We start from the raw sequence: 67,668 nt of genomic DNA, 5'->3' as shown, positions 1-67,668 counted from the left end.
CCCAAACCCCTCTCCCCTCTCTCTCTCTCCTGGAACTAGATAGGTAGACTAGGCTGGCCTTGATCTCACAGAGATCCACCTGCCTCTGCCACCTGCTCTCTTAGGCCCAGTGAAGGCATTCCTAGTATTGGAGGAGAAAAGGAAATGGGTTATGGCAGGAAGAGTAAGATCCCAAGATAAGACCACTCCCTACCTGCTGGTAGAAGGGAAGCAAGTGTCTCCCCCTCCTCTCTCTCTCTCTCTCTCTCTCTCTCTCTCTCTCTCTCTCTCTCAGTGCCTCCCCCTCAGCCAGGCCTGTGTGGAGTAAGTAAGGGTGAGGCCCACTCAGGCTTTCAAGTGCTGCCTCCTGCACTGAGGACTGGAAGAGCTGTCATCAGGTTATCATGACTGTCAGAAGTATGTCCCACCTCTCCCCTCAAAGCATCAGTGCTTCCTCAAGGAACATAAGTTCTATAGTCCCTGGAATAAAGTGACCTTGGCTCCAGCCCGGAATGGGCAACTCATTGCCAAGGCCAGGCCAAGGCCCCGTGCAGATTTAGAAAGGCAGATGCCTACTGAACAGAGGGGCTGGGATTCTTGCCCTCAGAGAATCTGAATTACGTACCAAATGAAATAATAGAAAGAGCCTACTTCTTGGTGATATAATTCAACCATGAAATAGTATTTTCTTAAAAATTTACTTAAAAATTCCATCATATTCTCGGCTGACATTTCCTCCCTTCTGAAGACAACTTCATTCTGACTGCAGAACCACATGCTCAGTTCCCCACACTGAAAGAAACATTCAGGCAGCCTTGACGTCGTCCACTTCCAGAGCAAAGCATTTTGGCTGCTTGACTTTTCATTTTCTTAAAGACCTAAAAACAGTCCACAGATGGCAATGGATAAACAATCTCCAGCATCCCAGGTTCACGCTCTTTTCTGACTCAAGCTGTTTAACCAGGTAAAAACTTCAGTCTTTAAAATATATGAAGAAACCTTTCAGACATGATGCAGGAAAGTGTGTAATATCAAACACCTTTGAATTTGCTAGTCAATGTAAAATAAAAGATGTCTCTTTTAGACCTTCCCTTACCCCAACTGACTACCATCTTGAATTTGGCGTTTTCTCCATGAGCTCCTAATTTCACCTTGGTTAGTTTTTTTTCATGTTTTAAACTTCATATAAAACTCCCTATATTATGCATTTATTTACGCTTCTCTTTTTTTTGACTCTTTAAATCATGAACTTTGCAGACATATCTATATTATACACATGTGCATATCGAGTATTTGTCTCTCACACCTATCACATGTATGATATGATACATAGGCATATCACTCTTTATTTACCCACTGCTAAATATTGTTTAAGTGTTCTACAAAGGATTAGACCAATTTTAATACCCATTGTCAATATGCAAAACTATTTAAAATACTTATCATTTCCTTTGTCTTTGACGTTGAGTTGATATCATCAGACTGGAACTTTCATCATTTTTATCAGGGGCATTCTTTAGTTTTTGCTTGCATTTCCAGTTAATAGGGAGATGAAGCCTGTTTATTGACCAGCTTTAAACTCTTCGAATAATCTGTTTATATCTCTTGATCATGCCTCTGCTGGGAGGACGTTGTCCTCCGTCTTGGTGCCTTTTAGAAGTTCTTCATGTTTTCTGAGTACTAAACTTCTCTCAGTTATGTGCACTGCGATCTCTTCCCTCAGTTAGTTTGTCTTTATACTTTCTTTATGGGTGAATTTTGTTTCAAAGATATTTGACATTTTCATATGGCTGGTTACATTTTATCAGCAGTTTGGTTCATGTTAGAGTAGTTCTGGATTTTTTTTGGTATGTTTCATGTGGGATAAAGTTCATTTTCTTTCATTTGCAAAAGCAAGGTCCTAGTACCATTTGCTGAGCATTCCATCTCCTTCTCACTGACCCTTCAAGCATAATTCTATTGTCTACCAAGTACTGAGCTCCCTGCCTTTTTCATCAGTCTGCTTACCTACCCTGGGATGAAAAGTTTATTTAATCACTGTAGTTCTATAAAAGGTCAGTAAAGCAAGTTCCTCTATCTTATTCATCAAAATTAGTTTGGTCATTGTTAGCACTTCTTCAATCTGCCTTTTCCTCAACTTTGTCCTGACTGGGTCTAAACAATAAAAAGTCAAAAATTAAGCAAACTGAAGAAATTAAACCAATGCCAGCCCTGGCTAATCAATAAGCGGAATATTTAACTCCTGACTTTGAGAAATCACTATGTAATAAACATAGAAGTCCATATAAAATAAAACATCTGTTACAAAACCCAAAACTTAAAAACAAAACAAACACAAAAAATGTTCTATAGTAAATAAGGCCTGTTTAAAAGTAGAAAGCAGAAACTGTCCTTTGGTTAGTACCAAAGTATTTTTCTGAAAATACTGCTTTTAAATATGCTCACACACAGAGGGTTTTACAAAATAATGCTTAAACTGTACATTAGTTTCCTGGATCCCTCAGAACATCTAATCCAAATGTCAGGCTGTCCCTAGAAGGAACCTCCAAAGGGCACTGATTTCATCATAGCATGGGTCTAGGAATGAAGTATTCTTTCTGTAGTTCAAGGGAGACTCTTTCTTTGTGACATTTCCATAACTTCATGATGATTCCTTGGTGTTCCTCAGTGCATCCAGATTCAGACGCTCTTGTATGGACCACAAGACAAGAGGACCCTGGCCACACAGCAGACCATGGACATGCTGTCCAAGTGAGTCAGCTTTCCTCGTTTTTCTTGGAATATCATATCCCTTCATGGCTGGTTCTAGAAGGTTCTGTGTAAAATCTTATTGGCTTCCCACAGCTTGCATAAAGCCAGCTGTAAAATATCTTCCTTGATCCAATATTAGAAATGTTTATTCTTTAAAAATGTCAGAAACACGTCTAGTTTCATCCTCATATAGACCAGTCCCTGCTGCTGTTAAATGCACCTGCTGGAGAGGGAGGGCATTGCCTCTAGATCTCTGCCTTGGGCTTTCCTCAGCTCTTCAGTGACTGTCAAGACTGGAACTGTAGTCCCTGTCTGTACCTTGAAGACTAGTCCCATGTCTTTCTAAACCCAAACAGAAGTTTAGTACTACCTGGGGAGTGCCCCATTTCACAGAGCCTGTACTCCATGAGAGCTATGAACTGAAGGTTGAGTCCAGGTCAGGGAAGTATATCAGCGGCCTGCACTAGAGGCACATACCAGACAGGAAGGGTACCTTCCCTTTTTAGGGAAGGTTAGGTAAGCCAAGAAAGTCTCCTGTCTGAACTTGACAGTGTTCTCCACCCTTGTCCTGCTAATGACCTAGCTAAGGCTTGACTGCCTCAGCTCAGTGAAGATGGCTACAAGGAACTAAAAGAGGAGAAACACCTTGTGTTTTATGCTCTTGTACCATGATTCTTCTCTCATCTAAATCCCCTCCTGAGGCTTCTTCACAGCTGCAAAGACTGGTGGAAACTGGAGGTCTGAGGGGCCACACTTACCCATCTTCTCTTTGTTTGCAGGACCCCCGAGGTCGCCGTGAAATCAAGGCAATCTCTGAAAGACAAAGTGGCATTCTGTACCACTGTCCCTCAGCATACTGTGCCAGGGAGGGCCAGGCCCAGTGTGGCAGACTGATACCCCAACACACCTCAAAGAATGCTCTGAGAAATCCTGGGTATTGCTATTAGAGTGCCATACAAACCTCTCTCCAACTAGAAGATGGAATTAAATAGCCACTGTGCAGATTTTTAAGAAAGCAACAGCAATACCTTGAATTGTTGTCCATCAGTCACATTCCAACATGGATGCCCTTCAGGGTGATCTGCTGCTTCTACTATTTTTATTTTTGTTCCCCTCAATGATTTCTCTTGCCAACAAGAACTTTTGCCCATGGGCACTACCACAGCTGAAAGACTTATTAAAAGTTCAGGACTTTTCAGTAGACTCAGCATCTGAGTGCTTACGGAGCCCCTCACATGGATCTAGAGCCACATTTGGACCAATAATATTCTGGACAAAACCCTTTCTTATAGGAAATTAGTAGGAATGGAGAAGAAAATGCTAATAAAGAGAAACTTGTGCTAATGTTAGTTGGTGTGTTTAAAATGAGGACTGGCGCTGGGAATGTAGTGCAATGACAGAGCGCTTGCCTAGTCTCCACAAGGCTAGCTATGGTTTGAGTGCAAAACATCCCTCATAGACTCATGTGTTTGAACACTTGGTCCCCAGCTACAGGTAGATGGGGTCTAGCTGGAGGACAGGGGTTCCGGGGAGGCAGGACTTGAGATTTCTTAGCCTGGGCCCCATTTCCTGTCCACTTTCTGCTTCACTGCAGACACAATGTGACTAGCTACCTCGTGCTCCTATTCATCCTGCCTTCTCCACCATGTTGTGCTATATATAGATGAAGATATACGTATATATGTATGTATATATACATACATATATATGTAGATATCCCTTTGAACTGTGAGCCAAATAAACCTTTCCTCCCTTAAGTTACTTGTCAGGTTCTTGATCATAGCAATGAGAAAAATGATCCTAGGAGTAGGGCCATTGCTGTGATAAGCCTGACTGTGTGGTTCTTAGGAATCTGGAAGTGGTTTGCAGGACTATGGAGGAGTTTGGAAATACAAGTGAGAGAGGCCCTAGATGCCGAAAGCAGAGCTTAATGGGCCATCCTGGTGGAGTGGGGAAGACCAGAATGCTAAGAGAAATGCTGACAGTGGAGGCCTAGCTCATGGAGTTTTAGAAGGGAATAAGGACTCTTTTAGGAACTAGGCTAAAGGTGATTATTTCTACATTCTGGAAAAAAAAAAAAAACTGTCTGCATTCTGCCATGTTCTGAGAACTTGAATAAGGCTGAATTTTAAAGTAATGGACTAATGTGTCAGGTAGACAAAATTCCAAGACAGGAGAGCTAGCATTCAGGCTGTCATGGTTACTGCTCACTGTTCTTATTCAGGTCTATGATGGGAGCACAAGTGGAGCAGAAAGATATAAAGAATGTGCCATTTGGTGGGGAATAAAATTAAAGTTGTAGATAAAGTAGGGGCAAGAGCAGCTGTGATTGTTAAAGGGATTAGCACTGTTAAAGAGAAATCTAGTGCTCTGCATTGGGACTAATGAAAGCTGCCACAAGGGCAAAGTCCCATCCAGTGAAAGCTCCAATTTGGGAAAATGCAAATTTATTTGAAAGGAGAGAGACTGAGCTGAGAATGCAGGGTTCCCCTTTGAGAACTAATCCCTGCATAGGCACACAGAGAGCCTACGCAACTGTGGTGTAAGTGGGCTAGGCTATACCTCAAGCTAGCAGCAGAACTTGGCAACATTGTCCACTAGATCCCGGTTTTACAGGTATGCAAAATGTAACTGCGGAGTCATGGAGGCTTGTACCAAGGTTTCTGAAAGTCACTGAGGCCACTCAATGTGTGGCAGGGTTTGATTCCCTGCAAGAAGGCCCTGAGGGGTTGTTGTATGAAGCTGTGACAGTGAAGCCCATGTTGCAATGTAGACTCGATGTTGGAGATGCCGGGAACCAGGTATGTGGTATCAGTTGATAGAAGTTGCAGATAGAGTCAAGCTGGCCCATGAGGGTGGCTGTGTGATTCAGGCTGCAAAACTATAGGGGTAGAGCTACTCAAGCCCTTTGGAGCCCAGATGATTCTGTCATGAGCCTCAAATACTATACATGGAGCTGAAGGAACTGGTATTTCCCCTGCTGGGTTTTGATCCTGCTTTGCTTTTATCTTCCCTTGCCATGCCCACCCATTTTTCCCTTTTGGAATGGGGATGCTTACTCTTTGCTAGTGAAAGTTGAGAAAGTCTGTAACTTGTGTTTTGGGGCAGAATGTTGTGGCTTAAATGTGCAATATCCCACATAGGCTCATGTGTTTGAACATTTGGTCACCAGGCTGTGGTGGGCCTTGAAGTGGGGCCTACCTGGAGGAAGTGTTATGGGAGATGGGCCTTGGGATTTTTTAATCCAGCCCACATCCTGTCTATTTTTGGTTTCCTGACTGGATGCAGTGTGACTAACCTACCTTACATTCCTGCTACCCTGCCATGAGGGGCTGTATCACCTTGAACGATAAGCCCAAATAAACTATTCTTCCCTTAAGTTTTGTCAGATATTTGATCACAGCAATGGAAAAAATAACTAGCACAAGACCCTTAGTTCAGCCTCCAGAACTGCAAAGATGAGGAGTCCCCCAGAGTTACCTGGAGCCTACAAGGTGCGTTTCTTTATATACTCAGTTGCTCACTGAATTTTCCTGAGCACCTACTTTATATATTAGGCCTGTGTGAAAAACTGAGAAAACAGCAATAAACAAGATTATATATGTCCCTCGGTGTGGTAGCACACACCTTTAGTCCCAGCACTTGGGAGGCAGAGGCAGGCGGATCTCTGTGAGTTTAAGACCAGCCTGGGGCTACACAGCAAGTCCAGACCAGCTGGGGCTACAGTGAGACCCTGTCTCAGAAAGACCAAAAAAAAAAAAAAAAAAGATTATGTACATCTTGTCTCATCCCCTCAGACTTGTAGCCCAACATGTCACTAGATAGCAAACATAGGATAGTGGAATTAGTAAATGGCAACGTCGCAATTGTGACAGAACTGGGAACAATGCACGAGGGATCAAAGGAGAGATGAACAGGGCTGAGGCCTTTATGGAAAGGCTATGGATAAACACTGCTGCCTTACCTTCTCCTGAGCCTCGACCCCAGGCAGGACAAGTGGCAGTTACTTCTAAAGCCTGCAAAGTCTCTAGTGCCATTGCCACAGTGTCCTTTCTCTGCAGGGGACACCACAGTTAGGTAAGGGCGGCAAAATTAAACAGGAAGTTTGAGCCTTTCTCCTGGCTCTCAAGGGAGAGATCAGTGCTGGGACAATGTGGATAAAGCACTCCCTGCGGACATGCTGATACAGGCAGGGCTGTCCCTTCTTTTCCCCTTTCTCTTATCCTGTGGTCCAGGCCAACAAGACTTCAGACCAGTGTGAACATGGCAGTAGGATTAGAGTGCACCCTTCTGTGCGAGGTCCATTTGTTAAGGTGACACCTCAAAAACTGATGGGGAAAATAAATAATGACAAATGGAGACAGGGCCTTTGTCTTCCTCAGGAGTGTGACAGCTGACATCTACCATCCCAGACTCAGGCATGGGGGATGACAAGATACAAAATGGTTTTTAGTCCCTGTGGAGTGTCCTATCTAACTGAAGACATGGGATTCAATGTAGATATTAGGATAAGAATTTTAAATACAGATGCTGCTATAGACTCTGTCCCCTGAAATTTTTTTTTTTGAAACCTTAGGCCCCATGTGATGGTATCTGGAGATACACCGTTTAGAAGGTGATTAGGTCACAAGGCAGAGAGCCCTGGTGAATGTGATCTGTGTCCTTGTGAAGAAGAGAACCAAGAGAAACATCTCTGTCAGTGACATGAAGACAGCTAGAAGGTGGCTGTCCACAAGCCAGGAAGCAAATCCACAGGCATCTTGATCTTGTGCTTTGGGGCCTCCAGAACTGTGAGGAATAAATGTGTGTTGGTTAAGCCACCCAGGTAGCACGACTAAAGGAAGGCGGGTCTGATCTGTTACTTCCTTCTTCATTTCTTAGAATATATTTTGGAATCACAGAAAAATAAACACACTTAAAATTTTAGCTCCCTCCCTAGGAAAAATGAATCTAGGAATGTCTTATCAATGGCTCCCCATCGGTGGTATTTAACTCCCACAAATGAGAAGGAAACGTATTCTTGTTATTTTTCTTGGTGAAAGGCTGCCGCATTACAAACAGATAAATTCACCCACTCCTTTGTTTCAAGCTACTATAATTTTTGAAAGATCCTAAGAAATGGCCATGAAAATCGTGCTTCAGGTAACCAAGTATCCAGGTCCTGCTCACAGTCCTGGTTTTAGCACTGAATGGCGGTGCTGTCCCCCTTTTCCATCCCTGCTGGCAACAGTCTTCTAGGCTATGATAACACTCTGTCACCAACTGTCTGGTCTCTACTTGAATACAAACTAATTGGCTTGTGCTTTCTAATTTGTACTTAGAACATGGAGTTCTGATCTAGGGGAGGATTAGAAAACTCGAACCTGCTATACTGCCTCCCCAGTAATTCTGTGCTACCACGTAACTCACATGTAAACCATGTCTGCTTTCTGTAGAGTTTGAAAGAAACCACACCAAAACCAACCAGGAAACATTCTCTTTAGGAACAATGCAGGCATTTTTTTTCTCCTCTTCAGATCTTTATTTCTACACATTCTTGTAACATTTCCCTTTGTAGGGAACAGGAGGTTAGCAAAATCAGCTTCTTAGATGATTCCATTCTAAACAGACACTTAAACTATCAAAACAACCTGTGGGAAGTTGAAAAGCATTCAATGAATATTGTCTTGTCTAAACAATAATAAACAGGAAAAGACTGGATATGTTCCCACTCTGTCCAACCACATTGCTGACTTCTCTTGACTCCAGAGGAACTAGTTTCAAAAAGTGGGGGGAGCACTAGAATAATCTGCCACATTGTAGAGGTCAGAGACCTGGTAGCCAGCGACAGCTCATGATTCCATTCTGGTAAACAAGCAGAACACTTCCTTGATGTGCATTCCAACTTGGAAATGAAAATTAAGATCTAATTCTAAGATGTTTATTTTTCAAATAAGTAAAAGTGGTCAGGATATTGAAAACCTGCTCATACCAGAATCCATTTACAAGTTCATGAGCTGAGATAACAGCATCCAGCAAGGCCAATTAGACTCATAATAGACTCCTCACTGTCACTCTATCTTGTCATCATGGGGAAGCTGTTACCTTGACCACATTCTAATATATCACTTAGACAAATACCATCACCCATTACGGTGAAATTAAATCAGCACATGTTTGACCATATTGGAAATGACAGGCTTCTGCAAAGCCGTTGCCTCCATATTAGGCTGATAAAAAGAAGTTCATTTTTGGCAGATGGATAACAAAGGCTTAAACCTTCCATTCAAACCAGCTTTTTCTCTATACCCTGATGCAAAGCACTTTTAAAAATCATTATTTTGAAAGCCATGCTGTATTTCTCCTCCAGTTATCAATGTAGAAAACACACTCTCCCCAGTCCCCCTGCTGTTGTCATTCCTGGGACTGGAACCCAGGATGTGATCTGTGAGACACATGGGGCAGGGTCCCTCCAGTGCCACACTCCTACCCTTCTTGAAAGTGGCATCACCTCTGATTCTTCTTCCTCAGTGCACTACAGGCAGGTCTGTGGCCTGGGTTACATGAAGCGTGGCTCAGACATTGTGTAAAAGCAGCCAGTCCACACTAACAGGATGCTGTGCTATTAGAGACCATTTTTATGTTATGTTATGTAGCTTCAAAAACAATACCCATGTGTAAAAGAACAATTCCAAATGAGCACATTCATCCTATTAAACTCAGTGGTACACATCTTAAGGTCCACGTTCTGTGACCCATGAGAGTGGGACTTGTCATGTTCCAGAGCCTGCCCTGGGTGCCTTGTGCTGGGTTGCATAGGAAACACCCAGTTCTTTCCCCCAAACACTATTCTACCTAGCAATTATCCATTTCCCTGGACAAAACACCCCCATTCTCATGATTTCTGTCCAAAGTGCAAAAAACTTCTGTGAGGTTTGTTTATGGCTGTTGCTTTTGCATCTTCAGTCTTGGAGCGCAGAAAGATCTCCAAACCATAAAATGGGGGCTTAGAATGACTCCTTTGGGAAGCAAAGTCTACTTTGTGCTTCTCATGTTCCTGCCAGGACCAATTTGCCAGTCTGGGCAGCCTAAGCAGCCACACCTTCCTTACTGTCTGCAGGGTTGCCTCTCTGCAGCACGGTTCTGATGCTAAGGGCTGAGGCATGGAGAGGCTCAAGGACACAGCTTCCAGGAGTTTGTGCTCCAGACCTTAGGTCAGCACAAGAAAGTATTCTGACTGTGAGCTACCTCACAACCTAGTACTTCATAAAAGAAATGGTATTGTAAGCAATTCCTGGTCTTAATTTCCTGGATCTGTGGACCAGGGGAAGAGACCCTGTACAGACAGCACAGATATGTGGATTTGATAATAGCAGATAAAGCTGAGTGCTCCATAAATAATATTAAGCATTTTTTCTTAAAGTTTTACATATAGAAAACAATTCATTCAACTTAAAATTACTAAAAAATCTCTCCTAAATAACTTTTTCCTAAAGAAATCATTTAGTAGGTTTTTTTAAAAAACATACAGTCTTGCTTATTTTCTATGATTTCTTTTTAAAAGCCCTAGGAAAGAGAAAAATCTATTTTTTTCCTTTACAGTGTTAGCTCATTATTTCATATTAGCACATGCAAGCAAAATCTACTCTTAAATATATTATTTTATCTAGCTAATGTTTAGACGTCTTGCTTATAGATAATTTCAAACAATGTAAGCAATGTCTGTGACCAGATGCAAAACTGATAGAAACTGTCTCCACAAGGGGAGGGAAAAATATCAGAAAAAGGAACTTTTTAAGACCAAAAAAGATAAAAGTGTTTGTAAAAGTCCCAACTCAAATGCAAAATTCCAAAGCCTTTAAAGGCACAAGTCAATCTGAAACATTTACACATCAGCTAAAGCAGATTGGCATCACTTGGGGTTCTCTAAACAAAGAGAAGTTTTGATAACCAGCCTCCCCCTGCTCCATAAAATTAGTAAAGGCTTTTGTATGTTGGTATGTTACCAAAGTGCCATTTAAGACAGGATATTTTGTTTATCAAAACCATCCATCACCCTCCTCCTCCTCATTATCTAGATAGAGGAGAGCAACTTTTTTTTCATCTGATGCCACCGACCTTTGGTCTACCATTCTCTGCAGCTGTACCGTCTTGTCAAACCCAGCCTGTTCCGTGCCCTTTTCTCCGAGGGTCTGGTGTCCATCCCCAGCGGAGGCCTGAGAACTCGTAACAGCTACCCGCTCATTCCTACTGTGAGCGGCTCTCCAGCCACCACCGTCAGACACACTGTGAGCTTCCACTTCTGACCCTGCATCTTGGGTCCAGCTGCGGATCGCCCTTGCATTACTCACGTCCATCTGAAAGGTAAACGAAGTTTCTTTGGGCCCCAGTGCAGTGTGGCTTAGTGTGTTGCTGCTGTCTGCTGACTGGCCTAGCTCAGGGGAGGCGGTTGAACCAGGGAGTACAAATGTTTTAGACATGGGTCCGTGGATGACAATGTGCTCAGAGGTTTCCTTCTGCGTAGGACCTAGCTGAATGTGTCTGAAGGATCTACTGATGCCTACAGTCGCCTCTGTCCCATTGTCCCCCACACTGTCCTGAGGGGACTCAGAAACGACCCCCTGGAATGTATTCTTTTCAGTCATGAGGATTTTTTGACCTGAGGTGTAACTGTGAGTGGTGTGGGTCATATCTGTTGAGCCTTCGATCTGGACAATGTCTTCTGAGTTGCTAAGTTCCACTATCTGGGGAGCTATGGAGGCTTGGTACCTCTGAGGTCCAAGATCAATGTGCCGAATGGATGTACTCCTCCCTAGTGACTCTTGAGTGTGCACAGACTCCCCTCCTACACCCCACTCCACTTTGTCTGGGAGGGGAGCTATGAACTGGATTTCCTCTCTGAGTCCTTCTTTAGGGCCTAACTGGAGGTGCCTAACAAAAGTCTGGGCACCCACTGACTCTTCATTTGCAAGGTTACTACCAACTTGTGCTCCCCCAGAAATAGGACCCTGAAAATGAATTTCCTTTTCAGCACAAAACTGCTCAGAGCCAAACATGCTGTGGCTCCCTGGGGTGTCAGTTTCTACAGACAGTGCTACTGGGTCTGGCTCTTCTATGTTTCCTGTCTCCTGCCAGGCAGAGATAGGGCCTCGGAAGATGACTTCTGTGGACACTTGACTTTGGTGGGGACCCAATGTAAAGTGCCTAACAGAGCGGCTGACTCCCTCAGAGGCCTTCTGACTCAAGTCCCCACTTACCTCTACCACCTGTGGGGTGGGTCCTCCATAAGACACCTGCTCAGTCCTCCACATTTCAGTGGGGCCTAGTTTAACATGTTTTATGGACTGGCTTACATCCTCCAGCATGTGAGACTGTACAAAGCCTCTTGGGCTGGTGACTTCCACAGTGGCCGACACCGGGCCCTGGGCAGTGGGCTGGTCCAAACTGTGAGAGGCTGGGCCATCATCATCCCTCTCATCAGATGGGTTGTACAGTTCCCTGGTGGCCCAGCGCTTAAAAAGAATGCCACCAGCTGGCACTTCCTCTCCATCTTCCCTGTCGGGGCTTCTAGGTGTTGGGCTGGACTGCTTGCTCAAGCTCTCTCTCACCACTGACTCCACAGCCTTCTCTATTTCCCCAGCTTCATCCCTGCTCAACTCTTCCAGGTCTAACTGATTAGCATCCACAGTCTGGGAAAGGTTGACCTCAGCTACCAAGGTCACAGAGCCACCAGCAGAGCTTTGGACTTTCTTTACATCCACTGAGACACTTCCAGGCTCGCCTTGACCCTCTCTGGTCAGGGCAGATAGCTCCTCCTTCATGCGCTCTGGAAGGGTTTCCTCCAGCTGCCCAATGACCTCCACCAGCTGGTGCCGGGGCTCCTTGGAGAAGACACCCTTGATGGAGGTGTGGAACTCATGTGGTATTTTTATTTCTTTCTCAATGACTGTAGGTTCAGCATGCAATTCACCACTAGCTTCTTCTTTCCAGTGAGCAGAACCCACCATACCAGCCATGGAAGGTGCTGGAACCTCTAGGGCCTTCACATCCTTCTCTTCCCCCGTGTCCTTCTTTTTCCGTCTGCAAGTCCCCTGCACAATTTCATCCTGCCAGGAGTACCGGATAGTGGACTCTTCCTCAATGTGGATCTGCCCATACACTGAACCATCATCCTCTCTGTCATGTACCCCAGGGTATTCATCTGGGGTAGACACAAAGTAGCTCTGCTCTCCCTCTGAGTCGCCTGCCTCTGTCACTTCTTCCACATGAGGGATATTTCCCTGGGGGTGCTTGGTCCTTTGATGCTGGTACACTGAGAATGCCACATCGGTCTCTCCATCATCATTCTCTTCCTCAACAAGCCCCTTGGAGCTGGAAGGCACATCATCGATTTCTTCCACTTGGAAGGGGGTAGAGAACTCCTCTGCCTTCCCACCACCTACGTAGCTCATGGGCTCTTCCACAATCTCCACATTGACAACCTTGGCTCTCCCCTCCCTTCCTTTCAGACCAAGATTGATCATCTCTCCTATCATCTTCTCAGCTGACTTTCCTTTCAGCCCCACTTCCTTGACATCCTTGCTTAAAAGGTAGTCCAGGCCAGCTTCATCAGAAACATCGATGTCTTCTGTCAGCTTAGACTCCACGACTATTTCTGTCTTTGTTTTCCTTTCACCAGGAACTTCTTTCCTGTTTACGTAAGTTACTTTTGTGTCTGGGGAAGAATGAGCAGTCTCTTCGACGTTGGGAGACTGGGTAAACTGCTGAAGGATGGTGGTGACAATATTTTCTGCTATAGTTTCTGTGGTAGAATCACCTTGCAGCAAACTGGCAGGGTCGTGGGTATCCAACCGGAACCTCATCTCTCTCGTCTCTGCCTCTCTCCCCTTACTCTCACCAGCATCCTTCTTCCCAGGTGCCTGCAAGCCTTTCATGGACGCCTCTTGTCTGCTGCCCTGGGATACCTCTAGGTTGATGGCTACTTCCCTTTCCTTCACACTGTTCTGCTTCCCTGGTTCCTTCTCTTTGGCCTTGTCCCTCATCTGCTGGCTTTCTCTCTTTCTCGCTTCTTTATCTAACTTGGTCAGTTCTTCCCACCTCAAGTTTCTTTCCTCGGAGGCCTTCTCTTTCGAATCAAACATTTTCTTGTCTGGCTTTATTTTGATGAACCCTTGTCCATCTCTTTCTTGTTCCCTGGTGGCTTTCACTTCTATTTTCTTTCCCAAAATGACAGTCCTCTCATTTGACGGAGTGCTGGCCCCACCACCTACCTCCACACTGCCTCGATGATCATGGTATGACTCCCGGACAACAATGGGCTTTGTGGCCAAGCGTGTGGGCATGTCCCTGATGCCTTCAACTTTTGGTCTGTCTGGGAATGTTTTCACTTGAGCAACAGTACTTTTTGCAAGACCATTGGTTTTTGAGACAGTACTGAAATTGGCTTGACTGTTGATGGTTTTCTCATAGGCATTTTCATGCCAGGTAGTAGCTGAGGAAGAATACCCCGAGGTCAGGAACCCTCTTCCGGCAGCACTTCCAGCATTTGTGGCTGTCTGAGGTCCAAGGGGCCCCGATTCTTTCAAATATAGAGCCGAGCTGTGATTTACAGCCATCCAAGGTGATTTTTGCCTTGGGAAGAGATTTAGTTCGTTTTTCCTCTGTAATACTGAGTCAGTATAGCGATAAGATGTGTTTCTAAATTCTGTAGAAATTGAACAAACAGTTCATTTAGATGACAGGCATCATTTCTCTTTTAAATGTTAAAAGTACAGGTGCAGGTCAGAGCCCATGCCATCATAATATACATTATTATTACAGGAAGGACATTTTTAAGAAAAGACAAATTAGTGTTTTATAGCTGTAGAAATCCTGTCACAATAAGTATCGCCCTACAGATGCTTCAGCCTGACAGTCTTCTCCAGTTTCTGATTTTAAAATATTCTCTCATCTTAAGAGAAATGTCAATGGTCTGAATGTAAAACATAGCAAGTGTGCTGAAGAGGTCAGAGGCGCTGTCTTTCCTGGTTAAGATTTCACAATATTATGATATTTCAGAATCCTATTTTCTACTTTGTTGAGGTAAGTTGATTTTTACTTATTTTAGCAGACAAGTACTCTATAATCATTGAACACCAAATGGCACACCTCTCCTCCATTTAATGTGCTCTCCTTTGTTACTGGTTTCTGTGTTGGGTCAACAGGTGCTGACAGCTTTAACTTGTCTAAGCTGCCTCATGTCTATGTTTACACTTGAACTTGCCTCACTTAATAAGACAGAGTTGTACAAAGCAAACCAGTTGTCAGCACTCTCATCTATCCTAATGCCATGATCCTGAAGCTGAGTAGCATCCTTAGGGGTTCTGGCTTTGCTCAGTATCATCCTCAGAGAGTACTACCCTTCAGGTACACAAACTCCACCAGGGTAACCAGCTCTTTGGCATGACAGCTGGGAGTTAGAACATGACCAAAGCACCATCCACTGAGAGAGCATCCCTTAGTGTCTACCAAACCCCAGCTGGCTAGAGACCTGTCTTCCCCTTGGTCTCTTCCTCATAGCAATGGAGGCCAGAGGCTTCCCTGAGACAGATTCCAAAGATACAGGAAAGAGACCAGACCAGGATACGTTTTTTTACAAAGATTTCTCTTCTCAGGTCAACATACTGATCCTCATCTATGAACCTCCAGAAGATGAACCCCTAAGGTCAGCAAGAAATATGGAAGATCAGAGGCTGGTTTTAGGTCTATCATTTTAGAGGCAAGCAACCAACATTATTTTAGGCCATATTACAAAAGGCAACTAAGTACAAAATAAGTATTGATCGATTCACTAGGAACTCATCTGCAGATTTACACCACAAATAGTGGGTGTAGAGAACTACTTGGAAACTTAAAGACAGACTTTTAAAGTTCACAACGTCTCCTTTATTCTATAGCTTCTTTCTTTGGTATAATACTGTTAAAATAAATCTAGTTTATAATGTCAAGGGTCTACATTGTTCAAGAACCTTAAAAAACAATGGACGAATGAAACAAGTTAAGCTTCTTTCTAGGCTCCAAGGTCATGACCAGTAAAACACCAGCCAAGCCTCACATTTAGTGTAGGTCTTCCCAAGATTTAGGTCCTAGGTCCTTTCATTCTCTCTTCTAAGTCTAGGTCATGTGGTAGACTTCTAGACATACATACCCACAAGTTAAGATTTTAGGAATCTTTGAAACCTGGTGAATGAACAATTCTTATTTTCCAGTTGTCAGATGTTAACTTATGTCAGGTAGGCTAATCAATGGCCATTTCCATGCATATATATTTTGTTTTGTTTTGTTTTTTTGTCTTTTTTGAGGCAGGGTCTCCCTGTAGTCCCAGCTGTCCTGGAACTCACTATGTGGACCAGGCCGGTCTTGAACTCACAGAGATCCGCCTGCCTCTGCCTCCTGAATGCTGGGATTAAAGGTATGCGCCACCACACCTGGGCGCATATATGTTTTTTAAGACTTATTCTCAAAATGAGAAAGTAAACTTGCTGGATGTTACTTAAGGACAAATCCCTTCTAATCATAGATGATCAGAACCAAAGTTATGATGCTGAACCCAGAGTCTTGCCAAATCTGTGAAGTGGCAATGAAAGCACAAACTATACCTAGTAAGTACATGGCTGACTCCACGGGCGTCAACTATGGGTTCTACACCGCACACTCAGTCAACCAAAAATCAATACTATTTTCAAAATAATACATCTAGACTGAACATGTGCAGACCGTTTCTTGTCATTATTCCCCAAACACTGTGGTATAACAGTGATTTTACATGACATTGGCATTGTAGTAACTACTATAAGTAATCTAGAGAGGATTAAAGTGTGCGGGAGGAAATGCAAATCCTACACTATTTTAGACAAGGGACTTCAGCATCTGCAGACTGTGCTATGCATGGATGTCTTCGAAACAGTCTCCCCCAGACACCAAGGAATGATTTTATACTGAAGACACCATGTGTCATTTAACCTGTCATTGCTTAGCCAGACTGTCTTTTAAGGTTCAATGGGACTTAAATATTTTATTTAAAAGTTATCCTACAGATTTTTAGGGTATTTCAAATGGACATTGAACTCTACTGTGTTAGCTCTATAGCTATAGGAAGGGTGGCCCTGATTTACAACTTTTTGCCTGAACTAAGTAAGGCAGGGCACCCAGCTACATCTTCCTGACTTGCTACTCCAACCTAAGGTGGTGAGTATGGTGTCACTGTCCCTGGTGGGGTAGCTGTTTCCAGAGTGTTGGACTGCCTATTGTCCAAAGGAATAATTTCCCATGCTGGTTATAGCCATAACTCTCTGGCATGGAAAAGGAAAATGTGTCCCTTCCAAGGGCATGATGAACAAGTCCACATCCTTACCTTGACAAGGCCTGACTCTCCATTAGCCCCTTCTGCCCCTTAGCACACAGGCTAGTACCTCAAAATACTGTCTGCATGAACAAATGAGTTCATCAAGCACTTTTGAGGTCATTCTCATTCATATTATAATTTAAATTAGGTCCCATCCAGCTAAAATCTATTTGGTATTTAAGAGAAAATGAACTATTATCTGAAAAACCCATGGCTAAGCCCAGTCCTTCCAGATAAGGTGATTCCTCCTCCACCCACGGAGTGCACAGCTCATATGGAAAGCATTTTAATGTTGCAATTCCATTTACCTTGTGGCTTGTTTTCTATGTCCTCAGTCCAGATCAGTATCTCCGGATTACTTTCTCCTTCCAATAAGGCCCTGTGAAAATTATTTTTAAAAGCAGCTCATTATAGAATGAAAGACAAAGAAGTGCCTTTAATCAAATATGTTGGGTAACATTTGGCCAGTGACCACACTGTCAAAGTGCCATACATTTTAGGACCTGTGCCTGGAGATGTGGCTTAGGTAGGGGGCTATACCATGGAATAGTGCCTCCACAGACCCAGGAAGGATAGACTGCTCTGCTCACTGCCACACCCTGGCACCCAGCACAGTACCTGCTACCTGAAAGGATGCGCATCTGAATTCAGCTGAAAGAAGAAAATGCATGGGCTGGGCTTCAGAAATTCTGGAGAGTTGAGATTTCTAGAAAGTACCCCCTGTAACAAACAGACAGACAGGAAAGCCTTTCCCATCCTAGGCAAGGAGGGACAGGCACAAAGTCATCAAGTAGTGCTGGACAGACTGGTGGAGAAGGGCAAAGCCTGATTTCTTTGGTCAGCAGAGCGAGGTCTGGGGCATTGCTTCCCTTGAGCTACAAGGCAGAACAAGTGAAACCCACCAGGAAGAACCACCAGGTAGGGAGTCGGTAGAGGGCTGACTGGGAGTACAGCAAGGAGTGTCAGGCACTATTTGTAAACAAGGCATCTGGATGGCAGCTGGCACTTCTTCCTTTTCTTTTTTTGGTAATGCTGGGGATTGAACCTAGGGCACTCACACATGATAGGCAAGGACTTTACCATGGAGCTATATCCCCAGACCTATGTGGACAACTTAGAGATGAAGGCAGACAGGTAGAAAAGCACCCTCTGGGCACTTCACCAAGATTGGCATCCTGTTGCTTCCTTTAATAATAAGTAACAGAAGATACACAGTTAAGTGATTTCTTTAGTTATGTTTAGTTCTAAAATTCTAACCTTCATTAAGTTGTCATTTGTATCTACCACTTCAGAGTGGTTGAGGAAGATGTGGACCCAACAGACAAAACATACTGGGGCCAGGGGTTAGAACTCCGGTGCCAATCTACCAGTCACTCCTAGAGACCTGTAGGGCTGCTGGAGGCTGTGGGTACAATAGTTATTTGGTTGCTGGAGCAACATGTGAAATCACTAACCCCAGCTCCCAGAGATACACTGAATATAGCAAAGGGCAGCAAGAACCACAGCCCAGTTGGAAACACTAGTATTACTACTCAGAGCCAGCAGGAAAACAAGGGGAGCCCAGATCCTGGCCAGGATTTGGCAGCTTTGGGCAGCTTCACGAAGGTTCATTGCCACAGAGTTAAATGTGGCAATCCTCACAGAAGCAATGAAAATCCTCTGGTGAACATAAAGGAGGTAGAAGGGGTTCACCTGAGGTACACATGGGTGGGCTGGCCACAGAAGCAGCCACAGAAGTGCACATACATGGAGATACAAGAAGACCCGGGACTGAGGCCAGAGCCCCAGCCCTTCCACTTAGGTTGAAGGCCAGGAAACAGGACACCAGCCCATTAATTCCACACCCTCATGACCAAGCGGTTTAGCTTCCAAGAACACAAACAGCTTCCATCATCGGGAAAACTCTGAGGTCTGTATAAGAGGAATGTCCTGGGGGGGGGAGGTCAGACCCAGTGGGTCTCTACCCTAGGTTTACTGGAACAAGAAGAGGTAGCATGCAGTTTACAGCTGGGCCAGAGTAAGGCCTGAGAAGATAGCCAAGTGCTAGCTCAGACCCTGCTTAGCAGCAAGTCTCAGGTGCCACAGGGCCTGTCACTCTGGCTGCCTGACTCAGGACAGTTCAAGTCAGCAGAAAAAAACATTCAGGGGATCAACGACAGGCGAAAACTATGCCTTCCCGACCTCTCAAAAGAAAATGGTTCTGTTCCTCTTTCAGTAAGAAGCCAAAGCATGGCCGCCTGTCACTCGTTTAGTTTTATACCCTCGATGTCTTAGGGAACTTCCTAAGAGATTATCTAGTACCAAACTACAATGTGGATTTTTTTGCAGAGAAATGTTTAAAGTGGGATAGTAAAAAATGTAACAAAGGACTCCTCACCAATATTTTATGTTGGCATCACCTAATTAACCAGACTTTGGTGTACTGCAATAAAATAAGGAACTGTTAGAAAAAAAAAGAAAAAAGAAGCCAAAGCATTATCCAGCCTTTACTGAGGTCAGATAAACACAGAGCAGGACAGTGTCACTTCTCTATACACTCATTCTGTGGCCCTGATACCCCACAGCACAAGGCTTTGCCCAGAACCCTGTCTGAACTGGGAAGACAGTGTCTTAGCCACAGCATACCCAAAGACAGAGTCTCGGACACAGGTGGCATGAGCTTCCAGTCCCTCACCATCCAATCATCAGGCCTTCCTGTGGGGCAAGAAAAAATGACATATGCATTTCTTGCATATGTCAGAACACAAAAACCCTGCCACCAGACCTTGGTGATTTCATGCTCCTAACTGGGCTCTCTTTTATGATCCCTACTCTGTGCCTCCTAGTCAATGGCTGGAAGGCAAGGGCACATGTGACCTTGTTTACCCTGAGTGTCCAACACAAGGTTTGAGATGTACAGCTGGCCTCTGGGTTTTCAATTCATGCCATAGGCACATGCGCACCTCAGTGACAGCGCTGGATCCTGCCCTGTCAACAAAGCTTCCAGGACTAATAAGGCAAAGGCAGAGACTAAACCACTGAGATGTCCTGTAACGTTCTTCAAAGAGCAGCTTAAAGAATAGCCGTGTACAACTTTAAGAAACACGCCGTGCATTTTCTGAGGCTCCCATCAAACCTGGTTATTTTGAGAACAGTTTGGGAAAACTGCCTGGAGGCCACCAAGACTGTGAGAAATACCAATCCCCTGACTCATAGGCTATTAGAGAGCATTTCACACAGCTCTACATACAGGCTGGCTGCCTCTCTAGCAGGAAAGCAGGCAAATAAGCAGGAAACCCTAGTCTCTGGCCTCATTAGGGGGCCAGCACAGCTCCATGATGTGGAAGGCAGTGAGCTGTAATGTGGCCTCTGGCTCTGCTCCAGGCTCTAATGGGCCACTGGTGTCTGAACCAGCCTTGATGGGCCTGCCAGTCTGGAATGGATGATCCTAATAGAGTTTCATGGTGTATCTGCTGTTGCTTAGCACTGTGGGTGCAAGGTTGCCTTACAGTATACCTCCCATAAATGAAAACATGAGTGAACGGAGACGGACAGAAGGGGACGTTTCCAGAAGTGACACTATGGAGTCTGCCACAGTCCTAAGGTCTGTGGATGGTTCACATGTGTGGCTCTAAGGGAGGGAGAAGGGGGGACATGGACTTTCATATCTGCCTCCTTCACCCTGCCTACCATATATAACAAAGGTGAGCATCACTGAGGGAAGGCCATAATGTTTGTCACCTCAGACACCAGACATGGGCCCACAGCTTGTCAGTCACTGGGAGGTCAAAAGAATAAGGGAGAGAAGAGAGAGATGGGACATGCAGAATTCCATTCATATGAACATTATGTCCTTGGATGTGGGAAGGAGGTGAGGGTAATAAGGAAGGGACAGAGCTAGTCATTTGGGGTAATTTCTTCTGTGGTTAAAATCCTATCCCAACAGTCAGCTCTAGGTCAGTACAAGAGAGAAGAAATCACGTGGTCAACAGACAAGCAAAGGATGCTGATAGAACAGAATAGAAGTACAGACAGTGGACAAGCTCTACTGGAAGATGCTTTCACTTAAATCCTGAGCCTGACACTTCTTTGGATCCACAAGCCTCAGCAGGCCACTCAGACCTGTCATGACTCAGTTTCTCCAAGTCTAAAATGGGAAGAACTCCAAAGTTTGGAGTAGCAATTAAGTAACCAGTGAAAAGTTCATCAAAGAATGGCTCTCACTGTGTCGGGGCTGGATAAATGCTATCATCATCATCATTATCATCATCACCTTCTTTAGACTGGAAGAAAAGTGATTTTTCAGTTAACCAAAGTCAGTCATAGAGGAAAGAGATCCTAGATCATTTAAATGTATGGTTAGTTGAGTGCTATTTTGTTTATCTGGCTAGCAAACAAATCTATTGGTCGATTCTCTCACTTATTTTGTTTCTCTGTTTTTGAAAGTCTTTTTTTGGGGGGGTCTTTTTGAGACAGGGTCTCCCTGTACCCTCAGATGGCCTGAAACTCACTATATAGACCAAGCTGGCCTCAATCTCACAGAGATCTACCTGCCTGTGCTTGAAATAGAGTCTTGTTATTTAGCTCAGGCTGGCTTTGAACTTCAGAGCCTCCTGCCTAGCCAAATACTTATTCTTAAATCTGTAAGATTTTGTTCATTTCACATATTTTACCTAATAACCAAGCCTCTGTATGAACAGATATTTCTAAGTTTTCCAAAAAAGCAGTATTTAACTTTTAAAATAAATGAAATGTACTTCTGTGAAAACGTGAGAAAGCTCTAAGAAATGTTCTTTGAATACACATGAAAAAATACAGGAAGCCTGAAAAATCATCAAACAGCCAGAAATACCACGAGAATGATTAGGCTGTGAACACTGGAGTTGCCTGCATTGTTAACTAGCAGTCTAAGTGCAGATTAGAGATGGAATTCCATTGTCCTCAGTTAAAACATGCTGCTGTCTCTGTCCACTGTGATCAGGAAATGGGAGGCTCTGCACACATTCTCCCTGTGTAGACACACTAAGAGAATTTTTTATGTGACTGATTTTTTATTGTATAAGTGTATGCACATGTGTGTACAGACATGTGTCTGTACAGAGCCAGAGGAGGGCTTCTGGTGTCCTGCTCTGTCACACTCTGCCTTATTCCTTTGAGACAGGGACTCTCACTGAACCTGGAGCTAGGCTGGTAGCCAGCAGGCCCTAGTGATTCTCCTGTCTCTGCCCACAGCACTGGAGTTATAGCCCACAGCTATACCTGGCTTTTTAATGCGTGTTCTGGGGGTCAGAACTCGGGTCCTCATGTTTGTGCCGCAAGCGCTTTTACCCACTAAGCCATCTTCCCAGCCCTGGCCTGATGTGACTGTTTCTAACTTAACCATTAAAAAAAAACAAACAAAAAAACCTGTATGACATTTTAGTGTGTATGTGCACGTATCTGATGACAAGCTATAGGAGTCATTCTCTCCAACAGTGTGGGTCCTGGGATCAAACTTGGGTCATCAGGCTTGCCAGCAATTACCTTTGTAACCACTGAGCCACCTTGCCAGCCCATATTTAATCTTTTCAGCGGATTTTTGCCATAAAGGCTCAGCCAGCACACCTCCATATTACATTAGCACAGCTGCTGAGGCAAAGCTTCTTTAAGGACTTTTGTCATTGCTCTTTTTGTTTTTTCGAATTGAGTTAGATTTTCATTGCTGTGAGAGAAACCATGTACAGAAGGAAAGTTTCTTTGTGGCTCGGTTTCAGAAGTTTCCATTTCCTCTCCTGGCTCTGTTGCTGTGGACCTGAGTCAAGGCTGAAATGCCATGGTGGAAAGAAGCTTAGAGAAAGAGCAGAGAAGGGACCAGGGGCAACATATGCCCTTCCAGTGACCTAATTCCTCTCACCAGACCCACCTGCTGGTGTACTTATCTTCCCAATGTCGCAACCATTGTGAATCCAATGGATTAATCCATTGATGAGGTCTTGCAATCCAGTCACTTCCAGTAGGCAAATAAGCCTTCAATATATGAGTCTTTGAGGGGATACTTCTTATCCAAGCCACAGCACAGGTAAAATTTAAGACACATTCCCAAACATAAAAAGCAAAGTCTATTTTGAATTCTGACCAAGGCTACACAGATGTCTTCCAGACCGAAAACCCAGGTGCACCTGCCTCTCTGCTATAGCTTTCCCGACCTTTAGTTTTGTAGTTTCAGAGTTTGTTCTTGTATTATTCCTTTTGATTTCAAACTCTTTTTTTCTAGCAACTTACTGCTGGTGATGGGTGTGTTGATGTTGTTTTATGAAATAACCACTTACTTTACAACAGTGTGTTCGTTCTACTCATTCTCCCTGCACAGCTGCTGGACCAGACCTTCATGCATTGTAGAGTGTGGTCCTCTAAGTAAAACAGCCTCCATCTTCATCAGGTCAATTGTGCCTACTTGGAAGCATCCATTGGGATCAGGTTTGCTGACATTCCTTTCTGAGTGGGTGGGGAGGGTCATTAGATTCCAGCTCCTCTTCCCCACCATTTGCATGAAAGTCTGCCCTAATTACATGTGGCCTTGAGGGTCTGTGGAGAGGTTTTAGAGTATAGAGTCTGGGGAGGTTAAGTGGAGAACTGCCTGGGCAGCTTTGCAGGGTGAAGACTTTCCAGTGCAGTTGATTTGGGGTCACCCATGCTCTGTAAGTAAGCCCAATAAACTCGTTGGTTCCCTAGGGTGAACTCTGATGGACCTGTACTCTGGATTGTTGTCGAGACCTTATGAGGAGGGGTAAATGCTGTTTACGCCTCCCCAGGGAAGGAATTCTTGAAGCCTCATGACAGCAGTGAAATTGGTTGGGACGCTGCTGCAGGGACTGCACACTGCCATCCTCAGATTACCAGCCAGTCCTTCATTAAGCAGCTATGTACGGCGAGGGCTCTATACTGGATGCTCCAGCCTGCAACATCCAATGCTGAACCACATGCTGCTTTCACGTGCTTACCAAGCAGGCCTCAGCTCCCAGCAGCCAGCCAAGCACCTCTGAGGTGCCACAGCCACTTACTTCAGGTCTTCATTGCTGAAATTCCAGTGACCAGGGGAAACTCCGGAGGCCTCCTGACTCCCACTCAGAGACACCCAGACCCTCTGCACCCCAGGCCTCTTGTACTCCACCAGCCTGGAACTGTCCCTGGCCTGGCACTAAAAGCCCCACCTCAGATGCCAAGCATTTGAGGCCCGGCAGCCAGCCTCCTTCCCAGAGCTCTGCTCATTTACCTCCACTTTTCCTCCCATCACACATTTATTTTTTTAATGTGTATGAATTTTATGCCTGCATGTATAAGTGCACCTGTATTGTGCAGTGCCCAGTTTACACAAGGGTCTGCTGTGTTGAAGTAGTAAATCATCTTGATGGATCAGACATAGATGTCCAGATTTATATAGACACCTTTTAAAATTGCACGAGTGTACCACTATAGTAATGGTTATTATTTTAATTTTATGTGCACGTGTGTATTGCCTGCATGGATGTAAGTACACCCATGTCATACAGTGCCCTTGGAAGACACAAGAGGGCAGCCCCTGGAACTAGAGTCACAGACAGTTGTTAGCTGCCATGTGGGTGCTGGAATTTCAACCTGGGTCTTCTGCAAGAGCAGTTGGTGCTCTTAACCAGTGAGCCAACTCTCCCATCCCCATCCACACATTTTTGAGCCCACACTTGCCCACCTGGAGTATATTCTTGTCTCTTTCTGCTGATCTATTTCCTAGCTCTCTACTTCCCCCTTCTGCAGCTCAACTCCTGTGTCCTTGGAAAATCTCTCCCTCCCTTTTCTGAACCATCTTTATCTGCCCTTGCCAGCTGCAAGCAAACCATCTCTAGTATTTCCTTGATATACTGCATGTTGTCATTTTTCCTGTGCCTCTCACCTCGAACCTCTCTCCCTGTTTCTTCTCCCTCATATATCTGTTCAAATGTCCCCATTGTTCCAGACCCTGACCAATCTCAATTCCCTTAGAAGCCTTCCTTCACACACACACACACACACACACACACACACACACACACACACATACAGACAGAGTAATCTCCAGATCTTGCACTTGGGTGTCTTCTAGAACATCTTTCGTACCATATGAGAGGCTACTTGGCTTCACGAAAACCTTAACTCCAGCTTGTGTTCCTTAACCTCAAGGCCACCCTGGTCATACCTGTGTAGTTGCCTGGGCTTGGCACCCTTCACTCCAAGTGTCTCTGGGGAAGTCTGAAGGTAGACCCTCACCTCACACACACACACACACACACACACACACACACACACACACACAGAGTAATCTCCAGATCTTGCACTTGGGTGTCTTCTAGAACATCTTTTGTACCATATGAGAGGCTACTTGGCTTCATGAAAACCTTAACTCCAGCTTGTGTTCCTTAACCTCAAGGCCACCCTGGTCATACCTGTGTAGTTGCCTGGGCTTGGCACCCTTCACTCCAAGTGTCTCTGGGGAAGTCTGAAGGTAGACCCTCACCTCACAAGATATAGCCTCACAGGTGTGGCTCTTGCTCACGCACAACCCACAGCCCTCCAGGTCAAGCCCTCAAATGCCTGGCATTGCCACAATTGCCACCCTCTCTCTGTCCTCAGATCCTCATGCAGACCATTCCTTCTGTCTGGACTACCCTTCTCATCCCATATAGTGGTTTCCCGACATCCTTTCCTACAAGAACCAAACTGCCCCTCCAGAGATCGCTCTCTGTATACCTTTTGGGACTCCTACTGTCCCAGGACATGACTACCTTAGAGCTGAGGGTAGAACCTTTGCAACCGTATTCTGCCCACAACTTCCCAGACCCCAATTCCACAGCCAGAGGCAAAGTCCTGAGGTTCAAATCTCAGGCTCGCTACTTACCAGTGTATGATCTTTTAAGTAACAGTTACTTTGAACTTGAGTTTCATCACATGCAAAACATGTCTCTTTTGTATAAAATTGGTGATACTATGATAAAGCAAACAGAACATGCTAAACAGAAGGCAGCTCTCATTACCCCTTATGCATCATTGATCAGAGACCCAAGCAGGCTACTTTAAGATACATTAAAAAGAAAAAAAAGGAGGCCGATACAGGGACAGACTGGTAATCAATCAAGAGATGACGCAAATTCAGTAAACGTACCTAACAAAGCAAGCACAAGAATGCTTCCAATTCTTTATACTTTTGTTTGAATTTTTTTATAATGTAATGTTGAAGAAAATGGGACTCTGAATTTTGACATGAACCTGTAATTAAGGATTCAGGTGCTGTGCTGTGCATCTAGGGCATATACAGTTTCCCATTCCACCCAAACTGGGTCTCTACCAGGTGGGACCACAGGGCTCTGTAGCCTCAGGTAGGTCCACTATGGCCCCACCAGGTGGCCACATGTACTCTAACTGATAAGATGGATGAGGAGGGCCTGGTGTGAGCCTGTAAAACACTCCCATTTTCCCTCTCTTCTACAACATTCCACTCTTGGTCTCCAGGCTGCTGTTTGGCTGCTTTGCAGTACACACATAAATCACCCCAGATCTTGTTACAATGCCACTTGGACCTGGCAGGTTGGGGGCTGGGCCTGAGATCCTACATTTCCAATGAGCTTGTGATGCTACATCAGTTGCTGGGTACACACCCTGCTGTAAGGGTCACAGGTTCCTCATGCTGGTGGCACCTTACAGTCACCTTGGGGGAGGCTGGTAAATTCATTACACCTAGCCCCACACCATACCAATCCAATCAGATTTCTGGGGGAAGGCCCAGGGTGTGAAGCCTTTTCAGGAACTCCTAAAAAGGAGTTGGTGTGTCCTGCATCTGAGCATCTTCCCTCTCACTGGTTGGCTGCAGGAGCAATCAACACTCCAGGGAAAACCTCATGATGACATAGCAGGCAGATAAGCACCTCTGGCCCCACACTACTAACATGGGGCCAGGGAGGCAGGAGTGAGCACAGCCCCTGCTCGCCTGTGAGCCTTGTCTCTTCTCTCTATATCCACGGGCCAAGCACAGTCCTTCAGTGACTGCCAATAGCTCCCTTTAATGCAGAGGCAAAGGCCAAGACAAGGTTGTCTGTCTTCTAGAGCCTGGGGTCTCATTCTCACATCCACCTGCCAGGCAGGCCTGGCTACCAATGGGCCAAGGAGATTTAGTGAAAAGTGCCAGTCTTGGATCTTTAAAGTTTCTTTGTTTTTCATTCTATTATCTTACATTTCCTTTATTAAATTATATAGTTATTTATAAATTATGAGTCTGTATTTGGAAGTCGTAAACATGTAATCTTATTTTATGATTACTCATGTTTCTCCTTCACTGTGAAGGTTCCAGGAAGGGCAATTATCTGGGTTAGGAAGTGTTCAGGGCACTGGAAAGCCAGCCTTGGTCAGCAGATAAACTGTAGCAAAAATGTGTCTGAAGCTCTAAAGAGCCACAGTCCCTTCCCTTTCACAGGAAAATGACAATCAGGTAGTTTGGGGGGTGGTGGTCACCAAAGGGAAAGCTTGGGGCAAGTCAGAATGAAGCTCCAAGTGGGAGCAATTCATGTGTCAGCTGCTGTCAGCTGTTCTAACTGTCAACCCATTGCCTTCAGTCAGCAGGGACAGGAGAAAAGTCAGCTTTCAAAAATGGTAGGTCACAGTGTCCAGGTCACCTGATGTCAAGTACACTAACATGAACAGGAATGTCCACACCTGTATCCATACACAGACTCCTGAAAAAGAATCCCATCAATGATGATACGAACTTACTTCAAGACACTACTTGATGATAAAAAAAAAAAAGGCAGGCATTCCGTTTCTACCAAGAAATGAGTTGTATTCAGCAGCTTGTGTGTCTTCAATGTTGACAGGTGTCTCCTAGACTAACCCAAGTACAGGAGGCCTGTAGAAATGCTAACTACCAAGGCCAGCCATCTGCTGCTGGGTAGAACCACACACAAGAAAGTGCTGAGGGCTTCTAAGGACCTAGAAAATAGCCAAGTCTACCCATAATGAAGTTGGAAACATGCCAGCAACAGGCAGAAGCAATTGACTATATCCCTTGCAGACAGATTGCTGACTGAAGGTAAAAGATGGCTCAAGATCGATGCCCTTGGCTAAGGGAAACTAGAAGGCCGTGAGCACCCTTCCTAAAAGGCAGGCTCTAGCCTCCCAGACAAGCTGTCTGCCTAAGCACTACTGCCTTTTAAGGACCAAGAACTGAGGCAGCACACGGTAAGGAAAAAAAAAAAAAAAAGATCCAAATCCCAAATCCCAGAGAAACAAAACCAAAGTCTCCTGATCCTATCCAGAGAAATAATATGAAAAGGAAATGGAAAAGTCTGACCACCTCTATAGGAAAAAGATCCCCACCCCATCAGGTGCTTCCTAACATGGGCCCAGGAGTCAGTTCCTGGAGCCTGCCTGGCCAGCCCTAGTCCACATGACTCACGGGCTGGCCTCACTCAATTCTTGAGTACTTCGTCCACTGGTCAGGATCATCACAGAGCCAGAGATAGCCCAGGAGCTGTGTTGTGACTTATCAATGAGAACCTCTCCTTCAACCAGGGTGATGAGACTGGGAAGTCATAAGTCCAGAGCTGCTATGGATAGAAAGTCCATGGGGACAGACCAGTCAACCTCGTCTAGCCATCTGAACCAGTTGTGCCTGGAACCTGGGCTTTTTCAGTTTTATGAGTAACAAATTGCTTTATTGACTTGAGCCTACCTGAGAATGCCTGTTACAGCTTTAAAAAATAATCTTTATTTAACGGCTTTCTTTCCCCTCAAATAAAGCTGCTTGTTTGCAGTACTCCTTACCAGCAAAATTTAGATCTCATGCAACACGTGTGTGAATAACTAACCAGTTTAATTTTGCAATTGTTCATTTCATGGTATGTCCAAGGATGCCAGAAGAGGCCCTTGGGGGAAGATGAGTGGTCAGGTACCTCCTCTCCCCTCTCTCTGAGCCCTGGCCTAGGTCCCCTACAGAGGAGAGCAAGGATCTCTCCTTGGCTCAAGGATCACCCCTTGATTCAGCTGAAGCTCCTCTCCAAGGACAGCCATGGCCTTGGGAAGACCTACTCCCTAACAGTCTCCTTGGGCCCAGGTTTCCCGATGGCCGGCTTTCTCTTCATTGATGGAAATGAGGGCCAGGCTAAAGCTAGACTGCCATCCAGAGAAGGCACTGAGACCAGCCCAAGGCTAGCTAGATCTGTCCCTGCTTTGCCCTTAACCTCAGTCCCCTTCTTATCCCCTCCAGGTTTAACTCTATCATCTGCTGAGGGCAGTGTCACTGCAATATTTCATTGACAATTGTGCCCTCCACTCTGGCCAGGGCAGTTTCCAAAGCCCCATCACACCTGTGATTGATTTGTGCTTACCAATATTCTATGGATGAATTGGAGATCATGCCCCTTTATATGGGTTGGTAGGGAAGGCAGAGGTAGGGGCCAGACCTGGCTGGGTCTCCCTCCCTGGTTTGACCCATCCATGCCACCTAGAGCCCTGAGCTGCAGACCTCTCTCTCCTACCTGTAAGAGGGGTGCATGACATCAACTCAGAGAAGGACAAGGAGCAGAGACTAACTACTCAGCACCATTCCTGACCAGCAGTATAGCATCCATAATGATCTGGCTGTTATCATCCTCCTTAATGGGAACCTGGGTCTCTATAGACCTTCCATCTTGGGTTGCTGAAGTCTTGCTTCCTCTGTAGCAGTTCTTACTGTATATGAATGCTTCTAGAAGGAAGGGCACTACCTCAACCAATCTTTAATAACTATCCAGAGGCAGAGATGAGTCAAACCATGGACATAGAGCCTTTGGGCTAATGACCAATACCCTTCTGTGCTCTGCTCAGCACACAGCCCCTCTGAGCACACCATGACCTTTACATCTAAGTTGGTTATATTAAATTAAGTTAACATCTTGATAGACAAAAATTGCCCTGGCGTTCTCAGAGCTCAAATGCTGTTTTTTTTTTCAATACTAAATCCATAGTGGGGGGATGGAGAGATGGCTCAGCAGTTAAGAGTACTGGCTGTTCTTGCAGAAGACCCAGGTTCAAATCTCAGCACTCACATGGTGGTAACAACCATTTATAACTCCAGTTCCAGGGTATCTGACACCCTCCCTGTCCTCTGTGGGCATTGCACAAGATGGATACACTTACACACATGCAGGCATAACCCTCATACACATAAAATAAAAATAAATAAATTAAAATTCATGGTGGAGAAGGTCAATACCACAAGACTTTCAGGCAATAGTGAAGATGGGTCAAGACCTCTGGGGTCCAAATCCTGACCTTCCACTTTCAACTCTGAAACGTCACTGAGCTAAGCTTGTTCTTCTGTAAGCACAGACCCTGACTCCCAGGATCCAAGTGGATATGAGCAAAGTCCAGAAGACACAGGTACACTAGGCAAGTGTGCAAGACTCAGCTATTGCTGTCACCAGAGAACCTTAAGCAAGCCCTTCTTCCTTCACCTTCACCTTCTCCTCTCCTCCCTTTGGCCCTGGGCTTTTCACTTAACCATGTCAAGGGCTCTCTCTACTTGTCACAAAGCCATAGGGATGGCTGAATGGCCATAGGAACCTTGCATCATTGGCTTGATCAAAATACAGCATGGGTCCTCACCTGTAGGTGGCCACCTCCAAGCTGAGGCCAGTCTTCACCTGCACAAGCTCCTGGTAGTCCCGTAGCCGGTCAGCCATGGCCAACGTGAGGGCTTCCTTCTCATCTTCCAGGCAGTCTATTACTCTCTGCCCAAGAGAACAGAAGAGCTTTTAGATCCATTTCCTAGAGCTTCACAGGCCGAACCAAGAGTGCAGAATGTAAAAAGAGATGAAAAGCCTCCAGGTTTATTAAGCATGTAGCCATTTGCAAGAACATTTCAAATAATGACTCTTTTGCACATGGAAAGCTCGTTTCATATGGTGAATTTTGATAGGATACTGTCTTCTCTGTTTGAACTTTCTAATGATGAATGCTTAGTTAATCAAATCACTTCTGTTTCAGACCTGGCTCCACTTCAGGAATCCAAATACACCCAACCAGGCAACTAAGATGTTATTAAAAAAATTAGTCATGACTAGAGATATTTTACATTACTTAAAATAGAAGTCACTCTCATGTGAACTAAAATGTTTCCCAAAGTCACCATTGACCCAATGACAGCAGATGAATGGGTAGAGATACCTTTATTTCACCTAGAAAAGATAGTTTAAAATTATCTGGGGAGAAATATATTCTGGGCATAAATGAACAAATTAAGACCTGGATATAAATCTTCCCTTTGGAATGCAGTTAATAAACCTCATCCCACCTGAATATTTTCTTCCTTCAGGCCTGTCTCTTCCCTGGTTGGGAGGTGCTGCGGCCCCTGCATCTGGGCTCCTGACTTGAGAACCTACAGACCTGTCACACAGTACATACCAGGTGCACTGAATTAAAGATAAAATGATTAAGATGGTATTACCCTCCTCAATGTACCATTTAAAGCCAATACAATTTTTAACTAGTGTACATTTTACAATTTTATATTTTCTTCTTCATTGTTGACTAGTCACTCTAAGGAATAAAATTCATCAGGACAATATTTAAATACTGAAATAAGTCTGTATTCTTGTAACTTCTACAAGGGGAAATAGCATTATTTCCGAACATAGTTAAAGAAGCCACAACATAAACACTTATCTGTAGAATTCAAAACTCTAAGACTGTTGGGAAAGGGAAATGTATTTTCATTGCTGCTGGAATCCCACCACCAAGGGGTCCACAGTGAATACATACCGTCTGTGAAAGCAAGGAATGAACCTAACTTTTGGTCCCATTCCGGATTTGTCATTGTTAAATCATGATCATCATCTAGATAGATCTGCTCCTTCTACAGCAGTTCCATCACTAAGACAATGATTGTGTTAGGCTCTCTGTATACAAAGGGAGCTGATTTTTTTATTTTCTTAAGGATTTACTTGATTTTTAGTTATGTGCACATATAATTGTACCTGTGTGCAAGTATGTGCATGTGAGTGCAGATGTCCAGAGGCCAGAAGTGGATCGCTGATGTAGGTGTTGGGAACTGAACTTGGATCCTCTGCAAGAGCAGTACATGCTCTTAACTGCTGAGCCATCTCTCCAGCCCTAATTTAAAGCTGTTTAAAAGCAAAATTCACTTAACTTTTAAAGCAAAGGAATGAGTTTAAGAGCCATTAATGTCTCAGGGCAGGTGTATGGTTAACAGATCCTAAAGCTGGCATTATAGGCTGATAAAGTAGATCACCAGACTATGTGCCAGTCTTAAGTGTCAAAAGATGTCAGATTTAGCCATAACATTCACACACTCAATAGTTAAGTCTCTATGTTAAAAAGTCTATGTTCTCCTGGTTTTGAGGGAATATAAATTCAGATACAAACTTAGAATCTAAAATCTCTCTCTCTCTCTGTGCGTGTGTGTGTGCGTGTGTGTGCGTGTGCGTATGTGCATGCACTTTCTTTTTATGAAAGGTCCTTTATAAAGGTCCTTATAAAGCCCAAGCTGTAACTCACAATTCTCCTGCCTCTGCCTCCAGAGTAATGGAATGACAAATGTGTGCCACCATGCCTGGCTTTATATCTTTTCTAATAAAGGAAAGTCGACCTTTAAGCATTAAAACTTGGGAATTTATCAACTACTCTTCACAAAGAAATTTAAGTATTTATTGCTAAACTTAGCCTAGGAAAAAAAAAATATCAGTTGAACTCAGTTCTCCACCTACAGGTCAAGATGTGGCAGCCTCTCTCTTCCCTGAGAACAAAGAATAGTTCTGTACCCCACCCCATAAAATATGAACAGCAAAATCAAACTGTGCTTAAGTTGGAATAAATATAGTTCCAACCACATTTCCATGTGAGTCAACTCTTCCCAAATGGAGAAAGGAAAACCCATTGACTTTTGGAAGCAAGAACACAGTAGGAACATAAGATGTATTGGTTCCCCGTGGTCTCCACAGAAATCACAACCAATCCTGCTCATGGGATGAATCTTCAGACCTGGGCTCTGCTTTGCCAGATCTTTTCATGTGGTGGACCAGGCCAGGAGTGCTGCAGCCTCCCAACACAGGATGCTATTTCCAACCCAAGCAGAAGCAGTTTCACCTAAGGCTGCAAAAGCTCAGGGGAGAGCGCAGTCTTTTAGCTGCTGTGCAGAGAACTTCTGGACAGCAGTATCACCAATGCTGAACCCTGGCTGTGCCTCAGGGAACGTGTACTGCTGTTTGTGCCAAAAGAATTAACCCTCTTTCTTTTCCAAGCTTGAGCTATCCCTGGCAGAACACAAATAGTCAGAGCTTGCAAAGGTCCTAGTTGCCTGGGATCTTGAATGTTAGAGCTCAAGGGGAGTTAAATACTGTTATAATCTCACTCACACGCAAAAACTAAATACATTAATAAGCATGAATTGGGTGTTATCTATGTTTATAGTTGTATAGACAGAACTCTAACCTCCAGGCTCATATTACAGTCCCAGGTGGGCATTTCAGAGGATTCTCAGACTGGCCATGTATAACTGAACTCAGACCTCTGACCTCAACCTGCTCTCCTGTACACACCCCCTTTAGCAAGAAATACCCCTTCTTCCAGTTGTTCATCCCCAGGCCCGGTTAACTTTGATTCCTCCTTCTTACTTTATTACTTAGCTAATGGGTTCATCAGCCAAGCCTGACAGCCTCAACTTGAAAGTAAGGTCCCCTTCTCAGTCTTTCGCTTCTGCGCCTGGTTCAAGCCTTGTGTGGCTTCAACTGTTGCAACAGACTCCTAATGAGGTCTCACTGCTCCTACATTGGTCCAAAACAGGCCATACTCAGCATAGCAAAGAATGGTCCATTAAGACACTCCCTCTCTTCAGGACTTTCGGGTGACCTTGCCTGGAACTCAGGGAATACAAAACAAAACAAGCATTCTAGTAGCCACCTCTATCTTGTTCATTGCCCCAGCAATGATGGCTTCCTAGCTGTTCCCTGAGCACCATGTACTGGTGTCACCGTGGGAACATTGCAATCAAAAAATTTTCTTTCATTTTGCATTTTTCATTGCTTTATCCCCAGCCACAAAGAGTGAGCTTCATACTCTAAGCACTCAGCAGCTACTGGTTGAATCAATCAACTGAATGTGAGCTGCTTTCATTATCCTCATTGTACAAATCAGGAAACTGAGTCACAGAGGGTTAATGAGCGCAATCTTGTGGAAATTTTATAATCTAAATAAGAATCAGAATTCAATCCCAAACAGGAAGATTACAAAAGGACTGAACTTTAACCATGCATCTAATCCCATCTTCCTTCCTATCAAAAGAAAGAGCTCATTCAATCCTATTTTGGCCCTCTTCAAGCCCTTCATCAGTAGTTAAAGCTCACATTATAGAATATATCTCAATGTCTCTAGAGTAAGAAATATAAATGACAAATGTCTTTAAGGCCTTTTCGGCGGGCCCCTTACTGCAGAGTGGGTATGCTTCCAACACCTGTTCCTGTCATGGGGATGGGAAGGGTCCCACTAATATGGGACACAGAAAAACATGAAAGAGACAATTCTAAAATCATTTGCCAGGGGGGAAGGTCTGAAAGCACCTTAGGGGTTAAGATAAACAGCCACCTCTGGGCTGGTTCTTAGAAACAGCAGTTATCATTCTACTAATGCAGAGGTAAAAGTTTCTCAGGTAGAACAGACAGAGGGGAGGGGATGTAGTTCAGGTACTGGAGCCTGGGTGGAACTCTGATTTGGCCACTTACTGACTGGGTGACCCATGTGTTTCCATTTCACCATCTGTAAAATGAGGCTAACATTAGGATCCACCTCCCGAGACTGGTGTAAGGGAGTGAATACATGTAGCAGATTGGTACCTGGCAGGTCAGCACTTAATTAAGACTAACTGTAAGTATACAACATTTATTACAGGAAGTCAGTTAAGCCAGTGTTTGGGATATTTTCGGTCTTTCAACAGTGAGCTCCTATGGAATTTGGAGAAAAAAAAACTAGAAACTTGAGTTTAAATAAATATTTTCTCTTAAACATAATTCTGAACACTTTTATGATTTAGAATTTGAAATACAGTTGTTTTAAGCTAATGGGGGGGATTTATAATCTAGATAAGGTAGTAGCTGGTAACATTTAGCAAAACAAAACCTAAACAGGTTGGAAGTGAAGAAAAAAATCCACCCCTAATGGACACTGCCTGGACTCTTTCACATTCAGGGGAAAGAAGCCACTTGGAAGACAGAGATGTCACTGGCTGGCAGGCTGCAGGTGGGGTCCTATTTCAGGTCAGGTGTGACTCAGGGGAGGCACTTCCCTGGTGGTCTGGGGTCCTGTACTGTGGACAGGCTGGATAGCCATTCTAATTGCACTTCCAAGAGCCCATCTCTTATCCAGTCAGGGGAGTATCTGTCTCAGATGTGGGGTTCCACTGAAGATTTCACTTAAGGGAAAAGTTTCTGCTGCTAAAAAGTACTTTAAAACCACAGCTTCATGATCCAAAATGAGCCAGGTGAGGTATGAGAGGAAGGCATCTGAGGTCCACAACTCAACAGATGAGATTCCATCTACTTAGTTCTGCATCACTTCTTGTGATCTCCCATTCAGTCTCCAGCTCTTTTGCTACCAAAATACCAGCCAGAGCTATGCCACCACACCTGGTGCCACTTGTAATTTTTAATAAAGTGCAGAATTACTGCATTTCCCATCTTTAGCTCCCAGCTGCAAACTCTTAGGTCTTAAATTCTTTCAGAAAGTGTGCTCATGTAATTTCAAAGTATTACCCTGAGAACTACAGTGTGATTTGGGAGTGCTTCCAACTATGGGGCTGGGCAGGGTGGGAGCCAAACACTAGGGCTGAACTGAGTGTAGAGACAATAAATCAACCGCAGGTATCACACCATTTAGAGGGTTAGAGCTCAACTGGTCTGAAATAGTAACTGTTTATATTAGTCTGCAGTTGTAATAACATCCTGCCACGGGGCTCTGCCTTTCCTATAGTTTTTACACTACACAGAGATCTGATCACGTCAACTAGTCAGCTTCTACTGTGAGCAAAACAGCCCAGCCTTTTCTACAGAACAGTCGCGGCCTCTCCCAAGGGAAAAAACAAAGCACAGAAGAGACCACGCCCAGAGAGCCACAACCAGCTGCCTCCAGCTGGGAAATCATTATGGCAAAATTAAAAAGCGTTTGGAGACCTATTTAAGAGGGGACAACCCCCACGTAAGGCTTTGGCATTGCTTTAAAACCTCCGAACACGCTGCCTATCCGAGTATGTCATCCAAGCTGCTGTCATTTCTGGAAGTCTGGGTGGAGTTTTGGATTTCAGTCTACTAGATCTACCAAATCCAGGAAACCGAAAGGAAAACAAAACAAAATACCCCTTAGATTAACAGGGTTGTTGGGCAGGATGTGCCTAGAGAAGTGTGCGCTCTAAAGTTGACACCCTGACAAGATGACGGTCACTAGGGTATCGACCAGGATCTGTCACATGGCATCAGCCCTCTGACTGATGGACCAAATGGCTGTGCTCTTCCTAGGCTAGCCTAGAAGCCGGAACAGTGTGGCCTCATCAATAGCAAAGCTGCTGTTAGTGCTAGAGTCTAGGGATCTAGGTGTACTCGCCTCGGGAACCCGGCCCCTGGCCCACCCCAGTCGTGTGCGAGAGGAGGCTATTACGGGGAAGGGTCGCAGTCCTAGCGCACGGACCTGCCTCTCCTCCGCCTGCAGTGAGCACTCTTCCCGCATCCGCATCAGCTCGTCCTCCAGCCGCACGCGCATCTGCTCCAGCTCGAGCGCCTCGCGCCGCAGCCCGTCGGCCTCCTGTGCACACAGACGCGCCTCCTCCTCCGCCTCGCGCCGGCTCTCCTGGCCGCGGCGCAGCGCCTGCTCCAGCTCGCGCACCTCGTCCTCGTACCGCTGCACGCTTTCCCGCCACGACTCGGCCAGCAGCAGCGCGTAGCTGTCGTGCACACCCCGCAGGCGCGGCGGGGGCGCGGCGGGGCCGGCGGCGCGGGCTCGGAAGTGCATGGTCAGGCTAGCGGCGCGGGCTCGCAGCTCCCGCACCTCGCGCTCGTGGGCCGCGTCCAGGCCGCGGCGCTCTGCCTGCAGCCGGTCCAGAAGCGCCTCAAGGGCGGCGCGCGCGCCCAGCGCCTCCTGCAGCTCCCGCCGCTCCGCGCCTAGCTCGGCGTCCAGACGGCCGCGGGCCGCGCTGGCCTCCGCGTCCTGCCGCTGCAGCTCCCGCAACTCCCGTCGCAGCGCGTCGCGTTCTCCCTCGGCCAGCGCAGTGGCCCAGCTCAGTTCGTCTAGCTGCTGCCGCAGGCTGCGCGCCTCCTCGGCGAAGCGCGCCTGGCCCTCGGCCCAGCGGCTCTCCTGGCCCAGCCGGCTGCGCAGTTCCTGCTCCAGCAGCAGGTTCTCGCGCTCCAGCTCCCGTACGCGGCACACGTAGTCATAGAGCCGGGCGTTGAGCTCCTGCAGCTCGGCCTTTTCGAAGCCTGTCTGCAGCCGCCAGGAGAGCATCTTGCTGGGTGTGTGCCGAGCTCTCCCGATTGAGCGCTTGCCTCCAGCCCTGATCTTGTCCCCTTCCGCCGCGCCCCGCCGCGCCCGCCTTGCCGCTGCCTCGGAGGCCCGCAGACTGGCGAGCGGGCTGGGAAGCCTCAGCATTTAGTGGCCTGGACAGGCGGCTGTGGGCGCGGGCTACCACCTCCAGCCAATCAGAGCGCGGCCCGCGTGGCCATTGCGGCCGGACAGCGCCCCCTGCCGGGAAGACCGAGGCCCGGTGAGGCTGCCCAGCTCTGGCAGCCACCGGCTGATGTCTGTGAGCTCCCTAGCATCCGCTAGCTGGGACCCCGAGACAGGGTTTCCTAACTAGCCCACAGGCCTACCTAAGGCACCCCAAAGTCCAGGTACCCAAGAAGTCGTCACTAACCAAGACACGCCATGTACCAATAAAGTTTCTTTACTTATAGGATGTTTCCCATCAGTGGTGCTGGAGATGCAGGACGGGAATGTTTATTATTTTTTAACGTGCTAGGGATGTAGCTCAATGGTAGAGTGCTTGCCTAGGATAGCCAGGCCCTGAGTTCAAACCCCAGCACCACAAAAATTATACGTTTATGCATGTGTATCTCCACACACACACGTATGTGTATATCTTTTATGGCATGAATGCATCTCCATTGCCAATGTGCAAAAATGGAAAGTTCGTTTCTATCTTACACAAACTATCTTCATGGGGCGTTGCACTTTGCAATATCTGATTCCTTCTGTTGGAGTAAGAACTTAGAAAGACCTTTAAATGCTCTAAGCACAGAACATTCCAGACACCTACCATCTCCCCAAACTTTTACAACTGTCTTATGCACACCCTCAATGTGACAGCCGGTTTTCTTTTTCTTTCAACAACGTGCCCTTAAGAAAGCACTCGATTTAATTGCTATAGAAACCACAGCGCACACGCTCTCTCTCTCTCTTTCTCTCCCTCTCTCTTTACATACTTGCTTTTCACGATACTTAAAGTTACAAATGACAGTAACCAGGCTAAGTAGCATTTAGGAGCAAATACAGCTGGCCCTTGGTTGCATAGGGAAAAGAGTGCCAAGGAGGTCTGGAGAGTTACTCTGTGGCCACAGGGCTCTTCCTGGCAGGTCCACCAATCAGTGAGTGCTTTTACAGTGGCACAGTAAGGTGGGTTGGTTAAGGTCACTTAAGAAAGACTCCAGAGCTCTCTTTGTAAAGGATGTGAGTCTGACCACAAACTCTGGCAGAAAGTCAGCCTTGATTTCTCCAAAGACCCCATTTCTGAGGTACCATTCTGCTGGTGGCAGATGTATGTATCTTTCGGGTCAGAATTCCCTCTCCCTTTCTGATGAGACTAAGTGGGAGTGGAGTGTGTATTAACTTAGCACTAAGGGATGGAGCAGGAGGCTCTGAACCCCTGTCCTTGTCTGCTCTTCATCCGTTTGCCAAGGGGCAAATCAACATTTGGTCCATGATCATCATCACCAGTCCTCCCACCTCTACCCTAGCATCTCTCCTGGGCCACCTAGGACAGCAGACCACCATGGGGCAGTTTACACAGTCACCCAGACTCAACTGGAATCATGAATTCTCAGCATTTTGTCCACACTTCCAAGATTTCAAGCTCCTCGGGGGACAGCTCTGCATGGGGGGATTCTGAGGTGGTTCCTCACAGAAGGCTGCTGTGCTCTGGCTCGTTAGGTTTTCCTTGACTTTTACTCCTAAGAGTCTCAGATTTTGAAACTCAACCCCCACCCCTACTTCTGCTCTAATCTCTATCTCCAAGGAAATGACTGCTTTCAGGTACAGTTGCCCAGGTAGAGGGCATCAGAAAATAGCAAGAGGAAAAAAAGTACCACTGGTTAGCCTTGCAAAATAATATCCTGATGACCACATTTAATCCTCACAGAACTGAGGCTCAGAGGAGTTGACTAACTTGCCTAGAGATACAGTCCCAAAATGTGGGAAGAGGTATATTAGAGGTTGTGAACACGGGAGCCAAAATGAGCAGGCAGGGTCTTGAAATTAAAGGGAAGGGAATGACTGAGGGAATGAAAGAATAAAGCTATCTACAAAGGGCTGGCTGGGATGGAGAGGTCCTAGGGACCAGGGAGAGTGGCCAAGAAGGCCTGAGTGTCCCAGTGTAGGCTTATCAGTGGGAGCCTGGAGCTCTGGAAGAGCCCCTGGAGGAGAAAGAGACACTGCAGAATGTATCCTAGGAAGGAGCTGGAGAAGGAAAGCCCAACAGCTCTGTCTTCCTGCTGGTCTCCTGCCAGTGCCTCCCACTGTGGAAGCCAGAAGTTGCTGAAGTCTGGCAGTTGTGTGTTGGATAGGGTTCCCACGTGTGAGACAGCCAGCTGTTACATTTCATCACATATTCAACACACCCATTGTTAAAAATTAGCTCACAAAAGCTTGTAATTCATCATACAGAAAAAGGAAATAAGTACTCAAAACTTAACACTTTCTAATTATTTGACTGTGATTTCTCGTCTGTTCATGAAGTTCTGTGTGGAGAGTGACCATGAACTACCAACTGGGCATTCACCCACATTGTGTCGGGAGCTTGAATATTCACACCATAGAAATCAGTGAGTGATTTATTATTGTTGGCTGGGTTATTGCTTTGTGGATTGTCTAGCCTTAGAAGAGTGGTGTCCCTAGTATTGGTCTGTTAGTTCTACAGATTAGACTTAGTACTGTGTTCTGTTGTAACTATTGAATTGTGAATAGTATGAAAAAATCTCAAGATTTTTTTTTGCAGTGTTTCAAAACTATTATCCAGGTCAGCAAAAAAATTGCTTCATCGTGTGGAATGAAGACTCTTAACTATTTTGCCTTGCTTGATAGACAAAAATATCAACACTCATCAATTCCAACTATACACTAAGAATACCAGAGTTCTGCAAAAAGCCACACGAATGTTCTTTGAGAGTCAGTTTACTATATGGAGTTTACAATAAGGACTACTAGTAATTTCTTATTGCTTATAATAAAAATTTGAAAGTTATCTCAATGTTGCCACAGTATAAAGACTCATGCATTTTATTAACATCTTACAGAGAAAAAAATTCCCTGTGGTCTTCATTCCTTATTTTCATTCTTTCATTCAATAGAGTAGGTAATGTAAGCCATAAGAATATATGCACAGATATCAGGAAATTAATACATATGTGTATACATGTATATGTATTTCACTGTGGAACTCAACTAATTTTTACTTTGAATGAAAAAAGGGCCACTAAATATTTCTTTCTATAACTTTCATACTATAAAACAAACCGCGCATCACTATGGTAAAGACAATGTTTCTTGGATTTTTGCCTCTTGGTTGGTGGTACTGGGGACTGAACTCCATCCTGGAGCTCAGTGTGTTGCTAGGCAAATGTTCTGCCATCCAGCTGTATACCCCTCCCCCTCCCCCAGGACAGGCTCACTTTTGTTTCCCAGGCTGGCCTTGTACTCCCTATGTAGCTTCTGCTCTTCAACTTGCAATCCTCCTGCCTCAGCCTCTCGATTTTCTGATATTACAGGCATATGACACCAGGCTCTCTGCTCAAAACAATGGTTTTTAAAAATATTTTATTATTTTTGTTTTTATTATGAGTGTATGGCCTGCATGTAAGTGCACCTGAGTGTGCAGTGCTCGTGTTGGTCAGAAGAGGGCGTCGGATCCACTGGAACGGAGTTACAGAAGGATGTTAGCTTCCTTGTGAGTACTAGAAACCGAACTCTGGTCCTCTTTAAGAGCAGTCAATGCTCTTAACCACTGAGCCACCTCTAGCCCCGTTTTATGTTTTGTTTCTGTTGTTTTTTTTTTTTTTTTTCAACAGCAATCATTTTCGGTAAGCTAAACACCTAAAGGACCATCTACTTTGCCCGTTGTCCATTCCAATGGAAAGAGAACTCAGGAACAGCACAGAACTGGAGAGCTGACGGTGGCGTTTTAGTAAATTGGTAAGCAGGCAGAGAAGCAGGCATTCGCGTGTAAAACTGACTGGCGTGGCCGTAGCGAGTAGCGCCGACCCAGCAGGGGGCGCTCGAGGATGGAGCGTCAGAAGGGCTCCCGGATGACCACCAAAGGACTCCCTCTGAGACTTTCAGGGTGGAGGGAAGTGCCCTGGAGAAGCCCAGGGTCGCACAGCCAGCGTGCCATCGAAAGCCCTAGAAGCAAGAGGGCTGCTCAGGACTGGGAACCCAGGCTTGTCCATCAGCCTGTGCAGACCTGGGGGAAGTGGGCATATTGGGTCTTTTTCCTACTTGGACACAGAGCCATGTGGCCAGGCCCCATCCAGTTCTCCCGCACGTGCGAAGGCGGGGCATCCCTCCTCTCTCCCTGCTTCAGCCCCGCTCATTCTTTCTGGTCACTGCAACAGGGGAGTGTTGTGCCCAGGCAGAAAGCCAAAAGGAGGAGGCCTAACTGAGTTGGGTGTCCACAGTCTGGCACTTTTTATAAAGACTCAGGAAAGACATCAATCAGAAGTGGGGAGAAAATCCTGGGGAAGTGTAGAGAAGGAGGCAGAGGACAGCTGGGTTCCCCTGGAGAGGAGGGAATATTGGGGGAGGGAGGCCTGAAGATGGGAAATGAAGGCTTAGGGAAGACACGGCCTGACACACGGCGTCTAGCAACCTTCCTAGGCAGAGCTGAAGAAGATAGCAAAACCCAAGTTAGGGGTTAAGGTGGCTCGTGCCTGCAATCCCAGCCCTTGAAAGGCTGAGGAAGAAGGATCACTGTAGTTGAAAGTGAGCCTGGGCTACATCGTGAGCTCCAGGTCAGCCTGGGCTACAGAATGAGACCCTGTCTCCAAAAAGCCAAAGCCAACCTACCAACCAATCAAAGAATAAACCAATTACAGTGTGCGCTGCAATGTAAAGGCCTTAAAACCCATTTCCCAGAGGCATACAGTGACAGCAGGCCAGAGGGAACCACTCCAACAGGGGTGTGAGCACTCAAGCAGGTCACAGTCCACCCCTATGGTGCCTTTGTGTAAATCAGAGAAAAATGCCCTTTTTTGAGCAGACTGCTGAAAGCTTCGTTGCTGGGCAGTTCTAAGTGCTGAGGCAAAGCTGCCCTTTCCTTGGATAGAAAGGGCCCTGCAACTGCATCCAAGATTTAGTAAGCGTGGCACAGAACTGTAATCCCACTGGCCCAGGTGGATTTGCTCAGTGAGCGACCTGCACAATTGTCCGTTGGTCTCTTGTCCAAGGCTTTCACCTCATTGATGAAAACAAAGGACTCGGGGAAGACTAGTGAGTGTCAGCACAGACAGGTGACATGAGGACCAAATAAGTTCCCAGCTCTGGTACCTGTGACTGTGTAAGTTCCCCGGGGAAAGGGAGTCAGACACTTGAACTAACAAATATTGAGTTTTCACCACCCAGAAGCTAGGTTGAGATACAGAGAACAAAAACCTGTTGTCACTTTCCATACACCTAAGTTGGAGAGTGCCTCTGCCCACAGCAGGCTCTGCTAGGCAGAAAGCAAGCAAGTGGGAAGAAGGCAGTGCCACAGAACTGGCAGAAAGCTGAGCGGGGCACAGTGGCTCTGAGTATCTAGGAGACAATAGAGCACCTTCCTGTGGGGTCCCACTGGGAAGCTTGTCAGATTCAGATTGCTGGGGCTCAATCAGCACACTGCCAGGGCAAACTTATACCACCAGAGTTAGCCCTGGCCATAGTCCTCCCATGTTCTCTGTTCTGAGCTCTAGAAGTAGGAGAGACGTGGCCCAGGGCCTGACACAACACTCAGCAAACAATGGACTCTTCTTGTGTGTAAAAAGGTTGGAAGTTCAGGCATTATCCCAAGACAGATGGTCTATAGTTCTATCTCAGGAAGACTGGGAAGACAGACCAGGAGACTCATGCTCAGTGGAGTCCACAGTCAAGTGGACTGGGGAGTTGGGGAACTGAACATCCCAGACTCAGCTTCCTCATCTGTAAAACTCTTTTTTTTTGGGGGGGGGGTATTAGAAGGACTAAATAAGATGAGGCCGTAAGGTCCTCAGGACACAGCTTTGTTATGCCCACCACATTCCAAAAACTGTTCAGATCTAGCCACTCTTGCTCAAAGCCAGGGCGTTCCCCACTTCACTAGGCTCCTCTGGCTATTTCAGGAAGGCAGATCACTTGTTTATGACTGGTTCATAGGAACATAGCAGGGTATAGGCTGCCTTTTCAAAAGGTGCAAAAATAGCGTTTGTCATATGAAAAAAAAAAGTGCAGTAACTTAAGCCACATAACTCCCCTCTCAGCTTGGAAAGTCATGTCCTATACATTACAAATGAACTTGGGGAGGGCTCCAAGTAGCAGAGAACAACCCCTGGCTAATCCTACCAACAGGAACCAGATGCTCACTTCCAACTAAGAGCTAAAAACAAAATAATTTACCTTTAAGGAACAGTGTGTTTTCACTTACTGTCCTTAAAAGCACCTTTCCCATAGAGTCCATTAGTGATATGCCTGGTGGGGTAACTCCAACACTAGCTTTTGAGTCCCTCTAGTGTGCTTGGTGCCAGATGGGTCCTGGGTACATGGAAAGAAAGTCAACACAGCCTACCTCTGCATGCACTCACTCCAAAGACTGCCTATGAATGAGGCTTTGGAGAGGATGCGCCTGGCCCAGTCTACTACCACTGCTTCTTCCCTTCTACAGTGCTGTCTAGAAGTCATTCAACAAACATCTTTGCTCTGTGCACACTGCTCTTCTGAACTTATTGTGTCTCAAGCCTTGGTTTTACTTGTGTAATGTGCCCCATCTGTCCCTCCTCTAACAAGAGAGCCATGATTTGTTTTTGGGGGTTCCTGAGTATTGATGCCAATTTGGAGTCAGTAGTAAATGCCATCTGTGGTTCACTGTGGTTTGTCCCCCCCTGAAACTCATGTTGGAATTTAATCCACATAGTGAGACATTAAGAGGGTAGAAATTTAATTCAACTAAGGTATCTAGAGCTAGAACTTAGAAAGTAATCAGGATTAGCTAATGTCATCAGGGTGGCATGCTCATTGTTGGCTGCTGAAGGGTTTATAAGAGAGAGACCAAAGCAAAAGATGTACTCTCCCTGTCTTCTTTTTTTTTTGGTGGGGGGGTAGTATTTTCTCTAACCCAGACTGGCCCAGAACTTACTATGTAGCCAAACATGACCTTGAGTTGTTGTTTTTTTAATCTTCCTACCTCTACCCACAGGGTGCTGATTTATGCAGTACTGAGATCAGACCCAAGACTTTGTGTATACTAGGTAAGCACTCTACCCACTGAGCTACGTCCATAGCCCCTCTCTCTATTGACAGGTAATATCTTATACTACATTGGGACTCTGCCAACAAGAAGGCTGTCATCAAATATTGCTCTTCCATGATGGGCCAGAACTGTGAGTCAAATAAACTTGTTTTTTTTACAACTTACTCAGCCTGAGATATTGTGTTACTAGCAAGAGAAAGTGGGCAAAGATCATAGCCAACCACTCAGAAGAGAAAGTGTGCTCTACTTTCTCTGGGGTAAGTGGCTATCATCCCCTTGGGGAAAGACATAAGTCACACAATTATTCACTGGTTGTAGAGGTGGATGGATCCTTCCTTCAGTGGGTGGGTTCTGGGCCTTTGGAGTGACTCAGGCTCAGAAATTGGGCAGTGACTTTCCATGAGGAAAAACTGGATCATGACTGCATGGCAGTGTTTTTGATTATATATATTCAGTGATGTGTTTGTGGGTAGCCTATTTATCTTCTCCTTAAGAACACCATGTTCTATGAGTCATCTCTGTAGATCTCTTAGGTCACATGCCGAGAGAGAGAGAGAGAGAGACAGAGAGAGAGAGAGAGAGAGAGAGAGAGAGAGAGAGAGAGAGAAACTTTTTCCTTATACCCGCTTCATAGAGTCCTCTCCTATGGTTCTCAAAATCTGGTCCTTGAACTAGCAGTGATAGCATCATCTGGAAACTTGTTAGAAATGCCCATTATTAGGTGTGGGTTTGGGACTCAGTGGTAGAGCATTTGCTTGGCATGGGAGATACCACAGGTTCACCCAGTCAAGTAAGTCCTCTGTGTTCACACTTTGTTTTAAGTTCCTGAGCAATAGATTTAAATCTGATATTTTCTAAGTCAGCAGCACTTAGCAAAAGTCAGGTAAAGAGGAAGAAGGGAAGCACAACAGTCCTGGCTGCCCTCTCTTCCAGGCCTCTTAAGAACCATGATATCTGGCTCCTCGTCCCATCTCCCCTCTCTCTTGAACCTTGTTCCAATCCATTGAGAGAAAGTCTTAACTATCACACTTAGACAGGATGCCAGGACCTTGTAAGCATTCTACCTGACCATTAGCAGTGAACATTCCAGAAGGGAAGTTAAGTCAACAATTCCATTTACAGGGGCATAAAAAGAAATGCTTAGGAAGAAAGTTAACATGAGAAGCGCAAGTTGTAAGGACCAACAGTGACAACGCGTCGCCGAGGTCAGTTTACCAACACCTGATCAGTGCGGGCAAGAGGGCTCTGAGGGTTGAGGAGTTTGCTTACCAGCCTGGCCACCTGGGTTCCATTCCGGGGACCCACATGGTGGAAACAAAGAACAGACTTCCACAAGTTGTTCTCTGACCTACATACATGCACTGTGACATGCATGTGTATGTAAAGGCACAAACATAAATAACAAATGTAATTAAAAATAAATAAGTACCTAAATCAGTGGCAAGATATCACTTCCTGTTGTTAAGATGACAACAGGCACACCCAATCCATGTGCACATATATCTGTATTTCTCTACCTACCTACTATCTACTCACAAGTGCATTCTGTTGACTTCACCTGCACGCTACATCCATCCTAGCCTTCCTTTCTTGCTCATCTCTGATTTCTCCCTGACACTAAGAAAACCTCCTCTCATTGTCTATATCTTTACCAGTTTTAAATTTCCCCATAATCTTTTGTACATGTTTATGTATGTGCAGATATACACGTTTGTGTGTGTGTGTGTGTGTGTGTGTGTGTGTGCGTGCATGCAGAAGTGTGTACATGTGGAAGTCAGGGGACAACCTCAGCTGTTGTTCTTCGGTGGCCAAGCATATTGGTTTTTAAAATGTGTTTATGTATGTGAGTTTTCTGCCTGAGTGTATATAAGTGCAATGCCCATGGAGGCCAGAAGAGGGCATCAGTTTCCCCTGGAACTGGAGTTTCTGATGGTTCATAGCTGCCACATAGGTGCTGGGAACCAAACCCCAGAGCATCCAGTGCTCTTAACCTCTGAATCATCTCTCCAGCCCTCTATTTGGTTGGTTTTTGGTTTTGTTTGGTTTGTTTTGCTTTATTTTTTAAGACAGGGTCTCCCTGTAGCCCCAGCTGGCCTAGAATTTACTATGTAGACCAGGCTGGCCTCAATTTTACAGAGATCAACCTGCTTCTGCCTTCTGAGTACTGAGATTAAAGGTGTACACCATCACGCCACGCCCTGGTTCATACTGTTTTTGTTGTTGTTGTTGTTGTTTTGTTTTTTTAAGATCCAGTCTCTCACTGGCCTAGAATTCACCAAGTAGGTTAGATTGGCTGACAAGCAATCAGGGACCTGGCCATCTCCACCTCCCCAGGTGGGAGGATTCCAAACAATGCCACCAAACCCATTTTTTGTTAAACAGGATCAAACTCCAGTCCTCTTACTTCTGAGACACTTTATCTTCCCAGCATTAAAACTCTAAGTCAGATGTCTCCTCTCTCAAAACCCCTCCAAGCCTCTGATTTCACTTAGGGGCCAACCTAGGGTCCATAACCTCCTCAATCCTGTAGGGTGTGGATCCCTTGTGTTTCTGTCCTTGGTACCTTGCTTGGCTGGGCCAATGAGTAGGGATTGACTGAGGAGAGGAACTGGGGAAGTTCCTGGTATAATAGAATTGTTCCACATCTTCACAGTGGTGGTAGAAGCTGTATACATCTGTCAAATTCCTTAAACTGCACACTTAAAGTCAGTGAATTTTGGTAGGTAAAGTATACCTCAATAATGTTGATTTATAAGAAAGTCATCTGTCCCAAGCACTACCGTCTGTGATACCACCCACTGGAGATGTTAAATTTTTGTTTTTAAAGTATTTTGAAGAAAATACACACTAGTAAATATTTTGACTCTTCACCACACCTAAAATTGTGTTCCTTTTCTCTTTGGTGTGTTCCATGGTATATTCTGTTGGGTTTTAGCAGAGAACCTGATGTGGGTGCTGGGGCTTGATTGTCCTTCTCTGTTCTGACATTGAGAAAAAAATATTATCTAGCTGTAACTTTCAAACTGTTTTGTCAGCGGCAAAATGAAATTATATCCTGTATTGTGTATCCTTGCAAGGAACTGAAACAAAAGCTCTACAAATCTCTCCTTATCCCACCAACATTTTAATCTCTTTTTAAGATGTTAGATTAGACATATAAACATAGTATCATAACTTACTAGTGGATATGCATTTCTAATTTCCAAACTCCTCATCTGAGTGGTGCCAACTATCATTTTAATTAATAGCACTGGCCTGGAATTCATCACCACCTGTGGGCTTTCTGAACTTCTCAGAGAATTGATTGGGTTGGACTTATTCTGAGCAGACCTCTACTGGCCTCCCTTCCACTTCCACCCTCCTGAAGGTTCCTGGTCTGCTGCTGGGATAACACAGCCACCAACTCAGGTCTACCCTTTGCAACCTCTTAATACCTCCTCATTAGTAAATCTCCCACAAGTAAATCTCCCACGTCAACTCCCAGGGGAAATCAGTGGACAAGGATGATTCTCCAAGAAGAGCAGTCATCAACTCACCACTAGACTAAATAGCCATGATCAGGAAGCTGATTTCGATTTCTCTATCACAAAATAACAGTACCACCAGTAAAACAGCAGTGGCCCTTTGTGCCTCTCCCGGTCCATGCTGGAATTTTGACTTGTTTGATCTTGTACAGGTCTTAGGCAGGTAACCACAGATGCTGTGAGTTCACAAGTGCAATGGCCCTGTCATGTCCAGAAGACACCAATTCACAGCACTCTTCCACAACCCCTGGCTCTTACAAACTTATTGTCATCTCTTCCACAATGTTCTGTGAACCTCGGAGAGGTTGCCTGTGTTTTAGTGGATGGCCCCACACCCATGTAAATAGAGGCAGCACTAACTGGACTTAGTGGATTAAAAGAAAATAAAGGACATGAAGTTGAGAGGGGGATGTTTTTGGGGGGTGTCCAGAAGGAGTTAGGGGAGGTGTGGGGGTGGATATGATCAAAACATATTGTATACATCTATGAAATTCTCAAATAATAAACTAAAAATATTATAGATGATAGGTAGGTTGATAGATAGACGATAGATAGATAGATAGATAGATAGATAGATAGATAGATGATAGATAGATAGATAGATAGATGATAGATAGATGATAGATAGATAGATGATAGATAGATGACAGATAGATAGATGATAGATAGATAGATAGATAGATAGATAGATAGATAGATAGATAGATAGATGATAGAGAATTGTGGTGGCAGCCAAGACAACAGGAGCACTGAAAAAGGAGTCAAAGTTCTTTCTCCTTCCAGATTGCTGCAATCCCATCATCAGTAACTGAGGGGATTCAAGCCTTGGACCTTGGACAAATACTCTTGTAATCTAAACCCCACAGAGTTAGTTTTGGAGACTCAGGGTCAAATCAAGGACTCTATCCTAGCTCCATCTCATTTATCCACATCTACCTAAATCTGTCCATAATGGATTTAGCCCAAGTCAAATTTGACCACACCTACACAGCGTTCCCTGATGCTGCCTTTGAACTCCTGAGGGTCTTCATTTGTAACTGTCTGCTGTGATGCGCTCTGTTCTACTGAGTCTTCCCATTGAATATATCCTACTCCACACCAGGGCTGTGATTTTGTGTCAAGGACCATGGTTGTATTCTTCATCCCAGAATCTCTATGCTGCCTGTTTCAGTCCTTTCTTTCAGTAAGTACTAAATAAGTAAAATATGCAGTTACTAAGTTACAGAGTCCTAAACTATGGAAAATCTGAGTCCAAGTCCTGGTTTGGATATTAACCCATGGTATGCGATCTTGGCCAATTCAACCCCTCTAGGCCTCAGCCCCCTTGACTGTTACAGAGAAAGTTAGACTTTGGTATCTCTAAGGTTCTGTGGTGGCCAGCCTCCAAGATGGCTCTCGATGTCCTCCAATCCCTGTTATTCACTCCCTTACTGTACCAGGGTCAGTCAATATATCACTTCCAGGACTTGGTTATAAAGGTATAGTAGCTTCCTTTTGTCACCCTGTTTGTCCTTTAGATTGCTCATCTGGAGGAAGTTGGATATCACACACTGTGCATCCAACACAGCCCTTTGCAAGGTCTAGGTAATGAGAAACCGGAGCACTTGGCCAGTAACCTTGAGGAATTTCCAACAACTGTGAACTAGGGCACCAACTCACTGGCCCCAGCCAGTTCTTGAGATGGCCATAGATTGACTGCCACATCAAGAGAGGCTAAATCTACCGAGCTAAGCCACACCTGGATTTTCGACCTTCCAAAACAGTGAGATAATATTTGTTGATTTGAGGTCATTTGTTAATGCAGCAATAAATAACTAATATAGACTATGCCTGTTTCTAAAAATGCTGTAATCCTGAAATAGAGATATTGTATTCCAACAATTGCTGATTCCCACTCCTCAGACAAAATCATAAAAAGATGATATGAAAAGAAAAACTTTTCATGTGTGTGCGTATCTGTGTGTGCGCGTGCAATGAATAACGCATGTGTATGTGTTCATGTATATGCACATGTATGAGCATATACTCATGTGTGTAGAGGCCAAAGACCAATGCCATGTGTCTTCCTCAATTGTTCTCCACCTTGTTTTTTGTGAGGGGGTCTCTTACTGAACCTGGAGCTCACAGATTTGTCTAGACTGGCTGGCCAGAGAGCCCCAGGGACCCTCTCTTCACCTCTCCAGTTAGGGAATTACAGGCAAGCACCATCATAGTCAGCTTTCTATGTGGGTACTAAGTATTCAAATTCAGATCTTCATGCTTGTGAAAAGAATTTTACCAGCTGAGCCATGTCCCCATGTCTAAATAGATTTTAGAATAACAATATTTATCTCTGTTGATTTTGCCTCACTGAATCCTTTATTTCACAAATGAAAATAGAAATCCAGATATGTTAGGTATTAGGGACCACGAAAATCCCCTTGTTTTCACATTTGTCTGTCTTCAGCAGTGAATAGAATGAGGTGTAAACTTGGCTTGTTTTCTCTAGTCTCATCTCCAGAAATTTAACCTGAATTTGCACAGCCTTCCCAGGGAGCCCTCGACTCAGGGAGATCCTAGGGAAGAAGGGAGGGTATGAGAGAAGTAGCTGAGGGGACAGCCTAGCACTGGGGCTGACACATCAGACTGAATTAAGAGAAGGCTTTGACAGGACAAGTAACAAGAAGTGTTTTCTGTTGGAAATGAGACCACTGTCTTATATTTTATGAAGTGAACAAATATCTACTTACCACAAATAGGGAGCTGACAACAGAGTGCCACAGACCAAAGAAACTATTCCACCTAAGAGAAATGAAACCAGTAAGTTAATTAGGGATACTTCAGGATCATGGGTGAGGGGATACTGACTCAAAGACAGCTGTGTCACTGCGAAATCCACCCCAGCATGGGTAATGATTTGGAAAGCAGCGTGTTTGCCCACCTTGCAGGCGGGCAGCTCAGCTGATGAGTTGATGAGAGAGATTCCTTTTCCTTGAAATTGCTTATCGATTTTATAACCTTGGGGAAGCAGGGTGGGAAGGGTTAGGTGGGAGAAGACTACATCTGTAAGTTCAGGTTTTTTTTCTGGGTCTTATGGCCTCTCTCCTCCTCCAGGAAGGAAAGTTTCAATTTAGAGGAACTAGCTACGAAACACCTTGAAAAACTGGGCAGAGAAGAAAAATCAAAAGCTGGAGAGTTAGTTAAGGACCCCTGTGCCACCTCTGGCTGTGGGCAGGACCCCTGGCAGCGCCTCAGTGAAAAAAGAAGCTGCTGGTGGCTTTGGGATGAGGATTGAGAACAAGTGAACCACTGTTGTGTGCCCTTGTCTAGAATACTTGGGGGACATAAGTGTTTTGGATTTGGGATTTGGGAATATTTGTATCTCCAGGATATAAGGCAGTATCTTGTGACTGGGACCTAAGTCTAAAGCCAAAATTTGTTTATGTTTTGTGTGCCCCTTATACACATAACCCGAAGGTAATTTTGTACACTATTTTTCACATGTCTACAGTTTGGTCAAAGCTTATCACACAAGGTCAGGACTGAAATATTTTACTTGTTGCATCACATCAGCACTCAAAATTTTTTTGATTTTGTAACATTTTGGACTTCAGATTTTTTAAAAAATTATCTATTATTTTTATTTTATGTGTATGCGTGTATTGCCTACATATAGGTAAGTGCGCCCGTGTCATGCAATGCCCGTGGAGGTCAGAAGTGAGGGACCGTAGTTATGGACAGTTGTTAGCTGCCATGTGGGTGCTGGGATTTGAACCTGGGTCTTCTGCAAGAATAACCAGTGTTCTTAACCGCTGAGCCATCTCTCCAGCCCCAGGGACTTCAGATTTTTAGATGGGGGATGCTTAACCTGTCTTGACTTTATAGAGACTGTAGGATAATGTTGGGAAGGCATGAAGAAAGTTAAGGCTATTAAAGCACCTTTGGAGGGAGAGTATCTGCATTGCTTAGTGCATCTCCCAATGTAGAATGTCAAGGTGTAAACCCTCAATGTTGATTGGATGAAAGGACAAGGACAGAGGTGGGGGCTGGGGTGGAACTCAGTGGTAGAGGACATACTTAGCATGAGTAAGGCCCTGGGTTCAGTCCCAGCACCAAAGGAGGAAAGGGGGGAAAAAGGAAGGAAGGAGGAAGGGAGAGGGAAGGAGGGAGGCAAGGAGGGAGAAAGAGAAGGAGGAAGGTGGAGAGGAGGAAGATCCTAAATATTCTCTGATGAATGGAATTTGGGGACCTCTTGGTATTGCTACAGAATAAAGAAGCAAGTTGGGTTAGTAATAAGATATGTGAGGTTGGAGGTTGAGGGAAAAATTAATAGAGGCCCACCCTGTAGGTCAAGTCTTTCAGGAAACTTAAGATCAGAGAATTCTTTGGCTAGCTGCTGTTGATTCCAACTGACCTGGCTATTGCACCAAGATTACTGAGGTAGAGTCTTGGCTCCTTACAGCAGATCCTTTTCTCTTTCTGTTTGCTGTACCACACGGGGCTGAACATACTTTTGTTCTTGCACACTTTTTTTTTTTCCTTTGTGAAAATGGGATAAAGACATGCCTAGGGAGTGAAGAGCAGAAAACCCAATCATAATCGAAGTATCAGAGATTGTGATCCTGGAAGATGAAAGAACTTGGGTCTGTTTTAGTATATGAGAGAACAATTTCTTGGAATCCCAGCACTTGGGAGGCTGAGATAGGAGGACTGCCATGAGTCCAAGGCCAGATGGGTTATAGAGTGAGATTTAGCCCAGCTTGGACTACCGAGTGAGGACCTGTCTCAAAACAAAACAAAAACAATAATTTCTCCCTTGTGTTTGTTCATCACATGAGAGTTCTATTTTCTGAAAATGAGTGTCTGGAGAAATATAAAAACGTTGAGTCCACAAACCTCGTTTTGTAGTGATGGTCACATGGCATTTCGGTGAGTCTTGCCACATAGCTGTCAACAGGGAGGAAGCACCTGTGATTAATGTTTCGTAAGGACAAAGCTCAGAGTTCTGGAAAACATGCTCAGTGTGACAGGCTATCAGGTGGATGAGACGCTGGTGAGTTCCAAGGGACCGTGGGTCCCAGTATATGCTTTTCCGGGTGGGGCTATGGGGGTTTGGCTCACAGATCTCAGTGAGGGACTCAGCGATCCCTCAACAGTCATATCTTCACCTGGCAAGCTAGTATAGGCCAAAGGTACAGAAAAGGCTCTGGCTATACTCAACTCAAGTCATTCTTGTTAAGTTTCATAAAGCAAGACACGATGTCAGGATGCTAGAGCAGGCACAATGCCTGGGTCAGCTGGACACTATTACTGTCTGTCAATCAGTCACAGGTACAAATGCCTAGGGCTGATCCTGGGAAGTCGGGGGGCAGGTAGTATTTGAAGAAGTAATCAAATTCCTTTTCCTGGTTCCATCAGCAAGGCTTTCCAGGTCACTTGGAAGGAAGATTGCAGAAGTGAGGGAAGGCAAATCCGGGAAGGGGCCCAAGCTTTTCCAGCGTATGCCAAAGACCCAGGAGAGACTCTTGCCCTTCTCCCTCAGTCCCCAGCCCAGAAAGATTCCCCACATTAGATGAAGTAAAAAAGTTGTTGGATGGCTGGGTACGGTGGCACATGCCTTTAATCCCAGAACTCACAAGGCAGAGGCTGGTAGATCTCTGTGAGTTCAAGACCAGCCTGGTCTACAAAGAGCATTCCAGGCTAACCAGAGCCACATAGTGAGGCCCTGTCTCAAAAAACAAACACACGAAAACCAGTCAACAAACCAACCAACCAACCAACCAACCAACTAAAGGAACAAACAAAACCAAAGGAAAAAAGAGAGTTGTTGGATGGTCAGCAGTAGAGCCATGGTTTCTAAGAAAGGCTTTTATGCTCTGTTCCCTTGAGCAGCGTGCTGGGCAGAAGAACCCTCATAAGCCTGTAGTCTCCCAAGGTTGTGGGACATGATCTGGGAGGGAGGCAAGATTTCACAGGAAAAATTGGACTGTAAAGTGAATGTGCACAGAATGGCATTGGTCCAATTCCCTGACTATAGCAGAGTGATTACTATTTCTAAGGATGGAGAGAGAGAGAGAGAGAGAGAGAGAGAGAGAGAGAGAATGAGTAAGCAGGAATGAACAGGGTCTCTTTCTTGGGTCCCTGAAAGGGCCTCTCTACCCATCTTCTGCTACCCAGGCTCCTCTCCCCACCTACTGTTCGTTACGTCCAACATCTGGTGCCATATAACCACTGAAAGTCAGTTGTAGGAGGAGGGCTCTGATGACCTTATAGAGAACACTCTCCATTGGCAGCCATTATTCTATTGTTCAGGCTTTGTCTGAACTCAACAGAACATAGTGTGAAAAGTGAGTTGTGATGTGTATTTCACGTGTAGGGGGTGGAACGAGGTAGCGAGCTGACCAGTGTCTGCTGCTTCATCTGCTCCAGTCTCAGGAGTGGAGAATGACTGAAAAACCAATCTCAGTACATATAGCTAAGGATAAAAAAGCCATTCCAGCAACTCTGAAGATGGAGCAAAGACCCAAAATACTTGGTGTCACTTGTGAACCAAGGATGTCCAGGAATGACACCAAAAGGCACAGCAGCCTAGCAGGAATACTCGAGCCTCTACTGAGGACCAGTGCCCCTGGGGCCAGCCTCTCCCTGGAGCAGCTCCAGCTTGCTGCCTTTGTAAAGTGGCTTTAGTAGCTTGTGGACAGCAAAGAAAATATATTGCCTGATTTGGTCCCAAGTGGGTTTTGAGTTTCAAATTCTTAAATCCTAAGTGTCCTCACTGCTCATATGGTCATAGATTCCACACTCACGTTCCACCAGACAGAAAAACAGCAGACAGCCAGCACCCAGAAGCCTCCAGCTTGTCTCCTAAACCACACAGGGGCTTAGCCAGGAGAATGGGCTCACACAGCACACATTCTCATGTATCAGGCTTCTCTCATTCAATGTAGCAGTGTTATTTGGCATAGCTAAGAACTGGAAGGAACCCAAACGCTCAATAACAGAAGTAATGAATAAGTAAATGGTGATCCAGTCATACCCTGGGATACAGCATAGCAACCAAAATAAATGACCTGTTGCTACATGCAGAAGCACAAACACGCTTCACAAAGAACATACAAATTCAAAACCAAACACAACTAAGCTATGTGGCTAGAAGTTAGAGTGTGGTTCTCTTCCTAGATGCCCCAGACAGTTCTTGGTATCTTAAAGTCACAGCCACTGTTATTAAATACTGGTATTTAGCAGTAAGAGCTCAGGTATGGGGCCAGAGAGTAGTAATAGAATTAGGATTAAAATTTTACATTTTCCTGGTTACTAAGGAGGTTGAACTTTTTTCATGTATTTATTGACTATCTGTAGATCCTTTTTTGTGGTGTCCATATCTTTTTGTCCATTCTTTTCTGTAGGGATTTATTTTATTTGTTTATTATTTTTACTTATGTGGATAGGCATCTGTGTGAATCTATGCCACATGCCTGTAGGTTCCCTCAGAGGCTAGAATTGGGCATTGAATCCCCAGTAGCTGGAGTTACAGGCAGTTGTGATCCACCTGACATGGTGTTGAGACCCCTGGACAAAAAGAAAGTGCTCTTAACTGCTAAGCCATCGCTGCAGGCCCCTCTGTAGGCCTTTCTGGCTTTGATCACTGAGTTGCCTTTGTATGTTTTATGTACAATTCTTCTCTTTATCTGTAGCTACAGCTCTCTGACTATATGGATTCCAAATATATTCTTTCAGGAAGAAATTGTGTGTATGTGTGTGTGTGTGTGTGTGTGTGTGTGTGTGTGTGTGATGTATGTACTCTCTGACTATATGGATTCCAAATATATTCTTTCAGGAAGAAATTGTGTGTGTGTGTGTGTGTGTGTGTGTGTGTGTGTGTGATGTATGTGTGCACCTGGGTGTAGGTGCACAGAAGCCAGAGGTTATCTGTTCATCAGTTAATGGACATTTGAGTTTATTCCACCTTTTGGATATGATAAATAATGCTGCTATAAACATTCATGACTAAAGTTTTGTGTAACGTGTTTTGACTTCTCTTGGATTTATAATTTGTGTCTGGGAAGGGAATTATTGTATTTTATGACAATTCTATGTTTAACTTTCAAAAGAATGGCCAAACTGTTCTCCCAGATGGCCTCATCATTTTACATTCCCACTAGCAAGATATGAAAGTTTGGATTTCTTCCTATCTTTGCCAACACTTATAATTGACTTTTAAAAGTTATAGCCAACTTAGAAAATATGATTTGGCACTTTTGGGTTTTATTTGAATTTCCCAATTCATGATGTTTAGCATGTGCTTTTGGCCATTTCATTTTTTCTTAGAGGGAATATCTATTCAAGTCCTTTGCTCATTTTTCAATTGGATTGCTTTTTTTCTTATTGAGTTGTAAGGGCTCCATATTTTAGACACAGTCCCTTATCACAGCCATGATTGACACATATTTTCTCCTTTTCTATGGTTTCTTGTTTTACTTTCTGATAGCATTCTTTGAAGCATAAAAGACTTTAATTAATTTTTAAATTTTTTATTTATTACTTTTTTATGTGTATGAATGTATTGCCTACATGTGTTTTAAGTGCACTCATGTCATGTAATGCCTGAAAAGGTGAGAAGAGAGTGTCAGATCCTCTGGAACTGGAGTTATGGATGGTTGTTAGTCACCATGTTGGTGCTGGGAATTGAACCTGGATCCTCTGCAAGAGGAGTAAGTGCTTTTAACCTCTAAGCCATCTCTCCAGCCCTCAATTAATTTTTTGGAATACATTTATTTATTCTTTAAGAATTTCATACATGTATATAACTTATCTGGATCATATCCACCCCAATTTCCTCCTCCCACTCCCTCCAGACACCCCCACCACATCCCTGCTCACCTTCATGTCCTCTGTGGTTTGGTTTGGATTATTTTGTTTTGTTGTAACCCATCAAGTCTAATTGGTGCCGCCTGCTAGAATGTTGACTAACCTTGTTGGCTTTACCTTGTGTAGGTGATCATGGTCATAGTGAGTTCATGAGCACAAGGGCCATGTCATGTCCAGAAGACAGCATTTCACAGCACTCCTCCCCACCCTCCAGGTCTTACATTCTTTTCTGCAATGTTCCTTCCCCAAGCCTTGTGGGAGTTGATATAAATGTTCCATTTAGGGCAAAGGACTCAATAATAACTGTTCTCAGCAGTATTGACCAGTTATGAATCTTTGCAGTCACACTGCAGAAAAAAGTTATTCTGGCCAAGGTTGAGAGCAGCATTAACCTACAGATATAAACATTTGGAAGGCAAATAAAAAACATGTCCATTTAGCAAAAACCCAACAGTAGTAGCACCCCACCCCCTGGGGGCCTATGACCTCCTGAGCCATGGGCTGGATTTGAATTTCAATGAAGTTTAATATTTTTTTTCTTAGTTTACTTGTTGCTTTTTAGTGTCATATCAAAGAGGCCATTGCATAATACTAAACAATGAAGATTTATCTCTCCATTTTTCTTGAAAAATTTTTTCTATTTTAGCTTTAGCTTCTGCTCCATTTTGAGTTAATGTTTGAGTATGGTGTAGGGTAAGTGTGAAGGTGAATCCTGACTATCAATTTGACTGGATTTGGAATCACTGAGGAGATTTGTGAGGGTACTTCCAGAGAGATTTCGCTGAGGTAGAAGGATCCATCCTGGATTTGGGTGGCATCATCCCTACACTGGGGTTCTTGGCTGAATAGAAAAGAGAAAGCAAGAGCACTAGCTTTCCTATCGCCAGGCCACCTGACCGTGGACACAACATAACCAGTTGCCTCGTGCTCCTGTCACCATGCCTTCCTAGCTATAATGAACTACACCCTTAACCCACAAGTCTCCTTTAAGTTGCTTTGTGTCAGGTGTTTTGTCACAGCAATGATAAAAATAACTAGTACAACAGGGATCTAATTTCATTCCTTATGTGTGGGTATCCAGTGGTCCCAAGACTGTTGTAGGGGGTCTTCTTTCCCATCATTGAATTGTCTTGCTCTTGTAAAAAATATTAATTGACCATTAATGTATTTATTTCTGATCTCTGAACTCTATTTCATTGATATACATGGTCATTCTTATGCAAGAGCTACAAATATGTATTACTGTAGCACTGCAGTAAGTTTAGAATTAGGAAATATGTCTTCCAACTTTGTATTTTTTCAAAAATTTTCTGACTACTCCAAGCCTCTTGAAACATAAAATTCTATATGAGTTTCTAAATCACTTTTTTGAATTCTGCAAAAATAAAAATTTTTAAAATCAAGCAGCTGAAATTTTGATGAGGAATGAGTTGAATTTATTGATCAATTTGGAAAATATTGCTATTTAACATTATGAAATGTTCCAATTCACAAACATAGCTTGACTTTCAATTAGATCTTTCTTTAGATCTTTCTGGTTTTTAAAATATTGCTTTGAAATTTTCATCATAAAAATCTTACACTTCTTCTGTGAACTTTATTCCTAAGTATGGTATGCTTTTGGTGTTATTACTAATGGACATTTTTCCTTAATTTCATCTCTAGACTCACTGTTGCTAGTACATAGAAGTACAACTGAATATTTATATATTGATCTTATATCCTGCAACACTGTTGGATCATTCACTCTAATAGGTTTCTTTGGCACGGATTCCTTCAAATACTCTTGTCAAGATCATGACTCTGCAAGTTTCCCTTTCAGCCTTCCTAGCTGCAGCCTCAGAAAAATACTTAACAGAATAGTAAGAGAAGGCACTCCTTCTTTGTCACTGATCTTTGGAGCAATCTTCAGTCTTCTGCTTTGTCACCATTTGATCTTTCTCCATTACCTATGATATAAGTTGCAGAAGTTTTTATAGATGCCCTTTATTAGGTGAAAGATGGTCCCTTTTATTGCTAGGTTTTTGTTTTGTTTGTTTTTAGCTATTTTTAAGTCAGGACAGGGTGTTGACTTTTGTCAAGTGCTTTTCCTGACCCTATTGAGATGGTCCTGTTGGATTCTGTCAGGTAGAACCAACTATTTGTGTTTTGACAAACAAAAGTTCTTAATCTCAGTCAGTTTACTGATATTTTACTTCAGACCGAATTTTGTATCCTGAATATGAACTGTTAGCCAACTTCAGGACCATGAAGCTCTCCTCTGTTGCCTGTTACCTGTCTCTTTGATTAGTCTTTCATACCTACATCAATCTGGAATTAACTTTTGTGCAAAGTGCTTTTGGAGACAGACATAACTTTTGTCTATTTTGACTTTTAAACTGGCCCAGTACTGCTTATTGAAAAGATCATCCTTTTCCAGTGTTCCAGTTAGCTTTTATTATCAACTTGACACAGCCTAGAGTCATCCAAGAGGAAAGCCTGGACTGAGGGACTGCCTAGATCAGATTGCCCTGCTGGTATGTCTGTAGGGGATTGTGTTATTAATTGGTACAGGAGAACGCAGCCCACTGTGGGTGGCACCATTCCTATGCAGGCCTCTGGGCTGCATAAGAAAGCTAGTTAAGCATGAGCCTGTGTGTGAGTCCAAAATCCAGCCAGTAAGCAGCATTCCTACATGGTTCCTGCCTCCAGGTTCCTGCCTTGATTTCCTGCCCTGGCTTCCCTCAAGGATGCACTGTGATCAGGTCATGTAAACCAAATAAACCCTTTCCTCCCTGAGTTGCTTTTGGTCAAAGTGTTTTATCACAGCAACAGATGGAAACTAGAACATGTATCGTGCCATTTTTGTCAGTGGTGAACAGGTACATGAAGGTCTAAATTCTGTTCTGATTTGTTGGACACTTGTTGACTCTTGCTCCACTGCTATGTGCTCTTTATTATTGAGCTTCACAATACATCTCATTACCCTGTACTAGAAAACTTTCTTTTTAAGTCTTCTGGGATTCATGTGACTACTTCTGGCCTTTTAGTATTTTGTATATGTTTTACAATTGACTTGTGAATTTGCATACACAATCTAGAGTTCTTACAACAGACCAATTTGGGAGGAAGATAACACTGAGACTGGATTCAAGTCCATCAGTAAGGAGTTTTTAAAAAATTGTCTTTTCAGGGACTGGAGAGATGACTCAGTGGTTAAGAGAACTGGTTGCTCTTGCAGAGGACCCAGGTTTGATTCCTTGTGCCCACATGGAGGCTAATAACCATCTGTAACTCCAGTTCTAGGGGATGACACCCTCTTCTGACCTCCGAGGGCACTGCACAACACAGATGCACTTTACATACATGCAGGCATAACACTCACACATAAAACTTTTCTTTTCCATTATTTTATTTAATAAGAACAAGAAAAGATAATAGAGAAAATAATAGTAACAATAACACCCAATGTTGAAAATACTTATTATACATGGGATGCTTATGTTCAGTTCTTTGGGGATTCTATTTTATTTCATTATGAAAACAATCACTGTTGGGACTGGAGAGATGGCTCAGTGGTTAAGAGCACTGACTGCTCTTGCAGAAGACCTGGGTTTGATTGCCAGTACCCACATGGTGGCTAACAACTGTCTGAAACTCCAGTTCCAGTGGATCCAACGCCTTCTTCTGACTACCTCAGGCACTGCAAAACATGGGTGCACTTACACACATGCAGACAATACACTCATAAACATAAAATAAAAATAATAAACACATTTTTTAAAAAAACCCAATAGCTGTTAAATTACCAAAAGTTTGCTGAGCATGTTGGTGCATGCCTTTATTCCCAGCACTTTGGATGCAGAGGCAGGTGAATCTCTGTGAGATCGAGGCTAGCCTGGTCTATACAGCAAATTCCAGGCCAGCTGGGGCTATAGGGAAACAAAAACAAAACCAAAAATCCACCACCAACACCAACCAACAAACAAAAGTTAGAGAACCTTCAAGAAGAAAATCATGGCATTATGTTACAATTAAAAAAAGCAATGTTTGAAACTTTCTACAAAGCTCATATAATAACTTAGAAAGCTGTATGGCTTTGATTCACAAATAAGTTTGTATATTAGAAAATCAGGAAGTCAAAAAAATTCTCAGAATCCCTTCAAACTGAATATGTGAGAAAGATGTCATCTTAGTTCAGTGCAGAGAAGGTGGCTTGTCTAATTGATGCTATTATCATATTTGGTTATTGATTAGAAAAAATATTAGCCACAAGTAAAATCATGAATGGATTAGTCCTAATTTTTTAAAAAAATATAATAGAACAATTTTAAGAGAAATTTTATATAAGCTCAAGATTGGGATGGCAGTAAAGGTGTAACACAGAAAAGTCTAGAATCTCTAAGAGAAAAATGTAAGTTTGACTATAAAAAGTTAAAACACAAATCAGTTTGAGAAAAATATTTGCAACATTCTTGACTGATGTACTGCAAACTCCCTGTAGCTGAAGAATCAGAACGACATCCCACTAGTGAAGGGGAGGGCTGGGCAATGCCCAGAGAAGCAAACAAACTCTCCCAATAAATGCTTACAAAATGGTGGCTGGAGAGTTGGCTTAGCGGTTAAGAGCACTGGCTGCTCTTGCAGAGGACCTGGGTTTGATTCCCAGAATGGTGGCTAACAACCATCTATAATTCCAGTTCCAGGGGAACCTGATGCCTTCTTCTGACCTCCGTGGGCATTGCATGACATAGGTTCACTTACATACATGCAGGCAATACACTTGTACACATAAAATAAGAGTAATAAATAAAATATATATATTTTAATGTGGTGCTCAAGACAGTACCCAAAACATGCCTCTCTAGTATAATTAGAGCTGGTTATTCAGAGAAACTCCAGGTAAAAAGGCGGCTCTGGGTTCCGTCCTTGTGTGAAAGAAACTTAAGTCTACATTAGTGAAGGTATTTGTTAAGGAAGAGGGCTGCTCAGAAACAACTCTGAATATCTCAGATGCTTTTCATCTACATAGTAAGGATTTATTCATTATTCATTCTTCCCCCCACCCTCCCATAAGTTGTCACTACCTTCCCACCCCCAGGCTCCTATTCCTTTGTACAGCTCAGGATTCCATAAAAGCTTTTTGTTTTGTTTTGTTTTATTTGGGGGAGGGAGTTGGTTTATGTTTTGTTTTGTTTTTGAGACAGGGTCTCACATTGTTGTGCAGGCTGCAGGCTGGGCTGGAACTTGCTATGTAGACCAGGCTAGCCTCAAAGTCACAGAGATCCACCTGCCTATGCTTCTTGAGTGCTGAGATTAAAAGCATATGCCACCACGCCCAGCATAATCAAAGTGGGGTGTGGTGGAGCATGCTTGGAATCCTAGCATTCAGGAGGCTGAGATAGAAGTGTTATGAGTTCATTAGATGCCAGCCTGGGCTTCATAATCAACTCCAGGCCAGCCTGGGCTACAATGTGAGACCTGTCTTTAAAAAAAAAGTTTTTAAAGCTTTAATTACCTGGCTCTTTTAAAATTTGATGTTTTGTGGGACTCCCATAGACAGTGATGTAATCAGAATATTCTTTTACCTGTTGGTCAGTTTCAGAAACTCAATTATCAAATCCTCAGTAGGTAGAGAGCAAGTTTTCACTGTCCTTCGGACTCCCCCAGCAAAGGAACTACAGCTTACATCAAAATTATAACATTTCTCAATGGTCATTTTGGCTAGATTTAAAGTGCTTGCTAAGCTCAGTGCTTAGGAAGTACCGAAGAGACAGAACCTTTCAGACTGTGTTAGTGGGAAGGTGGGTTACTGTCCTTTGACTGGAGGAAACTGGCAGCATTGCCTAAAGGATCAAACACATGTGGAATTTAACCCAGGCAATACACTGGTGGAGGCTGTACTACTAAGGGTGTCTGTTCACAGGCAGTTTTTTATTGGAAAGGCGTTAGAACTAGTGTGTTTACACTATGGATGTCTTTAACATATTAATTTGAAAAAGCAGGCCAGTGAGATGATTTAGTGGGTAAAGGCACCAGACACCAAGTCTGAGGACCCACATGGTAGAATGAGAGAAACAACTCCCTCAAGTTGTCCTCTGATCTCCACGTGTGCCGTGGCATGTGTACATGTGTGCACACGTGCACACATACGCAAAATAAGTAATAAAACCATTTTTAAGGGCAGATTAAAAGTAATGCCAAGGACTTCTAATAAAACTCATCTACATAGAATTTACTGTACAGTCAGGTCAGAGCTAAGGGATTCATAGTGTGTTGTTAATTTTTTCATTGTTATGAAAAATATCTAGCTAAAGCAACTGAGGAGAGATGTGTATTTTGACTCACAGTTTAAGGGGTTCAGTCCATCATGGTAGCTGGGGACCAGGCTAGGAGATGGGAATTTTCAGCTTGGCTTCCTCACATCTCTGTGGGAGAAGTAGAGGACTCAGAGCAGAACCCTGTGTACTATATCTCTCTAGCCCTGCATCTGAGGCACTAGGTCCCATGCCAGCTAGGTCCCATGCCCCCAAAGTTCCACAGCCTCCCCAAACAGCACCAGCAGCTGTTCCAAAACACAAGCCCATGGGGCTGGGGGCCTGGAGGGTTATTTACATTCATACCATAACATGATGATCCAATGAGTCCTGGCTTCCAGACAGGAGATAGGTCACCAAAAGGGCCCATGGCAGGTGTGTACTAGAAGGAGGGTTTTGACCCTAAGCAGTCACACTCCAAGCCTGTGCCTGTAACCTCTCTGGTATCCTGCACATCAGTCCCATTAAAAAATTAATTAATTAATTAATTAATTAAAAAAGGAAGGAAATGGAAGAAAGGGCAGGGAAGAGGAAGGAGGGGGAAGAAGGAGAGGGGAGGGGAGGGGACTGAATGTTCCCAAACCAGGCCTGGTGGTGCACACCTGTAATCCCAGCCCTGGGGGAATATGGAGGCCCGAGATATTCATGGCCAGCACCCAGGATACATGAATGCATGTGCAACACCCTGGGTTCTGTCTCAGCCCCCACAAATAAAAAAGAGGAAGGAAGCAAGGAAAGAGAGAAGGGGGGAGGGGAGGGGAGGGGAGGGGAGAGGAGAGGAGAGGAGAGGAGAGAAGAGAAGAGAAGAGAAGAAAAGAGAAGAGAAGAGAAGAGAGAAAAGGAAAGGAAAGAAAAGAAAAGGATAAAAAGGAAGCAAGAAGAAATCTGCACACAAAGTATTTCCTACATCACTCTCCCTTTTAAACACGTGCTTTGGTTGCAAAGCTCACCGGGATCACCTGGAGAGTTTTCGGAATGTCGAAGCGGGCGGGGGCTCCTAGAGATTGCTTTTTAATTGGTTTGGGGGTGTAGCCTACACGTCAAATTTTCACAAGCCCCCTAAGAGGTTTTAATGCGAAGCAAAGTCTAATGCGAAGCATAAATAGTTTGGATCTGAAGGCCATTTTTGGCATATGACCCTGGAAGATATTTTTGCAATTCTCCTACTAGCCACTAGGTGGCATATTATACACACGACAGCATAATAACCAGGTGTTTCCAGACCTCTTCTAAAGATCAAACTGAGGCAAGGAGGAAGCATCCCGAATCCACCCAGGGGAGTGAATATAGGACATAGGACAGAGTAAGTATCCTGCCAGGCTTGGCCTCACCCTGAATTGTGTCTTTAGCAGACATGTTTCCTAAGTTCTGGGGGGAGATCTAAAGGGAAAAGGCAAAAGGAAAGGAAGAAACCTCTCTCATCTTTTAAGCCTGGCTTATCTCTGGGGTCAAAGTGAGGCAATCTTTTTCACTTCTTCCTACCCTGGATCTTTTCCTGGGTGTAAATCATAGCAAGACTTTTAAAAAATATATTTTATTTATACGAGTGTATTGCTTGCATGGAGGTAGGTGCACCCATGTTGTGCAATGCCCTTGGAGGTCAAAAGAGGGTATCAAATCCTCTGGAACTGGAGTTACAGACAGTTGTTAGCTGCCATGTGGATGCTGGGAACTAAGCCCAAGTCCTCTGCAAGAGAAGCCAATGCTCTTAACCCACTAAGCCATCTCTCCAGCACCTGGCAAGACAGTTTTTATGGGAAGGCCACACCCTTTGTTGTTTGGAATGAAGCTTTTTGGAAACCGTTTAACTAAAATATATAATTTGCATTATTGTAAATAGTCAAGAGGACAGTATTTTATTATTGATTTTTTCCCATTCAGGAATCAAACCCAGGGCCTTGCGTATACTAGATGAATGCTCTACCACCAAGCTACATCCCAGCCCTCAGGAGGGCAATATATAAACCCTATTTATAGACTCAGATTAGTGGTGGGAGTAAATAGGGTGGGAAGCAGAAAACTGTGAAATCAAGAAGATTCCTGTCACCCTAACACCCAAAAGTGTGATTTTTCCAGAAAAGAAAGTACCTCTGGGCTTAATTTTTCTCCCTTTGATCACAAAATAAACACCAGCCTCCACACTTCCTGGTCATGCACTGTTGGTTCATTAAAGAGCCATCTGCTGAATTCCTGTAAGAGCTCAACTTGTAATGACTATGGACAAAGTCAAGAAATAAGACTTCAAGACAATTTCTGTAATAAAGTTAGCTTTAAAATCAAGTGTGATTACTATATCAATGTGTCTATCATTTGGATTTTTCCCATTGAATTTCATAAATAATATAAATTTTGGTGAATGTATAATTTCTGTGTTTCTGAAAAGAAAGCACTCGGTTCCATAAGGAATGTCATAATATCAATACCTCAGGGCCAGAGATCAGCATGAAGGACTTGAGATCACCTTCACAGTTATCCATTAGCATGTTAGTCTGAACTGTGAGATCCAGTGGCTCATCCTACCAAAAATATTTTCCAATATCTGAGGCGGTAGGGTTCTTTAGAGAAATTGGAGCCAGTAGAATCTGAATAATTGATCAGTTGCAAAAAGTTGGATAATGAGATTATGGAGGCTGAGAAGTCCCAAGATCTTCAGCCAGCAAGCTGGAGATGCAAGATAGGTGATGGTGTAGGCAGTCAGAGGCCAAAGACCAGGAGTGCCAGTGATGGAAATCTCAGTTCAAGTTCAACTCCAAGAGCAGGAGATGATTTAAATGTGGTGAATTCTCTCTTACTCAGTATTTGTGATCTATTCGAGCCATAGACACATTGGCTGAAAATTCCATTAGCTTTGTCAATAAGTATTCCACAGAATGCTTGGGATGCTAATAAAGGTGATTTGGTACAAAAAGTTCCAGTGTCAAATAAGTTTAGAAAATCCTGGGAAAGATAGTTAAACAAATGTCTCTTTCTGCAGGATTTCTTAGAACATTTAATATGTCCGTGTGCTTTGGGGTCATTTGAGATGCAATAATATTCTACAAAGCTTTCTAAACTTTTTGTGTTAGTCTGTCATTGCTGTGATAAAAAAATCACTTAAATGATTTAAAAGAGGAAGGATTTATTCTGGCTCATAGATTCAGAGGGTTTTTTTTAACTTATAAAAAATTTATTGAGAATTTCATACATGCATAGAAGGTGTTTTGATCAAATCCATGTGTACTCCCTCCCCTCCAACTTCTCCCATATCTCCCAATCACTTTTTCCTGAACAGCTTTATGTACTCTTTTTTTTTTAATGGGGCTTTTTGCTACTCTAACATTCCCCCCTCTGAAGAGGGAACCCTAAAATCTTTTAGCAATCAGGTAAGAACTCCCAAATACTTTTTATATTTTTGGCCTTTGGAACAGAGTATGTTGCTAAGAGGCCCAAGGACATTTTGATTTTAAACCAAGAAACTGGCTACTTTTCTTTGGGGCCTTTTAACCCTAACTGCCTAGCCAATTCCTACCTCCTATTCTTATCACACCATCCCCTGAAGAGGTTACCCAAATTATTGATAGGGAATTGGGAAGCAGACCACTCTGGCTTCTTCCATGCTGAATAGGGATGTAGGGTGAGGCAACTGGGGTACTCCTTCAGTGGGTCTATCTAAAAGACTCCAAAATTGCATTACTCTTAACTGTAGGGAAAAAAGAAGATCCTTGACTGGCGCCTAGGAGATGTGAAGGAGAAGTAAAGTCAAGAGTAGTTAGCACTACAAGTTCTAGACAGGGAACCAGACAAAAAAAGTCAAAACAGGGCAAATTTCAAATGTTCAAATCAGAATCCATTGGAATTTGACGAGAGCTTCTAAAAACATCCCTCCACTGGGTTCCTCCTCATTTTTCTTTTATCTACCAAAGTTGGACTCAAGAGTGCTGGATTCAGGATTTGTTTTCAGGCACTTTGATAGCTGTTGGAGTGGCTAGAATTAGCGTCAGTTCCCTTTCAAGGGCTTCTAGATAGGGGGAGAAAACAAATTTAGCCATCATTTTAGAACAATAACGGGTTGCCTTCCTTAGCTTCAGGTGGGCACTACAGTATTGGAGACCAAGATTTGAAATCTTACATCTCAGCAGCACTTTGTGATCAGAAACAAAATCATCAATGAGAAATAATTGTCTAAATAACATTATA

At 44.2% G+C, this 67,668-nt stretch overlaps 2 protein-coding genes across 7 annotated transcripts in view; one reads left to right on the top strand and one right to left on the bottom strand.

Annotated features, from left to right (window-relative positions):
• The window catches only part of Ttc23 (tetratricopeptide repeat domain 23), a 99,547-nt gene extending 95,468 nt beyond the window's left edge, over positions 1-4,079 (top strand). For 4 of the 5 annotated variants that reach the window (XM_029566213.1, XM_008838681.3, XM_029566212.1 and 1 more), the window contains 2 exons: positions 2,648-2,730; positions 3,510-4,079. In XM_029566213.1, coding sequence (XP_029422073.1) covers positions 2,648-2,730; positions 3,510-3,624 — 198 coding nt within the window. In that variant the 3' untranslated portion in view covers positions 3,625-4,079. Of the gene's footprint in view, positions 1-2,647; positions 2,731-3,509 lie in introns of those variants that run through there. The other variant, XR_003850425.1, reaches the window with a different exon arrangement.
• A 4,149-nt stretch (positions 4,080-8,228) lies between these two features.
• On the bottom strand, positions 8,229-37,702 carry Synm (synemin). Of its 2 annotated transcripts, XM_008838680.3 has the most exons (5): positions 36,779-37,702; positions 30,695-30,819; positions 17,401-17,471; positions 11,967-14,413; positions 8,229-11,066 (listed from the first exon to the last, which is right to left on the bottom strand). In XM_008838680.3, the coding sequence occupies exons 1-5, from the start codon at positions 37,586-37,588 to the stop codon at positions 10,749-10,751; spliced, it is 3,771 nt and encodes a 1,256-aa protein (XP_008836902.1). In that variant the 5' UTR covers positions 37,589-37,702; the 3' UTR covers positions 8,229-10,748. The 2 variants fall into 2 exon arrangements, with proteins under 2 accessions (XP_008836902.1, XP_008836901.1); XM_008838679.3 differs by having other exon boundaries at positions 8,229-14,413.
• Between the last annotated feature and the right edge of the window lie 29,966 nt (positions 37,703-67,668).

This window comes from Nannospalax galili, unplaced genomic scaffold (assembly GCF_000622305.1).
Source record: "Nannospalax galili isolate Female #2095 unplaced genomic scaffold, S.galili_v1.0 scaffold759, whole genome shotgun sequence".
NCBI classification, from domain to species: domain Eukaryota; kingdom Metazoa; phylum Chordata; class Mammalia; order Rodentia; family Spalacidae; genus Nannospalax; species Nannospalax galili.
The sequence above is the reverse complement of the archived record's forward strand: the minus strand, read 5'-3'. Positions and strand labels throughout refer to the sequence as shown.

Excerpts from the sequence above, each read along its gene's own strand:
- Synm (XM_008838679.3), bottom strand. The coding sequence starts at position 37,588 with ATGCTCTCCTGGCGGCTGCAGACAGGCTTCGAAAAGGCCGAGCTGCAG. Across the intron at positions 17,472-30,694 it reads TTGGAGGTGGCCACCTACAG|GGCCTTATTGGAAGGAGAAA; the intron begins GTGAGGACCCAT and ends TAATTTTCACAG. Across the intron at positions 14,414-17,400 it reads CATAGAAAACAAGCCACAAG|AATTTAGAAACACATCTTAT; the intron begins GTAAATGGAATT and ends CAATTTCTACAG.